Here is a 64,006-nt window from a genome sequence, read left to right on the forward strand (position 1 = left end):
CTGCACATAAGAGCTGACACTCTACAGGAGAGAGGACCCTGCACATAAGAGCTGACATGCTACAGGAGAGCGAGAGGACCTCACTGACCATAAGAGCTTACACTCTACAGGAGAGAGGACCCCTCTGAAAATAAGAGCTGCCGCTCTACAGGAGAGAGGACCCTGCACATAAGAGCTGACACTCTACAGGAGAGAGGACCCTGCACATAAGAGCTGATGCTCTACAGGAGAGAGGACCCTGCACATAAGAGCTGATGCTCTACAGGAGAGAGGACCCTGCCCATAAGAGTTGACACTCTACAGGAGAGAGGACCCTGCACATAAGAGCTGACACTCTACAGGAGAGATGACCCTGCACATAAGAGCTGACACTCTACAGGAGAGAGGACCCTGCACATAAGAGCTGACACTCTACAGAAGAGAGGACCCTGCACATAAGAGCTGATGCTCTACAGGAGAGAGGACCCTGCCCATAAGAGTTGACACTCTACAGGAGAGAGGGCCCTGCACATAGGAGCTGACACTCTACAGGAGAGAGGACCCTGCACATAAGAGCTGACACTCTACAGGAGAGAGGACCCTGCACATAAGAGCTGACACTCTACAGAAGAGAGGACCCTGCACATAAGAGCTGACACTCTACAGGAGAGATGACCCTGCACATAAGAGCTGACACTCTACAGGAGAGAGGTCCCTGCACATAAGAGCTGACACTCTACAGGAGAGAGGACCCTGCACATAAGAGCTGACACTCTACAGGAGAGAGGACCCTGCACATAAGAGCTGTCATGCTACAGGAGAGCGAGAGGACCTCACTGACCATAAGAGCTGACACTCTACAGGAGAGAGGACCCCTCTGAAAATAAGAGCTGCCGCTCTACAGGAGAGAGGACTCTGCACATAAGAGCTGACAATCTACAGGAGAGAGGGCCCTGCACATTAGAGCTGACACTCTACAGGAGAGAGGTCCCTGCACTTAAGAGCTGACACTCTACAGGAGAGAGGGCCCCGCACATAAGAGCTGACACTCTACAGGAGAGAGGGCCCTGCACGTAAGAGCTGCCGCTCTACAGGAGAGAGGACTCTGCACATAAGAGCTGACACTCTACAGGAGAGAGACGATAACCTAGTAGATCAGGAGATGGAAAATTACTGCCATACAAACTGTGCTCCACTGGGATCCGCTGATCCATGATGTCCCAGGTACTGAGCACAACTGTACAGGTATGATAATCCGCTAGATGTCACAGCTGCAGAGCATTATGGGGAGGCCGTGCAGCAATGCAAAGTGACATTAGCCCACTCTCTGATGCTTCAGCAGTGTGAGAAATGGTATCGGGCAAGTTTTTTTTAAGGTAAAGCAAATCAAATCTAAAATTAATTGAATTCACGTGAAACCACGAATTTCACGAACTTCGACTCAACCTCGATCGTCGAAGGATCAATTCACTCATCTCTTTAGATAATATTTAATATCTAAAGAATATGCCCGATGACGCTTCCTGTAGTGTTCACATAATACTACAGAATAGTTCCTAAATAATACCACCAAAAACTGTCAAATAATTCTGGGTGGTTTTAGTTTGTTCATGGCGTTCTTGTCTTCTGGGCTCTCCTAGGAAATAACGGTCCTTGGGCACTTGCCCAGTTTGCCAATCCCTTAAAATACCAGCCAAATAGTTGAGCTCTAAAAACGTTTACCTGTCAACAATCTAATGTCTGCTGCTGCCCATATCTAGAAGAGATAATCATGTGGCTGTCAGCTACTATTTGTTCCTCATTTCAACTGTGTAATTAGCTGTCCTCCAGAAGAAAGTCTCTTGGAAGTAGATACCATGCTGGTCAATACCTGACCCTTTAAGGACTAAGAACTTTAATATCTAAAGATGTTAAATAAATCAGTTTTCTCCAAAACGAAAACACAACCATCTGCAGAGAGCTGTTTCATTGGGGCAAGGTTCGTCTATGACTTTATGTAGGTCGTAGACAGTGTCTGGACATCTCTTTCTTGGAGGAACATGGAACCACTGAGCTATGGTTTGAAGATCATTAGCACCAATAAGAACCAGTGCCTAGGCAGTGGTCTGCAACATGTGGAAAGGTTATAGTCCTGGAGCCTAAGAGGACCCATGTGCAAATCTACCACACAAGACACCAATGTCATAAATAGCACATGTTAGGTAGGGAGCCTGTAGGACCAGGATATCTGAGTTATTCCTCTCTCCAAGGCTATTCAGATGCCTTAAAATTTCAACACCCAGAATACACAGGACAGACATGAAGAATTTAAAGGAGAAAATGTATATCTCAGGAGGTCACAAGTCTCTATACACCATAAAGTCCAATTGTCAAAATTCAGAAATCTACGACACAAGATAAGACAAGGAGACACTATTTTATTGAATGGCCCTTTGTTTCGAAGGATAATCCCAGATTTCTTGCTGTTCAGTAGGACCCACATGTCTGCTCACAAGACAGTAACTTGTCTGCAAGACATTATTCGGCTTTCGCATTCACCACTGTTGATTTGTGATGGCTCTGAACGTCCCTGCTCTGCTGTCTGTACTTCTGTTCTACGCGGTGACATTGGGAATTGGAGTTTGGGCTTCAAAAAAAGCCAAAAAGTTGCAAATAAATGGGAATTGGATGGAAGTTGCGATTGTTGGAGGACGGAAAGTCAAGATGGTCATTGGATTATTTACTACTACAGGTATGTCTGGTGATTGCATGATATGGGTCTATTATTAACTCTTAAAGCACTGAGATAATTTTAATTTGAGCACCTTAATAACACAGTTACTTGGAGCCTTGGAACATTGTTTTTCAATCTCTTTTTTTTCTCTCTGCTAAAAGTCAAACCTTTTTTTACTTTTCCTAAGCTTGTTTTTTTCAGGAAGACTTAATTTTATTTGGCTTTTTTTTGGTGTGTGGGGGGGAGTGTTGAATACAAGGGAGTAACTATAGTGGGTGCAGAGATTGCAGATGCACCTGTGACCTGAAGCCTAGTAGAGGGGTGGGGTGTGAGCAAAAAGATGCAATCCTATGACCAAGATCCATACTCTGATACTTAGGGGTACTGTTGGAAATTTTGGATATTGGCCTACAAGCTTTATATAATGCATTGAATGACTTTATTAATTTTTTGCGTGGGAACTGTAAAAAAAAGCAAAAAAAAAAAAAGCTTGCAATTTGTTACCATCTTTTCAGTTAGCAACTAAAAGGTATCAACCACTGTGGACTCTCAAATCTAAATACTTTTCTATCTACTGACTAACATGGTACAAAGATATATATTTGTAAAAAAAAACAAGAAATTCTGTCATTTTTTGGAATTTGGTTTTAATGGCGTCCACCTTGAAGTATAAATAATAGGCTTACATTATTCTGCAAGATGTTACAGTTACACCAAATGTATAAGTTTTTTGTTACGTTTTACTACTTTTTCACAATAAAACATGTTTTTCACAAAACTATTTCTTTTGTGTTGCCACAACACAATACTCACAGCTACCTGTAGTTTTAATTGGTACCATTTTGGGGTACATAAGACTTTATTACTCTTATTCTGTTTTTTTTTTTGAAGAAAAGATGAACAAAAACATCAATTCTATAAATGTATTTATTTACAGCATTACTGTACAGGATAACTAATGCATTATTTTTTTAGTAGAAGGTCGTTACAGTGTCACAAGCCAATTATGTATACTTTTCTAATGTTTTCCACTTTTTTTTCAGTGTAAAACACCCTGTGTCCCCCAGGGGCAGAACTTCTATATAAATAACCACAGTCAAATTGGACGGCCATGGGGCCAATGGAAACAAATACTCTTTTCAAACCCCACATTCCTACATACATGCCAATCAATGATAGCCTTTTATGTTGTATTTTTAGCAGCATGTCCCTAGAAACTAGCCTGTCTTAGTCTACTCAGCTCAAAGCCATATGAACATGGGCGGACACTGACAGTGAAGGGTCCCCCAGGATGTGGCTCTGGGCTGCACGTGACACCACCCATCTGCTTATACAAAAATATGCACTTTAATATACACATATAAATCTGTATACATGCACACAGGGAGAAACATGTCACTCAAGGAGAGATGGAGGGGGGAACCGCCAAAGACCCTACTGTCTGACTAGTCTTCTATGTGGCTCGTTCCCCAGCATCTTTTAAAGTATGTTTTTCGCTGAAACGCCACAGCATTTTAGTATCAAAAATACCATGGAATAAGCATCATGTATCAGTTGCCAGGATCCCTTTAAGTAATTTTGTGCCGAATTATAGATACTACAGATCCTCATTAGAATGTTGTGTGTAGCTGAAAAGGTGCCCGGAGTGGTAGCCGCAGGCGAATGTCATGTGTCCGACATCCCAGCACGTTCTTACAGAAAAGACGAGAGTTCTGGGGAGGGGGTGCGTATGCTGGCAGTGTTGCTATTGGTACCTTCATCTTCAAGCTGTTCCCATTCCACTACTCACCAGGTCCATTAGACTCCAAGACAAGGACACCAGGCACGTTCTTAGAAACAAGGCCAAAAAGGTACCAGACAGTAGTTTTTCCTTTGAATCAATTAACAGAGGGACGCCTCAAACTCTAGCTTCCCGAGACCTGACTGGTCTCTGTAACTGGACCAATTTTGATTTCCATGGTTTTGCAGTCAACTTGTGAATCAAAACGGAGGCTGCACTTTTACCCAAGGCAAATCTGTTTTCTCCTCATGGTTTATCCAGAGACTACCTCTTCTCTGGCATCTGAGTCCAGCAACACGTCATCAGCTCATGGACTAGGATGCCTACCTCGGGCTGCGGAGTGGTCGACCACTGCATCAGTGGTGGGGCTGGCGGTCCACAGCTAGCACTCGCTAAATGGTAGCTACCCACTGGGGTCCCCCGAGTGACTATCTGTGGCATCTCCTTCGCTTCTGCATCCTCCTCGACGATCATAGGACACTCGCTCTGGTCACTTGCTTCCTGGCTGCTGTAAGCCAACTTCACTGGAGCTCCTCTCTTCAGCTCCTCACATGATAGGTGCTGCGAAGAAAATAGCACCAGTCGCTCCATTACCACGCACCACCTGTGGGTTTCACTCGGCCTCTTCCTGGGCCAGACTTCCGATGCAGTCACTGCATCACATCTCACTCCCGGCGACTCCACTTCGACCACGTCTCCTGCCTTCGCTGTCTTCCACCCGATGGGCCGCGCCTCACATTGCCCTGCGCCCTCCTTAGGTACACACCTCCCATCCCGGGCTGGATCCTAGCTGCAGGGCAAGACACCCCTGTGGACTGGACACATTTTCGCTCTCTCGGGTGCCATCCACGACAGGTGATCGTTCTTCTCTTCACCACCGCATTTGCCATCTTGGAGACCATGCTTCTGGCCGCTATCTTGGGCTGAATGTGTTCTGGCGCTCTTTCATCTGTGCCACGGGTCTTCTCTACCCCGTTTCCTTCATGCGAAGAACTCGCAACCCTACTTGTAGCGCCACTGCAAATGGTGCCGAGGGTGGTAGCCGTAGGCAGGTGTCATGTGTCTGTCACCCCAGCACGCTTTTACAGAAAAGACGAGAGTTCTGGGTGTGTGTATGCTGGCAGTATTAATATTAGTACCTTCACATTCAAGCCGGTCCCATTCCACTCCTCACCAGTTCCATTAGACTTCAAGACAATGACACCAGGAACTTTCTTAAAAACAAGGCACACTTTACCTGGCGACACACTTAAGCGCACAAGGCAGCAGGCAGTACACTTTACAACTTCTTCTGTCTCATACAGAGGTACGTTCTCATCGGTCTTGTGCGACGGCACTTTACATGTGGACGGTAAACAAGCAGAGCAAATGTGCAAAATAAACCTCCATCTTCCCGGTGCAGGGACACACAGGTCGATATGTAACGATATGAACCCTGCGCCCAAACAGTAGTCTGTGATCCCTTTCAAGGGCCGCTCCTAGAACTGCTTCCCTCTTCTGTGTTCTCAGCTGGGCAGCACCCTTCCTTCACAGTGCCCCCCACGTCTGGCCAACACTGGACCCAGTTCTTCCTTTGCTTCTTTCACTAATGGGTTTAACCCACTAGCCTGCTGAACTGGATCTCAGTCGCCTCTAGAGTTCCTTCACAATTCTTGATTTCTTGTGCCTCTCAGCTGCACACTAGTTCTCCTGCTTTCCAAAACTCTAAAACTCTGCACACTCACATTCCTTCTCCATTTCAACTGCCTGGAATTCCTCTTCCTGTCACTAACACACAATCCCCAGTATGGGCCAGTTAGTACTGCAGCCCACGGGGAAATTAACACTTGTTACCACAAGAAAACATATTTCACACAACAATAACCAATAGTATCTTGAATTGACATCTTTTGGGGGGGACGACGACTATTAGTGCACCCTCTTACATACCCCCTTACTTTAAAGATGGTCGTCCCCAACCATAACAATATCTGGAACTCATTGTCCACATTGCTCCTCTTACATAGCGGCACTTAGAATAGAAATATGCAACTACAGGAGTCTACTATGAAGTCCAATAACACTTCGGAGTTTTTCCTTAGGGTCCGATTTGGAGGGCAAAATAGAGGTAGTGGACTGGGGTCTAATTTTCTTAAAGGGCTGATCTAGGATCAGAATTTGTTTTTGGGTCTAATCTTGAATTTGTATTTATTTTGAAGTCTAAACTTTGGATCTGAAATAAACAAATTTGGTTGGAGGACATTTTATTTATATATAAAAAGACTGGGTATATAGTCCAAAATTTTGTAAAGAAAGCAACTTATATAAACTTTTTAAGTTCCCCATTGAGATTCTAATAATCTCCTCTTTCAGCTACTTGGGTTGGCGGTGCGTATATTAATGGATCTGCTGAGATCGTCTACCTTCCTGGAAGAGGACTTGCATGGCTTCAAGCTCCCTTGGGATTTGCCATAGCATTAAGTTTAGGTAAGAGACAACATGTATCCTCCATATAATTGCCTGGTGACAATTATAGAGAAAAACACTAAGGTGGAAGCATTTTATTAAGGTCACACCAACATATTTCACCATTGAGATAGTAAACAAGTAAACAAAGAATTGTGCTAGCAGGAACCAAATGTTGCTAGCACATTTGCAGGGGTAAAGACTTTGTGTGCTGGACCTGATCATGTGACCCAGAGAGTTTCCTGGGTATAAAGGCCGTGTGTGCCACATTGCAGGGGGGCTTTTGGTGCCAAGAGAGCGCAGGGTGCGGATGTACACCGGAGAAGACGCTGCAGCCAGAGATTTGGCGCCAGGCTGCAGAGTGGAGCAGACGTGCTTCAGAGGGACAGCAGAGCCCAGCGCGACCAGCTTCAGTCGGAGGGCTGCGCTGCACCAGAGCTGGACATCGCCCCAGCGCGACCAGCCTAAGTCGGAGGGCTGTGCTGCACCAGAGCTGGACATTGCCTGAGAGGCTCCGTACTCATCACAGAAGTGCCCTGAGCCCTGCGCATGTTGGTAAGAGTCAGGACCTGCGCCCCACACTGAGTAAGTTCCCGGGATGCGATGTAGCCTGTCAAGAGCCGAGGTCTGAATACCCCTTACCCCAAGCTTGAGAGACTACTGTCGATGGTGAAGCTGAGAAGAGCTGAGAGAGGACTGTGACAGTAGAGATGCACCAGCAACAGCGGAGGAACTGCGCAAGTGAACAACTCTCACCTATGGTACAGGGGACAGTTGGGATTAGGATTTCAGGTTGGGAGGGGGCCGGTTGGTGCATGGGAACCTAAACGGGATCTGATAGACTTTGTCTGGAAGAGACTTGCGGCCTAGAGGGAAGAACAGGTGACCCCCGCTAGGGCCATATAAGGAGAAAGAGAACTCACGTGGTGTCTCCCACGACTGGGTGCATCACACTGTTGCAAAGAACTGTACTGCTATTCACTGAAATATTTCTCATTGTTATTCCAAGTTGCTGTTTATTACCTTTGCTACTAACCCCCTTTGTAGAATAGTTGTTATAATATAAAGTGGTTATACCAACCCCTGACTGTTCTCGTCTTGTGTCTCTGTGGGTTGCATTCCGGCATCTGCATTACACTGGGATGGTCCCAAATATTTAACTGTCTCTGTCTGCCCCAGCAGTGTGTTGCTGGTCAATTTTAACCTTTCATCTACTTAACTATATCATATACTATTCCTATCACTTAAACACTAATAAAGCCCACCGCTGCCTACCTGTCCTAATGTTCCTATCTATCACTAACTAAACACTAAACTATGTTTATATTGTCCCTACCCCTGAGCTGAGTGTACCAGGTTATCTTAGGCAAACTAAAATTGTTGTCTTCAGGGGCAGGTATACGACAATCTCTGTCACACTTGTGGCGCCCTGCCACGCACAGGTGCCACAGAACCCAGTAGGGTGCATGGATGGACTTCTCCACAAGAGGCCCTCATTACATTCACACACCTCCACCCTACCACCTCAGACCAGCAGAGGGAGCCCCTTAGGGACATATATAGGAAGGGTGGAGCCAGGCAGCTCAGTGAGAAGTGAGAGTTCAGTCAGACACAGAGAGAGTCTGAGAGCGTGCTGACGCTGAGAGCAGCGAAGACGCAGCTCGTCTGCTGCTGCCGTAGTGAGGGCCCTGAGTGCGGCCGATGGGAAGGAGGAAAGGAGAGAGGAGTTGAGGGGGGCAGAGGAGCGTACCAGGCTCACCCCAAAATATACACCGGACACCGGGTTCGCGCCTACAGGGTCCTTCATACCCAGTAGGGACCACCAGATACCTGGAGGACTACAAGTACCAGGCCGACCAACGCTGACTACTGTACCAGGGCTAGGAGTCATGGAGGCCCCAGCGTCCAGGGAGAGCGAACCCCCATGTGAGTGTCTGTCATTTCTCCCTGAACTGTCCTGGCCGTCTCTCACCTGTACCACCATCCATTACCCCACGCTGCCCTGAGGCCCGCTCCACCTGTGGGGAGCCGTTCCATCACAAGCTGCCCTACCATCTGCCTCAGAGGACTGCTCTGCAGCGGCGGCTCCCTTTAGCCACATTCCACAGGTGGCGTCACGAACACTTTACAAATCCCCTGTAAATAATTCCCTTTTTTTTTTGGTTCACCGCCCTGGGCCACGGACCGGGCCAGCCACCGTGATATCCCCCAGCATCCACAGGCCCGGGCACCGAGTACCCCACTGCCCTGGGGGCGCGTCATTCTTCTGGTGTCACAAACAGGATTCCGTGCCCGTTGCCACTGGGTACTGTGCGCCTTAAAAGACTGTAATACTCACTGTGGTGAAGATTTCCTGCCATTGCCGAGGTTTTCCACCATTGTCCGCCATTTTCCAGTCGTCGCGCGGGAAGAAGAGGGGTGTAACCATGGGAATCGGAGAGGTGTAACCGCTGGAAGCGCTCGAAGCCCAGGACACGCCCCGCCTCTGATGTCGAATCAGGAAGCGTCAGGTCCTGGAAGGAGTCCGGAGGGCGCTCTGACGTCAGACGCGAGCGACGTAAGGTCCTGGAAGAAGACCGACGCCTGCGGAGCTGCGGCCTACCTGATAGAAAGTGAAGAAAGTAGGCTATGGTTTACTAGGGGGGCGCAACCATGGCCGACGACCAGCAAGCCGCCGGAGCACCTGATGCCCAACTTGCGCCCGGCGCTGCACAAGCCGGAGCGGCCGCCCCACCAGCAGGGGTCATGACCCCGTTGATACCCATGGCCCTGCTGTATATCCCTGGAGCAAAATGGCTCCCCCAGTATGATGGCAAAACAGACACCCTGTCTGAGTTCAAGAGAAAAATATGCGGTGTACTGGACATGTATTCTATGACTGGTAAGCAGAGAGCCGCTGTTGTGCTGGGACAATTGACTGGTGCCGCAGAGCGGGAAGTTGAAACCTGGCCAGCCGCAGACCAGGAATCAGTATCCACTATCTTTAAGAGACTGCAAACTGTGTTTGAAAACCGCACTGAGACAGATCTCCGGATGAGGTTCTACCACTGTGTCCAGAAACCTGAGGACAGTATCCGGGACTATGCCTGGCGCCTAGAGGAAGCCCTGCGGGCCCTGAAACAGGTTAGTCCAGACAGCATACAAGATGAAAATAAAATGCTGACGGAACAGTTCATCTGGGGGTTGAGGTCCCAGGAGGAGAGCAGAACTGTACGGTGGTGGGCTCTAGATCATCCAGATGCCACCTTTGACACCCTCAAGGACACGGCTATTAAGGGTCTACAGCCCCTGGAAACATCAGGGACTGCTATCCAGCGTTACCAGGGTGGGGCCACCCCAGTGCCCGCAGCACCCACCGCTCCTTCATTGATGGCTGAAACAAAGATGCAAACAGTGCCCCCTAGCGAGCTGGACAGCCTGCTCTCTGAAGTGCGTCTGAACCCTGGCCACTGTCCTGAGCACCCTGCAGCTACAGGGGGAGCCCGAGCCGGAAGGAAGGATCCTACTCACTGATAGCCCTGAGGATGTCCCCTGGATGAGGAGAAGAAGGAGGACAACGCCACCCGGAGGAGGACAACGCCACCCCGGAGGAGGACAACGCCACCCCGTGGGAGGAACAACGACCAACGTCGCCCTCCAGGAGACTTCATCTGCTACCGTTGCCACAAGGCAGGCCACACCGCGCGGAACTGTCCTTTAAACGAGCAAACCCTGGGGCCGAGGGCCAACACCCAGGAGTAAATCAACCAGGCCCATCAAGCTGGTACCATCGGTTCGTAGGAGGGAGGCCTTTCCTGTCCATCGTGCTGGACGGCATTGCTACACCTGCGTTACTGGACACCGGCTCACAGGTAACCATCATACCTGATGTCCTCTACAAAAGGTACTGGTCCGTAGATGAACTCCGCCCGCCAGCCCCGAACCTCTCTGTGTATGCCTCTAACGGCCTTCCTCTTAACCTAGTCGGGGTTAAGGACGTGACAGTGAAAGTGGGGAGAGCGGAACTAAAGGACCAAGGACTGATTGTAGTAGAATCTAACCCTGGTGATACAGACTTGTATATGATACTTGGTACGAATATTGTTGGTAACTGTTTGGGAGAAGTGTTGTTTTTGCTCCAACAGATTGCTGACACTGCCAAACCAGGGCAGAGGAAGGTGCTCCAGAGAGAGATTCGAGCCCTCCTGTACCAGCAACAGGTAAAGCTAACAGGTGGTGAGATTGGTAATGTACGGGTGACAGATCCGATACCTATTGTGATCCCCCCAATGAGTGAGATGCTGATTTGGTGTAGGGCAGCAATAGGTCTTAAGGGACAGAACTACCAGGTGGTAGTGGAGCCCATTAACTCAGAGCACAGACCTACACTCTTAAATGCTAAAGGGGTAGTTGATGTACACAATGGGAGGGTACCCATACGTCTCCTAAATTGTGGGGAGGAGGAAGTTAAATTACCAAGATACGCCACTGTTGCCAGATTGTATACTGTGAATGATGACGCCATACACACAGTAGAGTCTTTAACCTCATCAGACACAGTGGAGGGTAATGACTCAGAAACCCAGGTGGGGGACTGGTGTCAACAGCTCCATGTTGGGACTGACACCACTCCTGTCCATCAAAAACAAGGTGTACACAGGGTGGTCCAGGAATACGAACAAGTATTCAGCAAACACCCACTTGATTTTGGGAGGATCAAAGGGGTACAACACCATATACCCACAGGTGACCATCCACCCATCAAAGAACGTTACAGGCCCATACCACCAGCACACTACCAGAAAGCGAAGGAAATGTTGCATGACATGAGGAAAGCAGGGGTAATAAGAGATAGCTGTAGCCCCTGGGCAGCTCCCCTGGTCCTGGTCAGGAAAAAGGATGGAAGCATGAGGATGTGTGTAGATTACAGACAGGTAAACCGCATAACACATAAAGATGCATACCCTTTGCCCCGTATAGAGGAATCCCTGGCTGCACTAAAGTCTGCAAATTACTTCTCTACCCTTGACCTCACTAGTGGGTACTGGCAAGTAGCAGTTGCTGAGGAGGACCGGGAGAAGACGGCCTTCACTACCCCGATGGGACGCTGCGAGTTCAACAGTATGCCGTTCGGACTCTGCAACGCCCCTGGAACGTTCCAGAGATTGATGGAGTGCTGTTTGGGACACTGTAACTTTGAGACCGTGCTGCTATACCTGGATGACGTGATAGTGTACTCCAAGACGTATGAGGACCATTTGAAGCACCTGGCGGAGGTATTGGAAGCATTGTCCCGGTATGGGATGAAATTGAAGCCTTCCAAGTGCCACCTGCTCAAACAGAAGGTTCAGTACCTGGGGCACGTGGTCAGCTCGGAGGGAGTAGCACCAGACCCGGAGAAGGTCACTGCCATCCAGAAAAGGCCGGAACGGAAGAATCTCAAGGAGGTACGTCAGTTCCTGGGACTGGTCGGGTATTACCGGAGGTTTGTAAAGGACTACACCAAGAAGGCAGCACCTTTGCAAAATCTCCTGGTAGGACAGTCCAACCGAGGCAAAAAAAAACCCTTCCAGTGGGATAAAGAGCAGGCTGAGTGCTTTGCAGTGATGAAAGAGATCCTGACTGGTGAAGAAATCCTGGCCTATCCTGACTACAGCCAACCTTTCCTGCTGTACACTGATGCCAGCAACGAGGGACTAGGAGCAGTGTTAAGCCAGAAGCAGTATGGCAAAGAGAAGGTGATTGCCTATGCCAGCAGGAAGTTCCGTCCTACCGAGAGGAATCCAGAAAACTATAGCTCCTTCAAGTTGGAGCTCCTGGCCTTGGTCTGGGCTATTGACGTGCCCCCTGGGCCATGGGGTACCCGAAGCCGGGCCTGTAGACGCTGGGGGTTGTAGTCACCGTGGCAGTGACCCGGTCCGTGACCCAGGGTTGTCAAACCAAGGGGTAGTATTTGTATATGCATGTAAATGTCCGACTACACCACCTGTGGAATGCGGTCGATAGGAACCGCCGCTGCGGAACAGTCCTCTGAAGCTGGTGGTATAGCAGCTAAGGTAGTGTAACTCCCCACAGGAAGAGTGTAGCTTCAGGGCAGCGTGCGTGGATGATGGTGGTTGTAGTGCAGGCAGTCAGTAATGAACACAGAGTCAGATTGTGCAGTCCCAGGGTCTTTACTCACGATTATAGCAGTTCCAGATACAGGGCCAGTGTAAGGGCCCACGGCGTCCTGTGCTCACGCAGTGAGGGGCTCGTTCGACCCTCAGGTAACTCTGGAGTATTTTGCGGGACCCCCTTCTGTGTGTCCTCTCTCTGGCCTGCTCCCTGCACCTCACACCCAGTGGCACTTCTATCCGGTATCCTTGGGCCTTGGCGGGCGACGTGTGTTCCGTCCCCTGGGTCCTATGTGGCTACCTTCTTAGTGTACTGGTGTGGACTTGTGGCCTGCAGTACTTGAAGTGCTGCAGCCTCCGGTTTCCCAGTTGGGCCTTGTAGCTCCGTGCTAGTTGAGGGACCGGTTCCCTTTATCTGGCCTGACCCCTCTACCTCCTGGTAGCAGTGGGCGTACGGGTGGCTTGCTGCACGGCCCGTACCCCTAGGGTCCTTTCTCTTCCCGTTCCTGGAGCCTCCAGCTCCCTCTCCTCCCAGGCTCAGGCCTCCTAACTAGGCCCGCCTGTGGAGCAGAGCTCATACAGAGCCCCTGCTCCCTGTCTTCACCTCAGTCTGTCTGACTGGAACTCCACTGACCTGAACTCTGATCTAAGATGGTTCCCGTACTTATACTCCTTCTACAGTGCTCCCAGGATCTACGTCCTCCACCCATCCACTACATAGTTCCCCCTCTCTAGGTGGTTCCCCCCACTCCTGCCAGGGATCAGGGACTGTGCTCTCCCGTAGTAGCAATCTCGCCCTGTCCCCCGGAAATGTGGTGTAGTGGATGTAGTGTTAGGGTCCTGAGCCATACTCCTTCCTTACCTGAGAGTGAGATACTACACCTCTGCGTGAGATGCAATACCTCTGTGGCAACCGAACCCTCAGGGGCGCCACACTATCACTGAACGATTCAAGCACTACCTGGCCTCCACTAAGTTCACGGCCTATACTGACAACAACCCCTTGACACATCTAGAGACAGCCAAGTTAGGAGCCATGGAACAGCGTTGAATGGCCCGACTGTCAAACTATCAGTTCACCATCAAGTACCAGGCAGGCCACAAGAACGCCAACGCCGATGCCCTATCCAGAATGCCTCACCAGTCGGACACTGAAGAAGAAGTGGATGACCTGGAGGAGATTGAGCTACCTGCCTTCCACAGAAATGGAATGGTCCACGAGCAGCGCATCTCCAGGAGGTATCGTGGTAAGACACTAAACCCTTTACCTCATCACAGTTGGAAGGAGACCCAGGACAGCGACCCAGTTGTCAGCCGTATCAAGGAACTGATAACCCAGGAAGGTTCCTCCCTGGAGAAGACGCTTCTCCACAAGCCAAGCAACTGTAGAATGAGAGATGCCGGCTGTTCATCTATAGAGAGAAGCTGTGCCGAAGGTATGTTAACCCCAGGACCCATGAGATGGTATGGCAGATCGTAGTGCCCAGGACAGACATCCAGATGGTGTTGGAGGCCTACCACGATCAAGCAGGGCACTTTGGCTGGAAGAAGCTGGAAACCCTCCTGAAGAGTCGGTTTTATTGGGTTGGAATGCGGAGCTCCATAGAGAGGTGGTGCCGGGATTGTGGACCCTGTAGCATCAGAAGAAAAGACTACAGCAGCCAGAAAGCACCCTTGCAGTCCATCAAGACAACCCAGCCCCTGGAGATCGTCGCTCTGGATCACGTCAAGCTGTTACCCAGCAGGTCAGGCTACTCCTATGCCCTGACCATGGTGGATCACTACTCCCGGTTCCTGGTGGTAGCCCCCGTCAAGGATCTGACGGCAGAAACTGCAGCAAGGACATTCCAAGCATACTTCTGCAGGCCCCATAGATACCCGGATAAGGTGCTGACGGATCAAGGCCCTGCCTTTGAAGCCGAGCTGTTCAAAGAGTTTTGCCATCTGTATGGGTGTAAGAAGATTCGGACTACGCCGTACCACCCTCAAACTAATGGTCTATGTGAAAAGATGAACAATATCATCATAGACCTGCTGAAGACCTTACCTCTAGAAGAAAGGAATCAGTGGCCAGACAAACTACCTGATCTGGTAGATCTGTACAATCACATACCTGTGAGTTCCACCAATTGTACTCCAGCGTACCTCATGAGAGCCAGACTCGGAAAGTTGCCCATGGACCTGGAGCTTGGAGTGGTAGAGCCAGAAGCAGATATGTCCACTGAAGACTGGAATACGACTCGACAGGAGCAGTACAAGAGAGTACATGCCTGTGTCGAAGACAGTCTAAATAGGGTGAGAGATAAGCAGGAAGCTCAGTACAACAAGAGTGCACCCGCAGAACCCCTAACACCTGGAGTAGTTGTGCTGAAGCGAAAGAGAAGAAACCACAAGCTTGACGACCAGTGGGAAAGAGAGCCTTACACTGTGTTGGATTCCAGCTTCGACAATAGAAAAACCTGTCTAATCAGTAAAGATGGAGGTAAGACAGTTGCAGCAGTCTCAAGAGACCATTTGAAGTTGTGCCCAGGTCTATTGAAGCCACAGGAAGAAGTACCTCCTATCGTGACTGAAGAACCCAAAGAAGATGTACGCCATACTGTCTTAGGAGATTTCCCGGCAGATTGGCCTCAACTGGATGGAGCCGTAATAATACCTGTGATGCACTTCTACCAACAGCCAGAAGACCCTCCACTGCAAGAAAGACCTGTAAGTGCCCCAGAAGAGCCTGCTCAGGAAGAATTCCCGGAAGACAGATCACCAGTAGAAGCAGAGCCAGTAGGCCCAGCAACCAGTGTACTTGCCAGTCCCATCGAGAGGTTAAGACAGTTCTACAATTTGCCCACACATAGATCTGATAGGGTATCAGACAGTGCAAACACAAACATCAACAACACCCCAGTACTAAGTAGGTCAACACGCAGTACAAAAGGCCAGGTCCCTGCCAGGTACAAGGAATAAGTTAGAAATACCTGCAGTGTGAATAGTTACCCAGTGGGTATTGCTACTGTTATTGTTTATTGTATAAACTGTCAATAATATGTGCCTTTAGTTACCCGTCAGGGTACAGAGACTTGTAGGCTGAGGACTGTGAGCAGCCCAAAAACTGTTCCTGTACATAGTTGCACTCCCTGGCGTTTGGCGTGGCGGAAGACGTGGTCCAGCACCTGGATCACTTATGACCTGTAGCCACGCCCAGGGCCTACGTTGAGGGTTTTCAGGCGGGTCCCTCATGTTCTTTCTTCGGTGAAATGGACACCAGGTTACGGGACTTACTGTAACTCTATTGTTATTAGAATTGTTATTGTTGTTATTCATTGTTGTTATTTGTTAACCTGTGTTGAAAAAAAAATGCTTCAGTCCAGGAGTACTGAATTGTACTACTAGGGAATGTTGCGCCCTGCCACGCACAGGTGCCACAGAACCCAGTAGGGTGCATGGATGGACTTCTCCACAAGAGGCCCTCATTACATTCACACACCTCCACCCTACCACCTCAGACCAGCAGAGGGAGCCCGTTAGGGACATATATAGGGAGGGTGGAGCCAGGCAGCTCAGTGAGAAGTGAGAGTTCAGTCAGACACAGAGAGTCTGAGAGCGTGCTGACGCTGAGAGCAGCGAAGACGCAGCTCGTCTGCTGCTGCCTTAGTGAAGGCCCTGAGTGCGGCCGATGGCAAGGAGAAAAGGAGAGAGGAGTTGAGGGGGCAGAGGAGCGTACCAGGCTCACCCCGAAATATACACCGGACACCGGGTCCGCGCCTACAGGGTCCTTCATACCCAGTAGGGACCACCGGATACCTGGAGGACTACAAGTCCCAGGTCGACCAACGCTGACTACTGTACCAGGGCTAGGAGTCACGGAGGCCCCAGCGACCAGGGAGAGTGATCTCCAAGAGAAGGCCCTACCACCAGGTCAGCAGGTGCAAGAGAGAAAGAGAGACAGTAATAAAGCCAGGCCTAGCTCCAGGCAGGTCAGAAGCTTAGCAAGTGGAAGCAGTGGATCAGGAGGCCCTATACCCACTCACTGGGGAGAGTCCAGAAGTGCACCCTGCCTACCGAGGGTGCACCAGTAAAGGTACCGAAGCGAACCCCCGTGTGAGTGTCTGTCATTTCTCCCTGAACCGTCCTGGCCGTCTCTCACCTGTACCACTATCCATTACCCCACGCTGCCCTGAGGCCCGCTCCACCTGTGGGGAGCCGTTCCATCACAAGCTGCCCTACCATCTGCCTCAGAGGACTGCTCCGCTGCGGCGGCTCCCTTTAGCCGCATTCCACAGGTGGCGTCACGAACACTTTACAAATCCCCTATAAATAATTCCCTTTTTTTTGGTTGACCGCCCTGGGCCACGGACCGGGCCAGCCACCATGATATCCCCCAGCATCCACAGGCCCGGGCACCAAGTACCTCACTGCCCTGGGGGCGCGTCACACTCTTACACACATAAGAACTGACACTGTACAGGAGAGAGGACCCTGCACATAAGAGCTGACACTGTACAGGAGAGAGGACCCTGCACATAAGAGCTGACACTCTACAGGAGAGAGGACCCTGCACATAAGAGCTGACACTCTACAGGAGACAGGACCCTGCACATAAGAGCTGACACTCTACAGGAGACAGGACCCTGCACATAAGAGCTGACACTGTACAGGAGAGAGGACCCTGCACATTAGAGCTGACACTGTACAGGAGAGAGGACCCTGCACATAAGAGCTGACACTCTACAGGAGAGAGGACCCTGCACATAAGAGCTGACACTCTATAGGAGAGAGGACCCTGTACATAAAAGCTGACACTCTACAGGCGAGAGGTCCCCACACATTAGAGCTGACACTCTACAGGAGAGAGGACCCTGCACATAAGAGCTGACACTCTACAGGAGAGAGATCCCTGCACATAAGAGCTGACACTCTACAGGAGAGAGGACCCTGCACATAAGAGCTGACACTCTACAGGAGAGAGGACCCTGCACATAAGAGCTGACACTCTACTGGAGAGAGGACCCTGCACATAAGAGCATAAGAACTTACTGTGTTATTTTGCGTCTCCTTCCATTAGGCGCCATCTTTTTTGTAAAACCAATGAGATCAAAGAAGTACTTGACAATGATGGACCCTCTTCAAGAAGCCTATGGAAACTCCATGACATTTCTCCTCTTCATCCCGGCCCTCATAGCAGACGTTTGCTGGTTTGCTGCCATCCTGGCATCTTTAGTTAAGTCTTTATCTAGATTAATTTTATTTCATTTTTTTATATTGATGAATAAGATGCTTATGATGGGATGGTTACACTGATGAACTGTACCCAAAAATATTTATCACAAATCCACTTGTAAAGGTGATAAATACTAGATCTATGGTGGTCTAATCGGTTGGCCGCCCAGCCACCCCCAGTTAGAAGACCAAGACTTGGAGGATGAATGCTTCTAGCCAGAATACCCCTATAATAGTATAGTTAAAACGTAGATGAAATCTGCAAAAAAAACAAAGCAACATTCTGTAGATTACATGACTTACCTTGTAGTGATCCACAGTTACAGCTTGTATGATACTCCAGAGCAGCGCTCATAATTCTGCTGTTGGTCATTAGAAATAGTTGAAGAACTTGTTGACAAAAGCTTCTCACCTGATTTCACAAGACATGACTAGAAGCAGACGTTCCAGTTAGTGGTTATTACTATAACCATAATAATGTTATACTATGTGGTACTTCTCTATTACAGCTTCTGCAGTCAGTGTCATATTGGATATTCGCAATTACCTGTCAATCCTGATATCAGCTTGTACCGTCATTACTTATACATTGTTTGGTGGTTTCTACTCTGTGGCTTACACTGATGTCATACAGCTTGTTTTTATGGTACTTGGATTGGTAAGTAGAAATTTTATTGTTTTGTTCATTGCTGGCTGAATACAAAGTGGGGCAGCATTACAGTGGCATGCAAATGTCTGGGCACCCCTATTCAAAATTACTGTTATTGTGAATAGTTAAGCAAGTTGAAGATGAAATGATCTCTAAAAGTGCTAAAGTTAAAGATGACACATTTGTTTGTATTTTATGCAAAAAATATATATTATAAATATATATTGTCATTTTTTACATCTTAAAAATTACAAAAAAGAAAATGGGCCGATCCAAAAGTTTTGGCATTCTTCCCTCTATCCGTGAAATGTTCCCCATGACATTGGCTGCAACACAACCCCAAAGTATGATGTGAGATGTTCTTTTCCTAAAATTCTGTGCCCTTTTTTCTCCACACATACCATCATTTTTGCCAAAGAGTTCTATTTTAATCTCATCGGTCCACAGGACTTGTTTCTAAGATGCATCAGGTTTGTTTAGATGTTCTTTTTCATACTTCTGATGCTGAATTTTATGGTGAGGACGCAGTAGAGGTTTCCTTCTGATGACTCTTTCATGGAGCACATATTTGTGCAGATGTCTCTAAACAGTAGAACAATGTACCACAACTACAGAGTCTGCAAAATCTTTCTGAAGGTCTTTAGCAGTTAAGCAGGGGTTCTGATTTGCCCCTCTAGCAATCCTATGAGCAGCTCTCACTGAATTTTGCTTGGTCTTCCAGAATTTATATTGATCTCTATTGTTCCTGTTAACTGCTATTCCTCAATTACATTTCAAACTGAAGAAAGGGCAAATTGAAAAAAACGCTTTGCTATCTTCTAATAGCCTTCTCCTGCTTTGTGGGCCTCCACCATTTTCAGAGTGCTAGGCAGCTGTTTAGAAGAACCCATGGCTGCAGTTTTCTGGCACAAGGTTAGAGGAGGCTGGGTTTTTATAAAGCTGGGAAATGTGCATTACCTGGCCTTTCCTAATGATGGTAATGAACAAGCCATAACCTATAACAGGCTAATTAAGCTCTGAAACCTTAGTCAAAGTTATCTGGGCACACAAATCTCCAAGGCTGCCCAAATTTTTGCATTGGTTCATTTTCCTTTTTGTAAATTTTAAAATGTAAAAAATTACAATATACATACAGAATATATACAGTACAGACCAAAAGTTTGGACACACCTTCTCATTTAAAGATTTTTCTGTATTTTCATGACTATGAAAATTGTACATTCACACTGAAGGCATCAAAACTTTGAATTAACACATGTGGAATTATATACTTAACAAAAAGGTGTGAATCCACTGAAAATATGTCTTATATTCTAGGTTCTTCAAAGTAGCCACCTTTTGCTTTGATGACTGCTTTGCACACTCTTGGCATTCTCTTGATGAGCTTCAAGAGGTAGTCACCGGAAATGGTTTTCACTTCACAGGTGTGCCCTGTCAGGTTTAATAAGTGGGATTTCTTGCCTTATAAATGGGGTTGGGACCATCAGTTGTGTTGTGCAGAAGTCTGGTGGATACACAGCTGATAGTCCTACTGAATAGACTGTTAGAATATGTATTATGGCAAGAAAAAAGCAGCTAAGTAAAGAAAAACGAGTGGCCATCATTACTTTAAGAAATGAAGGTCAGTCAGTCCGAAAAATTGGGCAAACTTTGAAAGTGTCCCCAAGTGCAGTTGCAAAAACCATCAAGCGCTACAAAGAAACTGGCTCACATGAGGACTGCCCCAGGGAAGGAAGACCAAGAGTCACCTCTGCTTCTGAGGATAAGTTTATCCGAGTCACCAGCCTCAGAAATCGCAGGTTAACAGCAGCTCAGATTAGAGACCAGGTCAATGCCACACAGAGTTCTAGTAGCAGACACATCTGTACAACAACTGTTAAGAGGAGACTTTATGCAGCAGGCCTTCATGGTAAAATAGCTGCTAGAAAACCACTGCTAAGGACAGGCAACAAGCAGAAGAGACTTGTTTGGGCTAAAAAACACAAGGAATGGACATTAGACCAGTGGAAATCTGTGCTTTGGTCTGATGAGTCCAAATTTGAGATCTTTGGTTCCAACCACCGTGTCTTTGTGCGACGCAGAAAAGGTGAACGGATGGACTCTACATGCCTGGTTCCCACCATGAAGCATGGAGGAGGAGGTTTAATGGTGTGGGGGTGCTTTGCTGGTGACACTGTTGGGGATTTATTCAAAATTGAAGGCATACTGAACACGGCCTTTCTGGCATAACGGGAAAGTGAAAGAAAAATGCATAGCACAGTCCTTATACCTATGGGGATCCGGCCGCTCAGGATACAACTGGGTTCAGCACAGTTTAACAGAACACTTCTCTGGAGGTGTCACCCCCAGACCCACTGAACACCTACTGACTCAAAAGGCTGGCTATTTATACACTAGACCCCACCCTAGGGTGGAGATATGGTGAACAGGCTCCCACCCACTCTACAGCTGTTTACATAAAACCTAGCCCATTAAAAATGGTCAATTAACCCCTCTCAGAAACATGTTTCAGCAGGCGTGACTGCCAAAACATGTTGGTCCTGCTCATATCCGTGACCTGTGTTATGTACTGTATGTGTGGCGCCCCTGAGGGTTCAGTCGCCACAGAGATACTGCACCTCACCCCGAGGTGTGGTGTCTCCCTTCTCTCAGGTAAGGAGGGAGTGCTGCACGGAACCCCAACCACCAACATCCAACACAACACTGCTCCAGGCCAGCAGGAGGGGCAAGATGCAATGTAGTTTTCTGCTGAGCCCTGGCCCTGGCTGGTGTAGGGGGGAACCCAAAGGTAGGGGGAACCAATAGTGGGTGTGGGTGGAGGAAACAGATACACGGAGCACATATACAGTAAGTATATAATAGGAAGCCATATTAGGTCCAGTACAGTGGACAGTTCTAGTGAGAGCTGTTCAAAGTAACAGTCCGGGAGCAGAGGCTCAGTCAGAGCTCTGCTCCACAAGTTAGGGCCCAGGATAGAGGCCCCGGAGGGGAGCAGGGAGCAGGCTCCATTCTACTTAAAGGATCCCAGGGGGGTACGACGCGTGCAGGACGGCCCCGCTCCTGCCAGGTGATCAGGAGGGATCGGTTGCTACACTCAAAACCCCAGGGGGTCAGGTTGGTCCCGGATCCGACGTACAGGTAGGACTTCAGCATACCCGAGCGGGAATGAGAGTGAGCAGCGTAGGACCACTGTGAGAAGGACCGAGTGTGGAAAAGGTCAAGATAGGTACATATGAAAGTGGGGTTCCACCAGGCACTCCTAAATTCGCTGAGAAAGGACTGAACCCCTGCCCGGTGAACGCAGCGCGACGAGGGAGGCCTTCACCTGCTAAGTGCATTTGTGAATTGCCTAAGAACTCTAAGTAAAACCTTGGAAGACTGCATCGAACAGTCTCTGTCTGTTTCTTCACCGGCATCACCGATCCTCACTGCACTACAACATCCAGCACACCATTCCACCATCTATCTATCTACACTGCCCTGAGGCCCGCTCCACCTGTGGGGAGCTGTACCATCCTTAGCTGCCTTGTCACCTGCCTCAGAGGACTGCTGCAGCGCTGGTGACCTTCACCAGACACCACAGGTGGCGTCACGAATTTCTCTGAACTTTTAGTAGTAATCGCTACACCCCTTTTGTGCACTGTCCGCCCTGGGCCAGCCACCTTGATATATATACTGTCCCCAAACAGTAAGGCCCCTGGGGGCGCGACATATGCACCTTTTTAACTTAAGAATAAATGTGAAGTTTTAACAATAGAAAAGGACTTATATTTCTCTGGAAATCTTTTTTTCAATTCTTGTACATAGGAGCAGTATTACATTAGTTCTATTCTTGTACATAGGGGCAGTATTATAGCAGTTATAGTCTTGTATATAGGGGCAGTATTATAGTAGTTATATTATTGTACATAGGAGCAGTATTATAGTAGTTATATTCTTGTACATAGGGGCAGTATTATAGTAGTTATATTCTTGTCATAGGGGGCAGTATTATAGTAGTTATATTATTGTACATAGGAGCAGTATTATAGTAGTTATATTCTTGTACATAGGAGCAGTATTATAGTAGTTATATTCTTGTACATAGGGGGCAGTATTATAGTAGTTATATTCTTGTACATAGGAGCAGTATTATAGTAGTTATATTCTTGTACATAGGAGCAGTATTATAGTTGTTATATTCTTGTACATAGGAGCAGTATTATAGTAGTTATATTCTTGTACATAGGGGGCAGTATTATAGTAGTTATATTCTTGTACATATGAGCAGTATTATAGTAGTTATATTCTTGTACATAGGGGGCAGTAATATAGCAGTTATATTCTTGTACATAGGGGCTGTATTATAGCAGTTATAGTCTTGTATATAGGGGCAGTATTATAGTAGTTATATTCCCGTGCATAGGAGCAGTATTATAGTAGTTATATTCTTGCACATAGGGGGCAGTATTATAGTAATTATATTATTGTACATAAAAGCAGTATTATAGTAAATATATTCTTGTACATAAAAGCAGTATTATAGTAGTTATATTATTGTATATAGGGACAGTATTATAGTAGTTATATTCTTGTACATAGAGGGCAGTATTATAGTAGTTATATTATTGTACATAGGGGGCAGTATTATAGTAATTATATTCTTGTACATAAAAGCAGTATTATAGTTAATATATTCTTGTACATAGGGGGCAGCAATATAGTACTTATATTCCTGTACATAGGGGCAGTATTATAGTAGTTATATTCCTGTACATATGGGCAGTATTATAGTAGTTATATTCTTGTACATAGGAGCAGTATTATAGTAGTTATATTATTGTACATAGGGACAGTATTATAGTAGTTATATTCTTATACCTAGGGGGCAATATTATAGTAGTTATATTCCTGTATATAGGGATAGTATTATAGTAGTTATATTCTTATACATAGGAGCAGTATTATAGTAGTTATATTCTTGCACATAGGAGCAGTATTATAGTAGTTATATTCTTGTATATAGGGGCAGTATTATAGTAGGTATATTCTTGTACACAGGGGGCAGTATTATAGTAGTTATATTCTTGTACATAGCGGCGGTATTATAGTAGTTATATTCTTGTACATAGGAGCAGTATTATAATAGTTATATTCTTACAGATGGGGGAGTATGAAAGTCCTTTCAAAGTAGTTACTGTATAATTTTGTCCATTGGTTTGCATTAACTATAAGCTCTGTATGTTCCCATCTGCAGTGGATCTGTATACCATTTGCACTTCTGAACTCTGCTACTAAGAGTATTACAGAAACAGCTGTCCACAGCTTTTTTCAGGATCCGTGGCTTGGAAAAATTGATATACAATATATCGGAATATGGATAGATGATATTTTGTATCTGGTAAGATTCATTTTATAAAATTCTTAACACTACCCTTTGGTGTGCATGGTAATAATGAAAACATTTGTAATATATTACTTTTTTAAAGAAAAAGGGAATCTATCAGCAGGTTTTTGCTATTTCGTCTAAGAGCAACATAATTTAGGGGCCAGAGAGTCTAAATCCAAGGATGTGTCACTTGCTAAGCAACTTGCTGTAGTTTCAATATAAATAGGCCCCAATTCATCAAGCTTTCTCACTAAAAAAACAGCGTAAAAGCTTTGAAAAGTTGCAACATTTTGACATAACTTGGAGTTGCGCCAAAATTTTGCAGTTTTCACAGCAGTTTTTTCCAGCTCTGTCAAAATGGGTGGGACAGGGGCATGGTGGTGGCTTCACAACACAGTTTGTTGAATTTATGACAGGCTGTCTCGTTCCTTACACCAGAAATCTCACTCCAGTCCCAGACTGGAGTAATATTTTTCTGGTGTGACGCCTCTTCATGAATCAGGAGCATTTGACCACGCCTCTTCATCAAGACCAGAGAGAAAATCAGTGAAAATAGGGATTCTATCCAAACTGCACCAAGCAGTCCAGTAAGTCACACATTGCTGGCGTCAGGGGCTCTGCACCTACATCATGCTGCTCTCAGATTCTATAGCAAAAACCCACTGACAGATTCCCTTTAAAGTGGTATTACAGTATTTAAATATTGATGACTCGTCCTCAGGATAGGTCATTATTATGTGAGGTCAGTCACATTGTTATTTAGATATTGTTTGGCAATATTTTATGCACCTTCTATGGTTCTGTTTTACACACTACCTATGTGCATACTTTGCTGCTTAATTTGGACTGTATTGGGCACTGTTATATGCACACCCTATGGATGAGTTATTTATTAATAATTTTGCACTGCAATGTGCAACTTTTAGAACACTATTACATGCACTCTCTGAGACTCAGTTGCTGGTACATTAGTAGTCACTGACTGTTATTTGTACAGTGGCATGTAAAAGTTTGGGCACCCCGTTCAAAATACTGTTATTGTGAACAGTTAAGAAAGATTAAATGATCTCTAAAAGGCCTACAGTTAAAGGTGACACATTTCCTTTGTATTTTAGACAAATATATATATATATACAGTACAGACAAAAAGTTTGGACACACCTTCTCATTTAAAGATTTTTCTGTATTTTCATGACTTTGAAAATTGTACATTCACACTGAATGCATCAAAACTATGAATTAACACATGTGGAATTATATACTTAACAATAAAGTGTGAAACAATTGAAAATATGTCTTATATTCTAGGTTCTTCAAAGTAGCCACCTTTTGCTTTGATGACTGCTTTGCACACTCTTGGCATTCTCTTGATGAGCTTCAAGAGGTAGTCACCGGAAATGGTCTTCCAACAATCTTGAAGGAGTTACCAGAGAGGCTTAGCACTTGTTGGCCCTTTTGCCTTCACTCTGCGGTCCAGCTCACCCCAAACCATCTTGACTGGGTTCAGGTCTGGTGACTGTGGAGGCCAGGTCATCTGGCGTAGCACCCCATCACTCTCCTTCTTGGTCAAATAGCCCTTACACAGCCTGGAGGTGTATTTGGGGTCATTGTCCTTTTGAAAAATAAATGATGGTCCAACTAAACGCAAACCGGATGGAATAGCATGCCGCTGCAAGATGCTGTGGTAGCCATGCTGGTTCAGTATGCCTTCAATTTTGAATAAATCCCCAACAGTGTCACCAGCAAAGCACCCCCACACCATCACATCTCCTCCTCCATACTTAACGGTGGGAACCAGGCATGTAGAGTCCATCCGTTCACCTTTTCTGCGTCACACAAAGACACGGTGGTTGGAACCAATGATCTCAAATTTGGACTCATCAGACCAAAGCACAGATTTCCACTGGTCTAATGTCCATTCCTTGTGTTCTTTAGCCCAAACAAGTCTCTTCTGCTTGTTGCCTGTCCTTAGCAGTGGTTTCCTAGCAACTATTTTACCATGAAGGCCTGCTGCACAAAGTCTCCTCTTAACAGTTGTTGTAGAGATGTGTCTGCTGCTAGAACTCTGTGTGGCATTGACCTGGTCTCTAATCTGAGCTGCTGTTAACCTGCGATTTCTGAGGCTGGTGACTCGGATAAACTTATCCTCAGAAGCAGAGGTGACCCTTGGTCTTCCTTTCCTGGGGTGGTCCTCATGTGAGCCAGTTTCTTTGTAGCGCTTGATGGTTTTTGCAACTGCACTTGGGGACACATTCAAAATTTGCACAATTTTTCGGACTGACTGACCTTCATTTCTTAAAGTAGTGATGGCCACTCGTTTTTCTTTACTTAGCTGTTTTTTTCTTGCCATAATACAAATTCTAACAGTCTATTCAGTAGGACTATCAGCTGTGTATCCACCTGACTTCTGCACAACACAACTGATGGTCCCAACCCCATTTATAAGGCAAAAAATCCCACTTATTAAACCTGACAGGGCACACCTGTGAAGTGAAAACCATTTCCGGTGACTACTTCTTGAAGCTCATCAAGAGAATGCCAAGAGTGTGCAAAGCAGTCATCAAAGCAAAAGGTGGCTACTTTGAAGAACCTAGAATATAAGACATATTTTCAGTTGTTTCACACTTTTTTGTTAAGTATATAATTCCACATGTGGTAATTCATAGTTTTGATGCCTTCAGTGTGAATGTACAATTTTCAAAGTCATGAAAATACAGAAAAATCTTTTGAATGAGAAGGTGTGTCCAAACTTTTGGTCTGTACTGTATATATACATACTGTATTTTCATTTTTTACATTTTAAAAATTACAAAAAGGAAAATGGGTCGATGCAAAAGTTTGTGCACCTTGCATGGTTAGTACCTAGTAGCGCCCCCTTTTGAAAGTATCACAACTTGTAAACGCTTTATGTAGCCAGACAAGAGTCTTTCAATTCTTGTTTGAGGGATTTTCATCCATTCTTGCTTGGAAAATTCTTCCAGTTCTGTGAGATTCCTGGGTCGTCTTGCATGCACTGCTATTTTGAAGTCTAGCCACAGATTTTCAATGATCAGGGTACTGTGAGGACCATTGTAAAACCTTCAGCTTGCGCCTTTTGAGGTAGTCGATTGTGGATTTTGACGTGTGTTTAGGATCATTATCCATTTGTAGAAGCCATCCTCTTTGCAACTTCAGCTTTTTTACAAATCGTGTTATGTTTGCATCAAGAATTTGTTGAAATTTCATTGAATCCTTTCTTCCCTCTACCCGTGAAATGTTCTCTGTGCCATTGGCTGCAATACAACCCCAAAGCATGATTGATCCACCCCCATGCTTAATTGTTGGCAAGATGTTTTTTTCCTGAAATTTTCTACCCTTTTTTCTCCGCTCATACCTTTGATCATTGTGGCCAAAGAGTTCTATGTTAACCTCATTGGTACAAAAGACTTGTTTCCAAAATGTATCCGGCTTGTTTAGATGTTCTTTTGCAGACTTCTGACGCTGAATTTTATGGTGAGGATGCAGGAGAGGTTTTCTTGTGATGACTCTTCCATGAAGACCATATTTTTGCAGGTGTCACTAAACATTAGAACAATGTACCACAGCTGCAGAGTCGGCTAAATCTTTCTGAAGGTCTTTTGTAGTCAAGCGGGGGTTCTGATTTGCCTCTCTAGCAATCCTACGAGCAGCTCTCACTGAAATTTTGCTTGGTCTTCCAGACCTTCTCTTAACCTCCACTGTTCCTGATATTTGACATTTCTTAATTACCTTTCGAACTGAGGAAAGGGCAACTTGAAAAGGCTTTGCTATCTTCTTGTAGCTTTCTCCTCTTTGTGGGCCTCCACCATTTTCATTTTCAGAGTGCTAGGCAGCTGCTTAGAAGAACCCATGGCTGCTGTTTTCTGGCATAAGTATAGAGGAGACTGGGTTTTTAGAAAGCTGGGGAATTTGCATCACCTGGCCTTTCCTAACATTGATAGTGAATAAGCCATAACCCTAACACACTAATTAAGCTCTGAAACCTTGGTCAAAGTTATCTGTGCGCACAAATCTCCAAGGGTGCCCAAACTTTTGCATTGGCCCATTTTCCTTTTTGTAATTTTTAAAATGTAAAAAATGACAATAATTTTTTTTTGCCTAAAATACAAAGGAAATGTAGAGATCATTTAGAGATCATTTAGTCTTCAACTTGCTTAACTATTCAAAATAACAGTAATTTTGACCAGAGGTGCCCAAACTTTTACATGCCACTGTAAGTAATCAAGCGGACGTCAGAGAGCAGCTTTCACTTCCACTTGATTACTTATACGTCTGAAGGCGGGGACAGTGACGCCAGCGCTGATGGTTGCAGGGCTCGTGTGACATAACATCCTCACATGAGCCCTGGGAACGCGAATGCCGACACCGCTGGAACAACGCCGGCACAGGGGGTGAGTATAAGTGTTTTTATTTTCACGGGGGCAAATCTTCAGAATGAAAAGAGTTTGTCCTAGTAGTGGACGTCCCCTTTAAGTTAAACTAGCTAAATCTTAATTGTGATGGATATATTCATGTGTACGTTTTCTTTTTTTAGAGCCTTGGTAGTATTACATGGCAGATATATTTCCAGAGGGTCTTATCCGCTTCTACTACAACCCAAGCAAAAGTAATGTCCGCTCTTGGTGCCGTGGGATGTGTGGTACTGGCGATCCCATCGGTATTAATTGGTGCTGTAGCGGCTTCTACCGGTAAATACTAATGATAACATCATTGTTTAGCGCTACTCTGGCCTTCACAACAGTTGATTGGTCTATGGCTGCCGTGGTGGTCACCCAAGAGGCTTGAGACCCTTTTTACTAGGGCGGATGATTGGCCAAACAAATGTCTATAGGACGTTATTCACCAGTTAACCTTTTTTTTCTATTACGTAGATTGGAACCAGACAAGCTATGGATTGCCCTCACCGTATGTTAGAGGAGAAGCTAGTATGATCCTACCGATTGTCCTGCAGGACCTGTGTCCTCTCTATGTGTCCGTGGCAGGTTTAGGAGCGGTGGCAGCAGCTGTCATGTCATCGGCGGACTCTGCTCTCTTGTCATCTAGCTCCATGTTCGGATACAATATCTATAAAAGGATTCTCCGTAAAATGGTAATTTTTCACGAGCATTTCCTCAATGGTTTTATTGTCACCAGCACACAAATTTATAAGTATTTATAAGTCTCTTTGTACCCTTCTACGCATCCTGCTTGAAAGTCGGTGGAGATAGAATACTCTGCGACCATTCAGATAATGAGAATGACTACACCAGTAGAGGGGGGAGTGGGCTGACTCTGTAGAGGCAGTGACCATTTGCTTAGAGTCTATTAGTGAGGGCAGGGCTCAGTATTATTGGGCAAGTATCATGATATGAGGAGGACCATCTTGCAGTGACATATAGTATTATAAGGCTAAGTGCAGAATTGTCTGGATTTTTAACATGATTGCTATAGATTGATATTTATTTTCGGAGTAGATTTCACTTTTTTTCTATAGAAATCTGCAACAAAATTTGATGTAAAATAATAAAATATTAGGTGAAAATAGCTACCACTTCCAGTTTCAGCTTAAACCTATTGGCCCAATTTTGAGCTCTTACAAAATATCACAGTTGTCAATTTCTGACATTGGCATTTAAGTGGGGTGATTACCAGTGCACACTGCCTCCCATTGGTTCCCCGCGATGCGATTGAAAGGCACCAATGGGCTGTGGCCGGAATCAGGGGTCTGCTGAAGGCCCCAACCGCTGCCATTTTGGCTCTCCTGTGAAGGTCATCCACAGGCTGGGCTTCACAAGAGACCGAGATTAATCTTATATACTGCAATACTATTGTAATAAGATGGCCTCTGAGAAGACTAACAAAATTGTTTCAAAAAGTTGTTAATAATTTTTATTTATTTTTTTTAATCTAAAAATTCTAATCACTTCCTTTTATTAAAAATAAAGAATTTATTGCAGGTTTCTATAGCAATGCAGGGAGGGACACCATTTAAATTCTACCTCCATGAGCAAGAAAGATAGAACCGGCCCCTTAAATTGACCACCACTGATTAGGGTAATCCAGGCAGCCTTAAAGGGATAGTCTCAAGATATTAAATTGCTTTAATTGAAATCATTGAAAACAAGCAAATTTGTAATTGACTTGCCCTTTCTATCTATGGTCATTCTCTTACAATGATAGCTTTTATTTCGCATTTTGTACAGCTGGTTTCCAAGGAACTCAGCCTCCTGTTGCTGCCCAGACTCTAGCTAAGGGTATGTACACATGTTCAGGAGCTGCTGTGGGTTTGACGCTGTGTGTTTATGCAGCGTCAAAACCGCAGCGGCTAAATGTTACAGCAGAGTGGATGGGATTTCTAGAAATCCCATGTCCACTATGCGTCTCTGTGCACCTGCAGATCACCCACGGAAACTTACAAGCTGCGCATCTTTCAGACCCGCAGCATGTCAATTTCTCTTGTGGGTCCGCATGTGGACTTTCCCCATAGACTAACCTCTGAGGAAAGTCCGCATGTGAAAAAATTAAATAAATGGCGCCGCTCATTTGCATAATGAGCGGAAGCCACGCGGCTATTCCGCACTGTCGGGGCCGCAGGCGGCTCCTGACCGTATGCACATACCCTAATTGTGCACAGTAGCTACATTCCAGGAGGGAGGTTAGCACCTAAAATCTCAACCTCCTCTTTCCAGCCCATTGATTTCTATAACGCAGTAATGTGCTCACCTCCCTTGCCCCTCCATCAAAGCTCCTGACACGCTGCTGTTATAAATCTTGCAAATTCACCAGCCCCACAGCATTAGCTTCTCCCAGAGCAGCTCTCCTAATCATGGCTCTCACTTTCCTGAACCATGTTCTTGTTCAAATGCCCTGTTATCTATGTGTAAATACTGTGATAATAGTGTAGACTTTAGAACTAACCACTGATAGCTGAATGTGTTAGCACTTGTGCTAAGCTTTGTAGTTCTACTAATACTACTGCTCTGAGGAGACTGTAAGGAGACTGCAATAGCTCTGAGCTGCTCAGTAGACTACTTTAAAATACCCCTTTAATAGACCTAAAGTAAGAGGGATGTCTGTTTAATTTAGTTTCCATCACACTACCCCAAGGGCAGTAAAGAATTTTACATGTCCCATGTTTTTGAAGAGCCACCTGCTTTCTTCCTTTACAGGTCCCATGGCTGTAGGGGCATTGTCTTCACGCTGATGATTATTACTATGAATCTCTTTCACTCCTGTGTATATTTTCTGGCAAACTTCTTGAAAAAATGTTACCCTTCCTAATGTATTTATTATTTGCAGGCCTCACAAACAGAAGTGATGGTGGCCATGAGGATTTCCACCATTGTGTTGGGAAGTACAGCAGCTGGGTTGGCTTTCTTGTCTAACTCCATCTACGACCTATGGTTCATGTGTGGGGAGATGATCTATGCTTTGGTTTTCCCTCAATTGTGTTGTGTTCTCTTTGTCCCAAGAACTAACACTTATGGTTCAGCGTCCGGTTTCCTCCTGGGGTTCGTATTGAGAATACTGGGAGGTGTGAACTCCATAAACATTCCACCCATCATCCACTATCCCTGGTGTACACTTATCAATGGAGCCTACGTCCAACTCTTCCCTTTCAAGACTTTCACCATGCTGGTGGCTTTAACTACACAGATTCTTGTATCTTACATCTCAGAATTCTTATTTAGAAAATCACTACTGCCGAAACGGTGGGATATCTGCAAAGTATTTGAAGCAGAGGATGCGAGTCGCCCGGGAAAGGAAGAGCTGGTGGGTTTCCATCTCGAGAACATAAGTAGCAATGAGCATGAATAGGTGGAAACTTCAAGGTCCAAGATAAACTCTACCCAATATTGCAACAACATTCATTTCTATTGCACAGTATTATAAGTACTTGACAATCTGCTTACTGATCGAGCCCTGTGTTTCATGCGAACGTTAACAAAACTAACTGTACAGCGGGTAAAAAAGGGTCTGGCTACTACTTTTTTATTGATGGCCTATTTTTAGGATCGGCCATCAATATATGAATGGTGGGGTTGTGACACCCGGGACCCCCGATGGACTGCCGGATCACAGCTGCTCCGTCAAAGCTATAGTGGCCACGGCCGGGTACTGCAGATCCACCCCCTACTCATTTCAATTGAATAAGGGGGGAATCTGCAGTACCCAGCCGTGGCCACTATAGGAATAACGGAGCTGCTGTGCATCTGAGAACGTTCATCCAGCACCGGTAACAGCTATTTGGCAGGGGTGCAGGGTGTTACACTCCCACCGATCAGATATATATACAGTGGGGGAAATAAGTATTTGATCCCTTGCTGTTTTTGTAAGATTGCCCACTGACAAAGACATGAACAGTCTATAATTTTAAGGGTAGGTTAATTTTAACATTGAGAGATAGAATATCCAAAACAAAAATCAAGAAAATCACATTGTATAAATTACATACATTTTTTTGCATTTTCCAGTGAGAAATAAGTATTTGATTCCTCTGGCAAACAACACTTAATACTTGGTGGCAAAACCCTTGTTGGCAAGCACAGCTGTCAGAAGTTGTTAGTAGTTGATGATGAGGGTTGCGCACATGTCAGGAGGAATTTTGGTCCACTCCACTATGCAGATCATCTCTAAATCATTAAGATTTTGAGGCTGTCGCTTGGCAACTCGGAGCTTCAACTCCCTCCTTCTATGGGATTAAGGTCTGGAGACTGGCTAGGCCACTCCATGATCTTAATGTGCTTCTTTTTGAGCCACTCCCTTGTTGCTTTGGCTGTATGTTTTGGGTCATTGTCTTGCTGGAAGACCCAGCCACAGCCCATCTTCAATGCTCTTGCTGAGGGAAGGAGGTTGTTGGCCAAATCTCGCGATACATGACCCCATCCATCTTCCCTTCAGTATGGTGCAGTCGTCATGTCCCCTTTGCAGAAAAGCACCCCTAAAGTATAATGTTTCCCCCACCATGCTTCACGGTTGGGACGATGTTCTTAGGGTTGAACTCATCCTTCTTTTTCCTCCAAACACGTTGAGTTAATGCCAAAGAGCTCAATTTTTGTCTCATCTGACCACAGCACCTTCTCCCAAGAACTCACAGAATCATCCAGGTTTTTATTGGCAAACTTCAGACGGGCCTGCACATGTGCCTTCTTGAGCAGGGGGCCCTTATGGGCACTGCAGGATTTTAAACCTTTAAGGCGTAGTGTGTTACCAATGGTTTTCTTGGTGACTGTGGTCCCAGTTGCCTTGAGATCATTAACAAGTTCCCCCGTGTAGTTTTAGGCTGATCTCTCACCATCCTCATGATCAAGGATACCCCAAGAGGTGAGATTTTGCATGGTGCCCCAGATCGATGTCAATTGACAATCATTTTGTATTTCTTCCGTTTTCCTACTATTGCACCAACAGTTGTCTCCTTCTCACCCAGCTTCTTACTTATGGTTTTGTAGCCCATTCCAGCTTTGTGCTGGTCTATGATCTTGTCCCTGACATCCTTAGAAAGCTCTTTGGTCTTGCCCATGTTGTAGAGGTTAAAATCTGACTGATTGATTGAGTCTGTGGACAGGAGTCTTTTATACAGGTGACTATGTAAGACAGCTGTCTTTAATGCAGGTAACGAGTTGATTAGCAGCGTCTAACTGGTCTGTAGGAGCCAGAACTCATAATGGTTTGTAGGGAATCAAATACTTATTTCTTGATTTGCAAAATGTAAAATGATTAATAATTAATGCTTAATTGATGCTTAATAAAACAGATTGAATAATAAAATACTTATTTCTCACTGCAAAATGCAAAAAGTTTTATCGAATTTATACAATGTGATTTTCTTGATTTTTTTTGGGATATTCTATCTCTCAATGTTAAAATTAACCTACCCTTAAAATTATAGACTGTTCATGTCTTTTTCAGTGGGTAAACTTACAAAAACAGCAAGGGTTCAAATAATTATTCCCCCCACTGTATATGGTTTATTCTAAGGATAGGTCATCAATAAAAAAGCAGTGGCCAAACCCTTTAAAAGAAGAAATATATTTTACGTTATCAAAAAACGTATTTTAACTTACAAATTAATTTAGTTTTTTTCCCTCAATAAAGTTGTTGTATGAAAAAAAAAATATTCTACTGTATTAATACATTTTTAGTCTTTTTTATAAAGTAGAAATAGAACAAATAGAAAAAATAATAATAACAGATGTAATGTGTCCACCAAAAATTCATTAAAGCCTATAAACATGACACACAATCTAGATATAATGAGATATAACGTTTATTAATAACATTAAAATATAACAAAGAAGTTAAAATCAGAAAAAAATGACCAAAAACAAACACAAGGGTGTCAGCAAGAATATTGGCAGTATAATGCTAGTGTAAACAAGCACTACAATAAACTGTCATGAGAAATCATGGATATATAATATTATGCATATCAGCAATACCAAAGTAAAGATGACATATAAATAAAGTGCCTAGTGCTATGTCATAGTGTGTAATACATAAGCTGCTTAATATCATAACAAAATATGCAGTACATGATATAGTTATTACCACGAACAGACATTGAAATATGCCATAAATGCCAATAAGGTGTCCCTGTCCTAATGCTCCTACAAGGTAGATGTAGTCCCAGGAATGGGCACTAAAGTGTTCCAATTAAACAGAATATGCGCACATGCACAAGGAATGAAGTGATGGATACTGACCCCAAAGAGTCTGTGCTTATCCAACGCGCGTTTCGCCATATGCTTTGACGATGTTGTGTAGGTTAATCCCAAATAGGGGGTATATAAAAGGCCTTGGACCAATCGGATTTATTGTAGAAATTGTTGCCAGGTGTGGGTATATCACCATGCATGGTATTGCCAGCGTCATTTCCACCAGGACAGCCGCGTCTCCTGGGAGCGCAGCCTTCCCGGTGGAAGTGTCGTTGGCGTGCATGTCACGCTGGAACGCAAGGGGACCTGGGCAAATGACGCGCCCCCTGGGGCCGTGGGGTACTCGGTAGCCAGGCCGGTCGGATCTATTTGGGGTAGTCACGGCGGCAGTGACCCGGTCCGTGGCCCAGGGAGGGAAATAAATAAAGAAAAGATAGGGAATAAAGTTTTGGGGATAAGGTTTCGTGACGCCACTCGTGGTATGCGGCTATAGGTGGCCGCCGCTGCTGTTCAGATCCACTGGGGCTGTTGGTGATGCAGCAGAGATGTCTCAGCTCTCCACGGGTACAGCTAGGCCCTTGGGCAGTCAAATAAGAGATTTTGGATGTTGGTGGTGTAGTGCAAGGCAGGTGACGCAGCAATTAAATCTAGGACACAGCGGGGTGCAGTCTTCAAGTGTTTACTCACAGTTCTTATGATGTTCCAGGTTACAACTGCCAGCAGGTTATAACAGCCCACCGAGTCCTGTGTCCTCCGGGGAAGTGATCCAGCGAACTCTCAGATAACTTGGGTGCACTTGATCGGGACCCCCTTCTTGTGTACCTTCCCGCTTTGTCTCTCTGCGCTGGCTCTCGCCCTCCTGCCCTGCGCCTCACACACAGTGTCCCGAGCCAGTGGCCCCGGGCCTTGTCGGGCGACGTCCTCTCTGTCCCCTTGGTCCTATATGGCCACCTTTTCAGCGAATGTGTGTGGTTTTTGGCTACGCCACATAGAGATACCGCAACCTCCCGTTTGCTAACTGCGTCTTGCAGTCTTCCACTAGTCTGGGGCCGGTCCCCTATTGCGACCTGATCTCTTCATGGTCGGCGTGAACTCGAACGCACGGGTGGACTTCTACACTTCCCGTGCCCCTAAGATCCTTTCTCTCTCTGGAGCCCCTCTCACTGCTCCGGTCCTCTCCTCGCTCTCCTACTGGGCCCCTCTGACTGGGCCCTCACTCCACCTGGACCCTACTCCTCAACGGTCCTCACTTACTGGCTCTGGTCCCAGGAATGGAACTCTCTAGTTCTTTCTACCCTTCCTTTTATACTCTCTGTCGTGTGACCCACGTCACCAACTGTCACTCTACGTGGTCCCCTTCTATCTTCAGTCCTTCCTTCAGTGTTCCCCTAAACTACTTCCTCCACCCACCTCCTCTACTTAGTTCCATCCTCCAGACAGGGAGCAGGTCTCTGCTCTCCCTTAGGAGCAATCTTGCCCTGCCCTGAAGGAGTGGTGTAGTGTTGGATGTGAGTGGTTGGGTCCCTGGTTGTGCTCCCTCCTTATCTGAGAGTGCGGTGCCACACCTCTGGCTGAGATGCAGCACCTCTGTGGCAACTGGACCCGCAGGGGCGCCACATAAACATACCAACCCCAGCGTCCCAGACGGAAGTGAAGTGCAAACCAAGCTGCACAGAGTAAGTATGCCCTCCACAGTGGAACGCAAAGTGCGGTCTGTATTCACATACAGGGTGGAAGTGATGTGCAAACTGGGCTACAGAAAATAAGTATACGTTCCACAGTGGATCGCAAAAGTGCCATATATGCCAATGTTTATATTATGAAACGTGCATTTAAGAACAACGTTAAGTGCCCTAATATCTGTTGTTTAAAAGTACATAGGAAAATATATATGGTATAGAAATCATATAAATATATAATATATGATTTAAAATATAATAAGTATGTGTATAAGGTGATTGATGAACTAAGAAAACTTTAGGACATAATCATCAAACCCTCCGATAAGGGTGGCAATATGGTCCTACGGCCAAATGCCAAATACGAGAGAAGGGTCAGAAGACATCTGGGTGATCTAACAACATATAAAAAATTAATGTTTAACCCTCTTTCTAGTTACCAAAACCAACTGGAATCCATCCATTATAATGCAGAAATGAGGGGGATACTAACAAAACAAGAAATGGAATCTATAATATAATCAGGGATGTGTCCGTCTGTTCGAAGCCTCTATAGACTGCGCAAGCGCGATGTGCCTGTGCAGTCTGGCCCCAGACAGAAGAACACATCCAGCCGTTACAGGTGACAGGTAAGAGGAGTATGGCTCCAGAGATCACGGTATGGGTAGGCACTGAACGTATACTGGGATCTCCGGTGCCATAAGTACATACCTGACCAGGAGGAGTGTTGCTGAGGCGCCTCTGTTCGGGCCGGAGGCCGTGGGAGAACTACGGCATCGGAATCAGTGCATGCACATAGCGTGCTGTCCGGCACCATTTTGTTGAATACACTCTGCAAATGTGTCTTCACTAAAATGGCTCCGGATATCGTGCTATGCAGGCGCTGATTCCGGCGCCATTTTAGTAAAATAACACAGGCGACGCGCTGCAAGGGAGCGATGGAAAGGTGAGTAGGAGTGTTTTTTTATTTAATTGATAGAAGATAGGGGAGCACATAACAGGATGGGGGGAACACATAACAGGATGGGGGAGCACATAACAGGATGGGGGAACACATAACAGGATGAGGGAGCACATAACAGGATGAGGGAGCACATAACAGGATGGGGGAGTGTAGCACCCTGAGGACTCGGCTGCTACAGGGGTATTACACCTCAAGCCAGAGGTGTGGTATTCCACTCCCGGGTAAGGATGGAGTGTGGAACTGAGCTAGTAGGCTGCATGCACTACATACATCCCATTTCCGGGGGACAGAACGACGGTACTCCCACCAGTTTATGTGCAGGTACGACAGCGTCTGTCCCTGGCTGGAGTGGGAGGGGGGTGGAACATCCCAGTAGTGTAGGGGCAGATAGGGGGAGCAGTCTGGGTAAAGATAGGAGCTCATTGGGTGCTGGTCACCTGAGCTCACACATAGAGGGAGTATATAAGGTGGGCACCATCTTAGAACAGGGTGAGTTCAGTTCAGTCAGGCAAGAGGAGCAGAGCAGAGGAGCTCAGCCAGAAGGGCTGACAGGGAGCTGTGGCTCCGGCTGGGCCCAGCTCCAGAGCAGAGCCTGCAGGGAGAGAGAGAGGAGTCAGAAGGACCCAGAGAGGAAAGGAGAAAGAACCCCAAGACCCCAGAATACAGACAGAAGGGTGAAGGGTTGGCGGACCAGGGTACCGGAACCCAAGCTGGCAGAGGCCAAAGCACACCTTAGCCAGGAACCGGAGGTCGTGGTCAGGATCTGCCACGACCCTCACCAAATCCACTAGAAAGGCACACCAAGCATAGGGTCAGGGAGCCCAGAGGAGGCTTGACCACCAAGAGACCCGAGGGAGCCGGCCAAAAGTGGATCCCTGGTGGGAACGGCCACAGGAAGGGAGAGTCAGAAAGGAGCTCAGGACCACGCTCCAGAATTGCCTGGGGGTTGGCCGAGTCCAGGACCTGGTGGACGCAGCACGGCTCGGGTGGTCACTCAAGGCCAGAGTGACCAAAAGAACATCAGTAAGTAAAAACCCTGAACTGCACCTCCCGTCTCAGAGTCTCCTTTCTACACCACAACAACCCCCATCATCCACACCTGCTGCCCTGAGGCCATACCCCTCCCGTTGGGGGTTATACCATCACTGCTGCACATATACCACCGGCCTCAGTGGACTGCTCTGCAGCGGCGGCTTCAAAGCCGCACTCAACGGGTGGCGTAGTCGACAATCAAAGTAACATCTACTGCCATAGACTGCCACGTAGTTTGACACCCTGGGCACGGACCGGGTCACCGCCACAAGGACTACTACCCCCATCGAGATCCGGCTCCGGGTATCCCCTACAGCACTGGCCCAGGGGGCGCGTCAGGAGCACATAACAGGATGGGGGAGCACATAAGATGGGGGAACACATAACAAGATGGGGGGAACACATAACAGGATGAGGGAGCACATAACAGGATGGAGGCAGCACATAACAGTATGGGGGAGCACATAACAGGATGAGGGAGCACATAACAGGATGGAGGCAGCACATAACAGGATGGGGGCAGCACATAACAGGATCGGGGAGCACATAACAGGATGGGGCAGCACATAACAGGATGGGGGCAGCACATAACAGGATCGGGGAGCACATAACAGGATGGGGGCAGCACATAACAGGATGGGGGCAGCACATAACAGGATCGGGGAGCACATAACAGGATGGGGGCAGCACATAACAGGATGGGGGAGAACATTACAGGATGGGGGAGTGACGCACCACCAGGGCCGTGGGGTACTTGGCAGCCGGGCCTCCGCTTGCCGGGGAATATCACAGTGGCTGGCCAGGTCCATGGCCCAGGGCGGTCACTCAAAAGGGAAAATATTATAAAGGATTTGGGAAAGTTTGTGACGCCACCTGTGGTACCTGGTGAGGATCACCAGCGCTGCAACAGTCCTCTGAGGCAGATGTTAGGGCAGCTTGTGATGGGACGGCTCCTCACAGGTGGAGCAGGCCTCAGGGCAGTGTAGGATGTTGTAGCGCCCCGAGGGTTCGGTTGCTACAGGGGTATTGCACCTCAACCAGAGGTGTGGTATTACACTCCCGGGTAAGGATGGAGTATGGACCAGGGCTCAGTTAGCTGCATACACCACACACACCCCATTTCCGGGGGACAGCTGAAGGGACCCTAAGAGCCCATGAGATATCGGGTGAAGGGTCAGGCAGAAGAAGGGTACCGGATCCCAAGTTGGTGGAGGTAAATTATCCCTCAGCCAAAGACCGGAGGTCGTGATCATCTATTGGTGCGACCCCCCGCCCAGGGCCGGCTCCAGGTTTTTGTGGGCCCTGGGCGAAAGAGTCTCAGTGGGCCCCTTTAACACATACCACGATTCATGATGCAGAGATACGGCGGAGAAATATATATATAGTACAATGCAAAGATTTCACTTCTTACATTACATGAGTGATATCTATTGTAAATTCCACAATAGCTCAGAAACCGGTGAATCGCTCCACACATAATAGTGGCCACCATATAAAGCTCCATACAGAATACTGGCCCCCATATAACGCTTCATACGGAATACTGGCCCCCATATAAGGCCCCATAAGGAATACTAGCCCCCATATAAGGCCCCATAAGGAATACTGGCCCCCATACGGAATACTGGCCCCCATACGGAATACTGGCCCCCATATAAGGCCCCATACGGAATACTGGCCCCCATATAAGGCCCCATAAGGAATACTGGCCCCCATACGGAATACTGGCCCCCATATAAGGCCCCATACGGAATACTGGCCCCCATATAAGGCTCCATGCGGAATACTGACCCCCATATAAGGCTCTATGCGGAATACTGACCCCCATATAAGGCTCCATGCGGAATACTGGCCCCCATATAAGGCCCCATAAGGAATACTGGCCCCCATACGGAATACTGGCCCTCATATAAGGCCCCATACGGAATACTGGCCCCCATATAAGGCTCCATACGGAATACTGGCCCCCATACGGAATACTGGCCCCCATATAAGGCTCCATACGGAATACTGGCCTCCATATAAGGCTCCATACGGAATACTGGCCTCCATATAAGGCTCCATACGGAATACTGGCCTCCATATAAGGCTCCATACGGAATACTGGCCCCCATATAAGGTTCCATACAGAATACTGGCCCCCATATAACGCTCCATACTGAATACTGGTCCCCTTATAAAGCTCCATACAGGATACTGGCCCCCATATAATGCTCCATACAGGATACTGGTCCCCTTATAAAACTCCATACAGGATACTGGCCCCCATATAATGCTGCATGCAGGCTGTGCCCCCTTATAATGCTCCATGCAGGCTGTTACCCCCCACATAATGCCCCATACAGGCCCCCCCTTTATAATGCCCCATGCAGGCTGTTCCCCACCTTATAATGCCCCATGCAGGATGTCACCCCCCCCTCTTTATAATGCCCCATGCAGGATGCCCCCCCCCTTTATAATGCCCCATAAAGGATGTACCCCCCCCTCTTTATAATGCCCCATGCAGGATGTACCCCCCTCTCTTTATAATGCCCCATGCAGGATGCCCCCCCCTTTATAATGCCCCATAAAGGATGTACCCCCCCCTCTTTATAATGCCCCATGCAGGATGTACCCCCCCCCTTTATAATGCCCCATGCAGGATGTACCCCCCCCCCTCTTTATAATGCCCCATGCAGGGTGCCACCCCCTCCCCTCTTTATAATGCCCCATGCCTCCATACATTAAAAAAAAAAAATCAAATACTCACCTTCCTTCTCCTCACCTGCTGCCCGCTGCCTGCTGCCCGCTGCCCGCTGCCCGGGTCCGGACTCCAGCGTTGTCGGCGTCTTCCAGCTCAGCGCTCCCTGTGACGGCTCAGGGGAGGGCGCGGTGTAAAGACGTCACCGCGCCCTTTGACCTGAGACGTCACAGGGAGCGGAGAGCAGGAAGACAGCTGATCTGCGGAGGCACGGGGAGAGGTAAGTATCCGGCTGCCGGGGCCCTGAGCAAGCGGCGGAGAAGGGCGGGTGCTGACACCGCTCTCCTCCGCCCATAGCCCAGCGGGGTGCGCGACCGCCAGTGGGCCCCTCTGTGTGCTCAGGGCCCCGGCATTTGCCCGGGTGCGCCGGGTGCTGACGCCGGCCCTGCCCCCGCCAAACCTGCTAGGAAGGCACCATATAGGATAGCGGGAAACGGGGCCCACATTTGCCCGCATAGATCCGGGGCAGCTGGACAGAAGTTTGGTCACTGGTGGGGCATGAGCCAGAGAAAGGACAGAAGGGAGTCCTGTGCCATACTCCTGAATTGCCTGAGGGTTGACCGAGCCCCTCACCTGGTGGACGCAGCACGGCTTGGGCAGTCTTTACCGGCGGAAGTGACTTAGATATCAACTGTGAGTAAAAGACCCTGGACTGCAACACGTTGTCTCTGTGTTTCTTACCGCGCCAGCACTAACGGTACTGGGACGCCCTGCACCCCAACCCCCACCATCTACGCTCACTGCCCTGAGGCTACACTCCTCCCGCGGGGAGTTATACTATTCTCTGCTGCACCCACAACACCAGCCTCAGCGGTCTGCTCTGCAGCGGCGGTTCACTCTGACCGCAATCCACGGGTGGCGTAGTCGGACATTCATAACTATACTAATAGACTGTCACAGCATTTGGGTCTGACCCACCTGAGCCACGGGATCGGGTTGCCACGACTACCCCCGTCATCGTACACGAGAAGGCCCGGTTCTGAGTGACTCGCCCCCTGAGCCGTGGGGCACTCGGATCCGGGCAACAGGGCAATAATGGGGGTAGTAGTGGCAACCCGGTCCGTGCCTCAGGGTGGTCAGACCAGTGGCAGTCTTCTATATGTTTTGCAATGTTCGACTACGCCACCCGTGGATTGCGGTCAGGGCTAACCGCCGCTGCAGTGCAGACCGCTGGGGCAGATGTAAATGTGCAGCACTGAATAGTACAACTCCCCACGGGAGGAGTATGGCCCCAGGGCAGTATATAATGGATGATGGAGGGGATGATTCCAACCGCAATAGCCAGGAAACGGAGGCCTCTTAAACAGTTCAGGGTCTTTATTAGAACAGGTGAGACGACCCAAAAACAGTCCCAGCTAGGAGGGGGCCTGTATGTCTGAGAACAAGTGGGAAGCTGGCCCTGATCAGGGTGAGGGTGTAGGCCTACCATGCTCTCTGCGCTCTCTCTGACTATTTCCCTCCTCGTGGTGTAATAGCCCACGTTCCTGAGCTTGCCGTGTCTTCTCGCCCGTATGGCTTGCAACTTGGGTCCCTTTCTACTCCCGGCCTGGTACGGCTTTGCTGGTCCCTTCTGCTGTGGCGGAACCTCCGGGCTTCTTAGGCCAGGAAACATACAATCCCCTGCGGACTGGTTATTTGCTGTAGGACTTGGAATCCTCACAGCTTCAGACACCAAAGTCTGGTAGATTAGTTTCTCTATCTGCCAAGACAGGCTCGCTTCGCCTCTTGTCCCTGGCTCGTGGCTCTCCTACTGCCACACGGCCTCTTAGGCTGCAACACAACTGTCTGTCCCTGCTCTGGGACACCTCTCAATCCAGAGACAGGTTGTCCAGTTCTCTCTAACCATGCCCCCAGTTCCAGCTTTTATAGGGGCAGCCTGCTCCCCCTACTGGCCTGGGACAGGAGGCATTGCATGCTAATGGTCCTTGACCAGAGAACCTCCCCTTTGCTCTCAGACACAGCTTTATTATACATTTGTGGCATCCAGGCCAGGGTGACACATCCCCCCCTAGTAAGATTTAGTACTCTGGGACTAAACAAGAAACAAAAATAATATGCATGACCATAAAATATTAGTAGACAAACGACGCACAGGTTGAGTTCTTAAGGTCACAGTGTGGTCTGTGACCGGGTGTCCATATCACCAACACAACGGGGAGCCTTAACCAGGTGAGGGTCTGTCCTAGCCCCAAGTCCTTTACAGTCTTAGTTCATTCCTTGGTTAGGCTCCGAACGCAGTCCATACAAAGCCCCGGTTATTAAAAGTTCATAACCTTTGAGTCCGTACAGCAACTGTAAGAAACTGAAATACACAATTACTAATCATGCATGTAACTTTGCAAACATTTCAACACTTGACAACAGGGTTATTTACAGTTCTAGTGCACCCTATATTCTCCAGCGAGCGGGTATCTGCCCCTTTGTGTTCCTGGTTGACCTGCGTAACCCACTGTCTGGTGGTGGTCTAACCTGGTTTTCTTCACTACCATTTAGGGTACAGTCACTGGCTAGACTTACAGGCAGGGCAGGCAGCTGTCTGCGGGTCCTCTGGCTTACCGCAGGCATGGCAGGTTCACTGTCAGCAGAGGGTTGATTCTCCTGGGCTGCTGGTACAGGCTCTTCTGCCTCTGGAGCTGCTTGTTTTCTTCACCTTCCTGCTTTGGTGTAGATTGTTGCTGAATTGGTTGCAGGAAATGCAGGACGGGTACCACTATGGCATCGTTTATTCGAGTCCAGGACTGAGGGAACTCTCCGAGAACGGTGCTGATCATCTCTTCCTTGTCCTCTGCGGGTTCAAGGTCACTTTGATCCTCTTCTGCACTCTGTAGTTGCTCGGGGCACCTTTTTAGGTGGTCTCTGGAGACGGTACTAGTGGTTTCTCCTCCATCCTTGGTGATCACGCACACCTTCGGGTTGTCGTGATCAGACTGCAGTACAGTGTAGGGTTCCCTTTCCCACTGGTCGTCCAGCTTGTGTAGCCTTCTCTTTTGCTTCAGGACCTGCTCACCAGGTTCTAGGGGACCAGCAGGGGCGTGTTGGTTGAAGAGTCTTTCTTGCCTTTCTCTCACCTGGGCCAGGCTCTTCTCGACACTCTCCTGTACCTTCTTGTACTGCAGTCGCCTTTCCGTATCCCAGTCCGCATCTGGGGACGTGTCCTCGGGTGTTAGGACTCCCATCTCCAGGTCTATGGGCAGCTTACCTGGTCTGGCTCGCATCAGGTAAGCCGGGGTGCAGTTTGTAGCATTCACCGGGATATGGTTGTATAAGTCTATCAGGTCCGGCAGTTTTTCTGGCCACAGGCTGCGTTCCTCCAGGAGCAACGTCTTCAGATCAATGACTATATTGCTCATTTTCTCACACATCCCGTTGGTTTGTGGGTGGTAAGGCGTTGTCCGAATCTTCTTACAGTCATAGAGGTTGCAGAACTCTTGGAAGATTTCAGCCTCGAACGCTGGACCCTGGTCTGTCAGGACCTGTTCCGGATACCCGTGTGGACGGCAGAAGTATTGCTGGAAGGCTCTGGCCGCCGTTTGAGCTGTCAAGTCTTTTACAGGGACCACCACTAGAAATCGGGAATAGTGGTCCACGATTGTCAGGGCATAAACGTATCCTGACCGGCTTGGAGCCGATTTGACGTGGTCCAGAGCTACCAGCTCAAGAGGCTGCTGGGTGACGATGGGCCTCAAGGGTGTCTTCTGGCTGGTGCGGTCCTTCCTCCTCAGATTACAAGGGCCACAGTCTCTGCACCACTTCTCTACAGCCCCTCTCATGCCGATCCAGAAGAACTGGCCTCTTATCAGGAACTCCAGTTTCTTCCAGCCGAAGTGCCCCGCCCTGTCATGGTAAGCCTCCAGGACCATAGCCGGATCTCGCCTTGGGACCACGACTTGCCAGGTCAGCTCGTGCGTCCGGTGGTTGACGAGTCTTCTGCACAGCTTACCTTCATTGAGGAACAGCCTGCTCTTCTCTTTCCATAGCTGCTTGGCTTCCTCTGGAGCATCCGGATCTAGACGGGCGTCTTCTCGGGTCAACAGGTCTTTCACCATGCAGATTGCAGGGTCACTATCTTGGGTCTCGGCCCAGCTGTGGTGAGGTAGGGGATTGATCATGACGGTGGTTAAGTCTTCCTCCTTCATGCGGTGGGAGTATTGAGTGGCTCCATACCGGTGAAACGCAGGGAGTTCTACCTCCTCCAGCTCTTCTGGGTCTTCACCTCTGTCAGGTAAGTGAGGCATTCTCGATAGGGCGTCAGCATTGGCATTGGTTCTGCCTGCCCAGGACTTGATCGTGAAGTCATAAATCGAGAGTCTCGCCATCCACCGCTGCTCTAGGGCACCTAGTCTTGCATTGTCCAGGTGTGTCAACGGGTTGTTGTCCGTGTACACGGTGAACTTTGCGGAGGCCAGGTAATGCTTAAACCGTTCTGTGATGGCCCACACCACTGCCATGAATTCTAGCTTGAAGGAGCTGTAATTCTCCGGGTTCTTTTCAGTGGGCCTCAGCTTCCGGCTGGCATACGCGATCACCCTTTCTCTGCCCTGTTGATTTTGCGACAGTACGGCTCCCAGCCCCACATTACTGGCGTCTGTGTGGAGAATAAAAGGCTGGCCATAATCGGGTAGGCCAGGATCTCATCCCCTGTGAGGGCCATCTTCAACTGGCGGAAGGACTCCTCTTCCGGCTTGTTCCACTTGAAGGGTGGCTTTTGGCTTCTGGACTTAGACTGCCCTATCAGGAGGTCCTGCATAGGGGCTGCCATCTTAGTGAACCCGGGAATGAACCTTCGGTAGTAGCCTACCAACCCGAGAAATTGCCTCACTTCTTTGATGTTTGAGGGGCTTGGCCAGCTCTTGATTACCGTGACCTTGTCAGGGTCGGGGGCTACTCCTTCTGCACTTACCACGTGCCCTAGGTACTGGACCTTTGGTTTCAACAGGTGACACTTTGATGGTTTCACCTTCATGCCATAGCCTGCCAGGACTTCGAACACCCCTGCCAGGTGTTTTAGATGGTCCTCGTAGGTCTTCGAATAGACAATCACGTCGTCCAGGTAAAGTAGGACCGTATCGAAGTTTCGGTGCCCTAGACAGCATTCCATCAGCCTCTGGAAGGTCCTTGGTGCGTTGCAAAGCCCGAAGGGCATACAGTTGAACTCACTCAGTCCCATCGGGGTGGTGAAGGCGGTCTTCTCCTTGTCAGCCTCTGCCACAGGAACCTGCCAGTACCCGCTAGTAAGGTCCAAAGTAGAAAAGAAGTTAGCTGATTTTAGTGCGGCCAAAGACTCCTCTATTCTAGGCAGCGGATATGCGTCTTTATGGGTGATACGGTTGATTTGTCTATAGTCCACGCATATTCTCATAGTGCCGTCTTTCTTTTTTACCAGAACCAAGGGGGCTGCCCAGGGGCTACAGCTATCTCTAATGACCCCAGCTTCTTTCATTTCCCTCAGCATGCCCTTTGCGTTCTGATAATGTGCAGGGGGTACAGGTCTGTGCCTCTCCTTTATTGGTGGGTGGCTCCCCGTGGGGATGTGGTGTTCCACTCCCTTTACTCGGCCGAAGTCTAGCGGGTGCTTACTAAAAATTCTCTCGTACTCCTGAACCACCCGGTAGACTCCTTGTTTTTGGTGCAGGGGAGTGGAGTCAGCACCCACATGGAGTTTCTGGCACCAGTCCTCCTTTGGTTTCTGGGAGCCATTACCCTCCGCCTGTGGAGATGGAGGCAAAGGCTCCACGGCCCTGATAGCTTTGTGTTCGACAGCAAACAGTTTGGCAAGCGTAGCGTACCTGGGTAAGTGTACCTCCCTCTCCCCAATGTTGAGAATGCGAACGGGCACCCTCCCATAATGGACATCAACCACCCCCCGGCCTGTCAAAATGGTGGGCCTGCTGTCTGAGTACACGGGTTCTACCATGGCTTGGTAGTCTCTACCTCTCAACCCGATTGCAGTCCGACACCAGATCATCATTTCACTTTTGGGAGCCATGGAAATGGGGAATGGGTCACTCATTCTTACGCTACCGATCTCACCACCAGACAGTTCTACCTGCTGCCGTCTCATCAGGGCTTTTATCTCTTTGTTGAGGACGCTCTGTTGGCTGGAACTAGCATTCACCGCCACCTGCTGTAGAATTACAATTACCTCTGAAAGACAATTTTCAATCACGTTAGTACCCACAGTTATTTTAGGGAGACTTTCACGACGGTCAATGTCCACAATAATCACTCCCTGTGCCCGCAGTTCAACTTTACCAATCTTAATGGTCATCTCCTTGAACCCCATCTGCGGCACGGGCAAGCCATTACTGGCGATGATGCTCAAGTTACTGTCTGGATACCGTGTTATATCAGCATCAGTCCAATACTGCTTAAAAAGTACATAAGGGATAGTAGTTACTTGCGACCCGGTATCCAGCAAGGCGCTCATGTGGATACCGTCCAGCACCACGGGTAAAACCGGGCGCCCCCCAACGTACTTATTACGCCAATTGTAAGGGCCTGGTGATCTTATGCCTGGGGGTTGGCCCTCTGCCCCAGGTTGGAACCGTTTAAATTACAGTACCTGGAAATGTGTCCGGGCTAGTTGCATCGACGGCAAATGGGCTGTCCATCCTCTGCGTAGCGGTCTGTGGGCCTCCCTCAGAACGACGGGGTTCTCCTCTGTCGACGCCACGGGACATCCTCCGGACTTGAAGCCAACTCGATGGGTCTTGACGGGTCCACTTGTAACGCCTGGACGGTCCTGGTCAACGCCGCGACGCTCCTGGTCAGCTCCTGGACTTGGTGGTGCAGATCTTTCGACAGGGCTTGATTCAGGGCCTGTGCATCGGCCCCCACAGAGTCCATAGAGGAGGGCGCCGCCTCCTGGTGGTAGGTGAAAGCAGGGCGCCGGGGGTTTATAGCGCCACTGGTTGCGGGTTCACGGAGCACCCTTATGGCCCTGTCCTTGAATTGGGCAAAGGTCAGATCAGGGTTCTGAAAGAACATGAGGCGCAGCTGGGTTCTGTGGGCGCTTGACAGCAGACCTTCTATAAACTGTTCTGTTAGTAGCTTATCCGTATCCTGCACGCTGCCAGGGTCAGCTTGTTTGATGGCTCTCAAGGCTTCCTGCAAATTTAGGGCATAGTCTCTGATGCTGTCCTGTGCCCGCTGCTTACATCCGTAGAACTGCATTTTAAATTCAGCGGAGGTACGTGTATCAAAAGTACCCCGCAGCCGGGCCAGAATGTCCTTTACGGTTCTTTTCTCCTCAGTGGGCCATGACTTTACCTCCCGCTGGGCTGCGCCAGTTAACTGCCCTGTCAGTATGCTGATCTTCTGTTCCTCTGTCAGGGGGTAAACTTGGAATAAACTGTACAGCCTTTCCTTAAAGTCAGTTAGTGCATGGGGCTCCCCTGAATACTTGGGCAGCCAGGCCGCTCCAGGGATGTAAGGCAGGGAGAATGGCATCACCGCTGCTGCAGCTGCGCTGGTGGTAGTGGGCGTCTCCATGTCCAACATCTTCCTCCCCCTAGTTAAGCGTGGCCTACCTTCCGACGATCCTCTTCTGTAGGCCGCGGCTCCGCTGGTGCTGCTCTGGACGAGGACCTTGCGTCGCGTCCTGGTGACGTCAGCGTCGCTCTCTCTCCCTTCCAGGACCTTGCGCAGCGTCTTTGCGTAGGGCGGAGCTTCGGGTCTCGCGCGGTTTGGACGTCCACACCCCTCTTCTTCCCGCGCGGCGTCCTGCAGATGGCGTCCGATGGCGGGAAAACGGCTGAAGACGGCGGGAAGCTGCTGAAGATGGCGGGAGATGGCTGAAAATGGCGGGAAACGGCTCCGGATGGCGGGAAACCTCTTTTTAAGGTACGTGTACAGTCTTTTTCAGGCGCACAATACCCGTTTGTCGCGGGTTGGTCACAATCCTGCCGACTACGCCAAAGCTGACTCGCCCCCTGAGCCGTGGGGCACTCGGATCCGGGCAACAGGGCAATAATGGGGGTAGTAGTGGCAACCCGGTCCGTGGCTCAGGGTGGTCAGACCAGTGGCAGTCTTCTATATGTTTTGCAATGTCCGACTACGCCACCCGTGGATTGCGGTCAGGGCTAACCGCCGCTGCAGTGCAGACCGCTGGGGCAGATGTAAATGTGCAGCACTGAATAGTACAACTCCCCACGGGAGGAGTATGGCCCCAGGGCAGTATATAATGGATGATGGAGGGGATGATTCCAACCGCAATAGCCAGGAAACGGAGGACTCTTAAACAGTTCAGGGTCTTTATTAGAACAGGTGAGACGACCCAAAAACAGTCCCAGCTAGGAGGGGGCCTGGATGTCTGAGAACAAGTGGGCAGCTGGCCCTGATCAGGGTGAGGGTGTAGGCCTACCGTGCTCTCTGCGCTCTCTCTGGCTATTTCCCTCCTCGTGGTGTAATAGCCCACGTTCCTGAGCTTGCCGTGTCTTCTCGCCCGTATGGCTTGCAACTTGGGTCCCTTTCTAATCCCGGCCTGGTACGGCTTTGCTGGTCCCTTCTGCTGTGGCGGAACCTCCGGGCTTCTTAGGCCAGGGAACATACAATCCCCTGCGGGCTGGTTATTTGCTGTAGGACTTGGAATCCTCACAGCCTCAGAAACCAAAGTCTGGTAGATTAGTTTCTCTATCTGCCAAGACAGGCTCGCTTCGCCTCTTGTCCCTGGCTCGTGGCTCTCCTACTGCCACACGGCCTCTTAGGCTGCAACACAACTGTCTGTTAGAGATGAGCGTTGTTCTACTCGAACTGTTCGCCAATCTCAAATTCGAGCTGTTTTGGGCGGTGTTCGAGCCGGTCGGCGAACACGAACAATTTGAGAAAAATTCGGCTGTTCGAGGTTATGTTCGATAACTGTTCGTGCACCAAAATCATAACTGGATTTTTTCTCAGTAATGATGAAAATTAATGTTAATACGCAGTTTGAGTGTACAGCGGGGCGGGGGGAGGGGCAGGGGATGGATCTCTGCAGGAACAATGAAGATCTCCATTTTTTTTTCTCTTTCCCGCATTTGCAGTGGGGAGGTGCAATCTGTCAGCCTATCAGCAGCGCACACACGGAGCGAAGTGCTTTTTTTCACACAAGCAAGGGCATGTGTGATTGGCAGTGTATGTCACATGTCCTTGCCCTATAATAATAATAATAATAATCTTTATTTTTATATAGCGCTAACATATTCCGCAGCGCTTTACATACATTATCGTCGCTGTCCCCATCGGGGCTCACAATCTAAATTCCCTATCAGTATGTCTTTGGAGTGTGGGAGGAAACCGGAGAACCCGGAGGAAACCCACGCAAACACAGGGAGAACATACAAACTCCTTGCAGATGTGGTCCTTGGTGGGATATGAACCCAGGACCACAGCGCTGCAAGGCTGCAGTGCTAACCACTGAGCCACCGTGCCGCCCGATAAGACCAAGCCATTTTCCCCGTCGCCACCATTTTCTCACTGCTGCAGCTGCGTGTTAGACGGCACCGCTGTTGCTGTGTGCGCTATACCTTGTTAATTTCAAGCCAATTTTCGCACAAATATACAGATAGCTTGGGAGTAGGGAATAGTTGTGATTGCAGTCCTTTTAAGGACTAGGTTACAGCATTTCCTACGACTTTTATCAGGGAGGTCTGTGCTCTTAAATAGATAGGTTGTGGGAGTAAAGACTAATTGTAATTGGAGTCCTTTTCAGGACTAGGTTACATGAGTTCCTATCAGTTTTTGCCAGGCAGGTCTGTGCCAGTGCTGTGCAAGTTTTTTTCACAGCATTTGGCTGAATCTAGCAAAGCTAATCCTTTTTGGCCTATTGCAGAGTGTGTTAGTCAGTGGAGTAGCCTATCTGTGTTGCAAGATATACCACCTGTGTATAGAATACCAATTTTTTTACTGCACCTAGTGAAGTAAAATCTTTTGGGCATAGCATCATTCTATTAGTCCATCTATACTGACCTCCATCAGGTTGCAAACTGAATATAATTTTTTTCTGCATCTAGCTCTGAAAAAATATTTGGGCTTCTAGCGGTGTGTGGGACTTGGTCTATTAGTCCATCTATACTGACCTCCATCAGGTTGCAAATTAAAAATAATTTTTTTCTGCATCTACCTCTGAAAAAATATTTGGGCTTCTAGCAGTGTGTGGGACTTGGTCTATTAGTCCATCTATACTGACCTACATCAGGTTGCAAATTAAAAATAATTTTTTTCTGCATCTAGCTCTGAAAAAATATTTGGGCTTCTAGCGGTGTGTGGGACTTGGTCTATTAGTCCATCTATACTGACCTCCACCAGGTTGCAAATTAAAAATATTTTTTTTCTGCATCTAGCTCTGAAAAAATATTTGGGCTTCTAGCGGTGTGTGGGACTTGGTCTATTAGTCCATCTATACTGACCTCCATCAGGTTGCAAATTAAAAATAATTTTTTTCTGCATCTAGCTCTGAAAAAATATTTGGGCTTCTAGCAGTGTGTGGGACTTGGTCTATTAGTCCATCTATACTGACCTCCATCAGGTTGCAAATTAAAAATAATTTTTTTCTGCATCTAGCTCTGAAAAAATATTTGGGCTTCTAGCAGTGTGTGGGACTTGGTCTATTAGTCCATCTATACTGACCTCCATCAGGTTGCAAATTAAAAATAATTTTTTTCTGCATCTAGCTCTGAAAAAATATTTGGGCTTCTAGCGGTGTGTGTGACTTGGTCTATTAGTCCATCTATACTGACCTCCATCAGGTTGCAAATTAAAAATAATTTTTTTCTGCATCTAGCTCTGAAAAAATATTTGGGCTTCTAGCAGTGTGTGGGACTTGGTCTATTAGTCCATCTATACTGACCTACATCAGGTTGCAAATTAAAAATAATTTTTTTCTGCATCTAGCTCTGAAAAAATATTTGGGCTTCTAGCGGTGTGTGGGACTTGGTCTATTAGTCCATCTATAGTGACCTCCATCAGGTTGCAAATTAAAAATAATTTTTTTCTGCATCTAGCTCTGAAAAAATATTTGGGCTTCTAGCAGTGTGTGGGACTTGGTCTATTAGTCCATCTATACTGACCTACATCAGGTTGCAAATTAAAAATAATTTTTTTCTGCATCTAGCTCTGAAAAAATATTTGGGCTTCTAGCGGTGTGTGGGACTTGGTCTATTAGTCCATCTATACTGACCTCCATCAGGTTGCAAATTAAAAATAATTTTTTTCTGCATCTAGCTCTGAAAAAATATTTGGGCTTCTAGCAGTGTGTGGGACTTGGTCTATTAGTCCATCTATACTGACCTCCATCAGGTTGCAAATTAAAAATAATTTTTTTCTTCATTTATCTCTGAAAAAATATTTGGGCTTCTAGCAGTGTGTGGGACTTGTTCTATTAGTCCATCTATACTGACCTCCATCAGGTTGCAAATTAAAAATAATTTTTTTCTGCATCTAGCTCTGAAAAAATATTTGGGCTTCTAGCAGTGTGTGGGACTTGGTCTATTAGTCCATCTATACTGACCTCCATCAGGTTGCAAATTAAAAATAATTTTTTTCTGCATCTAGCTCTGAAAAAATATTTGGGCTTCTAGCAGTGTGTGGGACTTGGTCTATTAGTCCATCTATACTGACCTCCATCAGGTTGCAAATTGAATAAAAAAATTTTCTGCATCTAGCTCTGAAAAAATATTTGGGCTTCTAGCGGTGTGTGGGACTTGGTCTATTAGTCCATCTATACTGACCTCCATCAGGTTGCAAATTAAAAATAATTTTTTTCTGCATCTAACCCAGCCAATAGTTTTGGCCTAATACCACAGTTTGGCCACTCAGCTCTGCTCGGTTACCATCCATTGTTTTTTTGTGCAAACAACTCCAGAGTTGTGAATTAGTTAACCACCAAAATGAGTGGAAAAAGGCCTGCTGCTGGTGGAAAGGGGAATAGGCGTGTTGGGAAGGGGAAAAAAGGTTGTGTCCGTGGGGTAGGTGCAGAAGAAAGACCATCTTCCAGCCAAACTAAAATGTCTACTTCTTTTAGCGGACAATGTGATAAGATCCCTTTCTTACGGCCACGCCAATCGCTACAAATTCCAGATGAGGCACAAAAACAGCAGGTGCTTCAACGGATATCAAGTGCTCCTTTAAGTGGGCTCTCCTCCACATCAACTTCAACATCACAAATACTCCAGTCCTCAAAGGTGTCACCCAAATCGCACTTGCTTCCTCACAGCTCCCAAATCTCCAGCTGCCCGTCTGAGTGTGAGGTAGAACAGATGGTTGAGTCTGCAGAGCTGTTTACTCATACTATAGCCTGGGAATCAGAGGTCGACTCCAGCGCTTCTGTGAATCCAGACGAGGAAATGATCTGCACTGATGCCCAGAATCTTTATGAGTCGGATCCAGGACCAGACGCAGAAGGTTCTGACCATAATGTAGACCCTCATTCCCAAACTGTAACTCCTGTTGGTGGAGACAATGAGGAAGACGATGATAAGACTCAAATACCTGATTGGAGCGACAACTTTAGTTTTTTGTCAGGGCAGGAACAGGTTGGCTCTGAGGACGACGGGTGTGATAACGCACAGGGTGATGATGATGAGGTCGGAGATCCCACTTACTGTCAACCCACAGTCAGCCAAGAGATGAGGTCAGCAGAGGAGGTGGAGGAAGATGCTAGTGACGACGAGGTCAGGTTGCGCCTTCCTGGACAGAGACGTAGTACTGGAAGCACGTCAACAACTGCATCCTCAAACACAACTCTGCCTCTCACCACAAGTCGTGGTGGCTCTTCAGGTCGCATGGGTGCTAAGCCTTGCATAGCCTGGGCATTTTTTCAGATCGATAAAGATGACCCAACTCGTGTTATCTGTAACATTTGTCAGCAAAAGCTAAGTAGAGGCCAAAAAATACATAGTTTGAGTACTTCATGCATGAACCGGCACATGGACATGAAGCATAAGTTGCAGTGGGAAGCTCAGTGTGCTACAATGCGGCCTAGCCGGCCGGGCCAATCACCGTCTGCCATATCTTGTGCATCCGCGGCCTCTTCATCCTCTGTGACTGGGGGGACAGCAGTCACACCTGTTTTGGGGCGCAGACCTGCCACCTCTTTACCCGCAACAGCCAGCGTGATTGGCAGGTCATCATTTTCTTTGGAGGTGGTAACACCAGCTGGTGTTGAGCGCTGTCCGACATCGATAGCACCACCTTTGGATCAAGGCAACCTAACATGTCCGCCTGCATCTTCCTCACAGACCGGCAGTTTGCCGGGGACACCCTTATCAACCCCGTCTAAGCACAATAGCCAGCCCTCGGTCCCTCAGATGTGGACAAGTAAAAGACCATTTCCTCCTAGCCATGAGAAAGCTAAGAGGTTGAATTTCACCATCTGCAAGCTCTTGGCTACAGAAATGCTGCCTTTCCGCCTGGTGGACACAGAGGATTTTCGAGACCTTATGTCCGTCGCAGTGCCCCAGTACCAGATGCCCAGTCGGCACTACTTCTCAAAGAAAGGTGTGCCTGCGCTCCACCAGCATGTCGCACACAACATCACCGCTTCTTTGAGAAACTCTGTGTGTGACAGGGTGCATTTCACCACAGACACTTGGACGAGTAGGCATGGACAGGGGCGTTACATGTCGCTGACTGGGCACTGGGTAACTATGGTGACAGCAGGACAAGGGGCTGCTGTCCAAGTCTTGCCGTCCCCACGAGTTGTGCGTCAATCCTCTTTATGTCAAAGTTCCTCCACTGCTTCTGCCTCCTCAACCTCCTCTCGGTCTTCCACCTGCACCCAAAGCCTGTCTGGTCATGCCACAAGCTTTCTAACTGCGCAGAAGGGATCCTGCACACCTCCTTACTATGCTGGCAGTAGGGCTCAACGTCATCAGGCGGTTTTTACATTGAAATGTCTGGGAAATGTGAGTCACACAGCTGAGGAGTTGTGGTCAGCTCTGGAGAACCAATTTCATGAATGGTTGTCTCCACTGGACCTGAAACCAGGGAAGGCCGTGTGCGACAATGCTGCAAACCTGGGTGCGGCCCTTCGCCGGGGCAATGTCACACACGTGCCTTGTATGGCTCACGTGTTGAACCTGGTTGTCCAGCAATTTTTAGCCCACTATCCCAGACTAGATGGCCTTCTGCAGAGGGCACGGTCGCTGTGTGCTCACTTTCGCCGTTCGCATCCCGCAGCTCAGCGACTTACATCTCTACAGAAGTCGTTGGGCCTGCCACTTCACCGGCTAAAATGCGATGTGCCTACCCGGTGGAATTCAACTCTGCACATGTTGCAGCGACTGTGGCAGCACCGACAAGCCCTGGTGCAATACGTTCTGACGTATAGCCTGGGCCAACGAGATCCAGAGGTGGGGCAAATCACGCTGGAGGAGTGGTCTCAGATCAGGGACCTATGCACCCTTCTGCACAGTTTTGAAATGGCGACGAAGATGTTTAGTGCTGACGATGCCATTATCAGCATGACTATTCCGGTGATTTACATGCTGGAGCACATGTTAAACAGAATTCGGAGTCAGGTGGTGGCACAAGAGTAGGTGGAGGAAGTAGAGGAGGAGGAGTTGTATGCGGAAGGGCTAACATCTGCAAGGTCCAGACGGTCGGCAGCACCAAGGCGGCAGGCATGTGAGGGTGGGGGAGATGGTTTTACCAGGGCGCATGGTAGCAGCCAAACTAGTGAGGAAGGTGCAGGAGCCCAGGAAGAAGTGGAGGACGAACTGATGGAAGACTCATCAGATGAGGGAGACCTTGATCACATTTCTGTTGTGCGAGGTTGGGGGGAGAGGACAGAGGAAGGAAGCATGATTGTTACCTCGCCACCAACACAACAGGGACTTGGTGCTCCTGGATGCGCAACACACATGAGTGCCTTCTTGCTGCACTACCTGCAACATGACCCTCGAATTGTGAGAATTAGAAATAATCCTGACTACTGGGTTGCCACACTGTTAGATCCCCGGTACAAAAGTAAATTTGCAGAAATTATTCCTGCCATAGAAAGGGATGCACGCATGCAGGAGTATCAGCAGAGACTGTTGCAGAATCTTACATGTGCTTTTCCACAAAATACCAGTGGTGCACGTAGTGAATCTCACAGTTCCAACTTGCCAACCGTGGGACCGTCAAGTGTTCAGCACTCAAACCGTAACAGAACCACAGTATCTGCTGGTAACATCAATTTTGCGGAATCATTTCACCACTTTTTTAGCCCATCCTTTGCAAGGCCACAGGAGATAAGAAGTCTGACACATAGTCAACGCCTAGAGACGATGGTACAGGAGTATCTCCAAGTAAACATTGAAGCCACGACTGTGTCACTGGACCCTTGCTCTTTTTGGGCTTCCAATCTGGATAAATGGCCGGAGCTAGCCACTTACGCCTTGGAGATCTTGTCATGCCCCGCAGCCAGCGTTCTGTCTGAACGTGTGTTCAGCGCTGCTGGTGGTGTGCTGACAGATAAGCGCACGCGGCTCTCCACTGATAATGTAGACAGACTCACGTTCATAAAGATGAACAAATCATGGATCCGAAACGACTTTTCTACCCCTGTGTCATCCTGGGGAGAGTAAAAGCTTGATGATTGGTTAAAATCACCCTACCAACCGTTTTAAGCTTTCAAATTACTAATCATGTTTATCTGTATCTTGACTGGAAAATAATTTGGGCTTTGTAGCAGTGTGCAGCACTGATCCTATTAGGCCATCTATACTAAAGCTTCACCAGATTTAAAATTAAAAATAATTTTTAGCTGCATCTAGCCCGGAAAATAATTTTGGGGCTCCGAGATGCGCAAGGCACATAAGTGCCTTCTTGCTGCACTACCTGCAGCATGACCCTCATATTGTCAGAATTCGAAGTAATCATGACTACTGGGTTGCCACACTCTTAGATCCCCCAAACTTTTCGATCAACCTTTTCATTTTAATAAAGACCAAAAAAATGGTCATTTTTGAAATTATAAGCATTAGCAGGTTGTTAGAAACTGAAATCAAACAGTTTTCAACTCAAAACTTTATTCTAGGTGATGTTACATTTTCACATAGGACCCCTTGTTCGAAAGGAGCTTCTGAACTCTCTCGTCCATTGAATTTGTCAGGTTTTGGATGGTTTCTGCTTCAATTGTTTTGCATGAGGACAGAATACCCTCCCAGAGCTGTTGCTTAGATGTGAACTGCCTCCCGCCATCATAGACACTCCTTTTAATGATGCTCCAAAGGTTCTGAATGGGGTAGAGGTCAGGGGAGCATGGGGGTCACACCATAAGTTTGTCCCCTTTTATGCCCATATCAGCCAGAGATGCAGATGTTTTATGTGCAGCATGAGATGGTGCATTATCATGCAGAAAAATGATCTTGCTGTGAAATACACGGTTCTTCTTCTTGAACCATGGCAGGAAGTGCTGTTTGAGAAAATCCACATACATTATGGAGTTCATCTTTAGCGCCTTCAGGGATCCTAAAGGGGCCGACAATCTCTCTCCCCATGATTCCAGCCCAAAACATTACTCCACCTCCTCCTTGTTGGCGCTGTAGCCGTGTTTGCGTGGGGTGTCCATCAACCAGCCATCCTCCACTCCATCCATCTGGACCATCGAGCGCTGCACGGCACTCATCCGTGAACAAAACAGTTTTGAAATCAGTCTTCATGTAATGTTTGGCCCACTGGAGCCGTTTCTGCTTGTGTGAAGTGGATAGAGGAGGTCGACAGGATGGCGCATGCACAGCTGCAAACCTCTGAAGGACCCTGCATCTTGTTGTTCGGGGGACGTTGGAGGCACAAGCAGCTTCAAAAACTTGTCTGCTGCTATGACAAGGCTTTTTTGCCGCTGCTCTTTCAACCTGACGTAATTGCCTGTAGGAAAGAGTCCTCAATTTGCCCTTATCAGCACGCACACGTGTGTACTGTGAATCAGCTACATACTTCTTGATTGCCAGGACACTTCATCCTGATCATCGCACAATGTTGATTGTAGTCATGCCTTGACCTAAACACTCCACAATTTGTTGCTTCTCAGCAGCCGACACATCCTTTTTCTTTCCCATTTTGGCAGAAAATGTAGGCTGCTTAATAATGTGAGAGAGCCTTCTTAAGTAGTCTTGCCTTTCATTGGACACACCTGCCAAACTAATTAGCACAGGTGTCTGCAATTGCTTACAGTGATATAAAGAGCCCTGACACACATCACCATCAATGAGTTTAACTGACAAACAAACAAATTCTTCCCTTATCACTCCTAAACACTTTTTGTATAATAATTTGGAACGCAGTGTACATGTGCTTTTCCACAAAACACCAGTGGTTCACGTAGTGAATCTTACAGTTCTAACTTGCCAACCGTGGTCTGTATGGAGTTGTTCAATAAAGGGCCCAAAATTAAGATAACATAGATGGGAGAGGTCTCTATGAATAGGAATTCCTAAGTATTTGATACCCTGTGAGGGCCAGGCAAAGGGAAAGTTGGACTGGATGGAATCCTATATGGATTTGGGGAGGGAGACATCGAGGGCCTCAGACTTCGCTGCATTGATTTTAAAATTTTACCATGTAACAAAGTGATCTATTTCAGCCATAACAGCATGGATGGATATATGTGATTGAGTGATATATACTAGGACATCATCAGCAAATAGAGAGCACTTGTACTCGGTGCCTCCCACCTCAATCCACCTAATATTGGGGTTATGGCGAATTGATGAGAGCAGGTGCTCCGTCACTAGGATGTATAAGAGAGGGGACAGAGGACATCACTGCCTTGTCCCATTGGTGATTGTGAAAGGTGATGAAAATGTTCTGACGCACCCCCTGGGCCTTGGGACACCCGGAGCCGGACCCTTTTTGGTGGATGCTGGTGGTTGTAGTCTTCGTGGCGGCGACCCAGTTCCGTGGCTCAGGGCGGTCAAACCAGTGGCGGAACTATTTATGTGGTTTTCATGTTTAAATGTCCGACTACGCCACCCGTGGATTGCGGTCAGAGTGAACCGCCGCTACAGGGCAGACCACTGAGGCTGGTGTTGTGGGTGCAGCAGAGCGTAGCATAACTCCCCACGGGAGGAGTATAGCCTCAGGGCAGTGTATGCGGAGGATGGGGGTGATGGTGCAGGGCAGCAGCAGTAACGACACGGAGTCAGTGATGCAGTTCAGGGCCTTTACTCACAGTTCTTATTATCCAGACCACGTCTGCAGGTAACGGCTGCCCACGTCGTACTGTGCTCACCAGGTGAGGGCTCAGACAACTCCCAGATAACTTTGGAGCACTTCACAGGACCCCCTTTGTGTGTCCTTTGTCTGGCCTTTCTTACCAACGCTTCTGTCCGGCTGCCTCGGGCCTCCTCTTGGTAAACTTGGCGCCAGTTTCCCTGACCCTATGTGGTGCCTTCCTAGCGGGTGTAGCGAGGGGCTGCGCCACATAAAATGTCAGAGCCTCCGGTTTCTAGCTGAGGGTCGTTTCCTGCCTCCACTAGTTCGGGGACCGGTCTCCCCCTTTGGCCTGACCCCTCCACGCAGGTGGATTCGGGCGTGCGGTGGCGACTCGCCCGTCCGCACCCCTGGGATCCCTTCATTCCTCGTTCCTGGAGCCTTCTCCGCTCCTCTTCCTTCCTTCTCCCTCTTCCAGGCCTGGGCCTCTGTTACTAGGCCCGCCTCCGGAGCAGAGCTCATGCAGAGCCCCTGCTCCCTGCCACTTCTGCTCAGACTTCTCTGCACTGAACTAAGATGGTACCCACCTTTTATACTCCCTTCTCAATGCACCCAGGAACTGCTTCCTCCCTGCTCCTGCACTACAGGGTTCCCCTTCCTCAGTGTTCCCTCCCCCCACTCCAGCCAGGGACAGGGACTGTCGTGCCCATCTCAGGGGCATATTGGTCGCCCTGCCCCACGGCAATGTGGTGTAATGCATGCAGGTGTCGGGTCCTGATCCACACTCCATCCTTACCTGAGAGTGAGATATCACACCTCTGGGTGAGGTGCAATACGTCTTTAGCAACCGAGCCCTCAGGGTGCTACAGTTCCATTTATCTTCAGCCTAGGTGACGTATTGCGATACAGGGCCGTGATTTTGGCTATAAAAGGGTCCCCTAGACCCCTACCCCAAGCTTTTTAAGAGAATCATATATGGCGTGCCAGGAGACTCTATGGAATGCTTTCTCAGCATCCAACGAGAGTATCTAATTACAAATTTTTAACTGCATCTAGCCCAGGAAATACTTTGTGCCTAGTAGCAGTGTCTGCTAGTAAGCGGATTATCCCGGCTGTTAAGCAAGCTGCACCACCTGTAGTTTAGACACTTAATTTTTTCAAAGGAAATGCTTCGGGACCATGGGATACTTAGTGAAGAGCATCAGGAGGCACCCCAAGGCATAGGGGCTGGGACTGGCAGTAGGATGCCTTGCGGTGGACAGCCGAGCTCGATCCTTATAAAAGCTTTTTAACTGCAGCAGCTTTAGTGGACGCTACTGGAGCTGGAATTACCGCGGCTGCTGGCATGAGACTTGCCCTCCAATAGATCCTTGTAAATGGATTTAAAGTGTATTCATTCAAATTAGAGAGACAATTTAAATTAAAAAGCTTAGAGCTGCCTCCACCACAGGGGGGCTCGCTCGACCCACCAGCGGACAGGCACCAGTATTGGGAGAGGGGGGCTGGCCGTCAGGGTTCACCGCGGCTCTGGCACAAACCCGGCGACACGGAGGTGGCACGGGCAGGAGCGGACTGGCCGTGTCGGCTTCTCACTTTTTGGATTTTAGAAGGGCATGACATGCCTATATCTGTGTCTCCCCCTCCTTTTACTCCTCCACCTCTTTTATTTTCGCATGACTATATGTACTTGTCACTTTTCCATGTGTTAGTTATGTCTTCTGAGCAGTTTGTCAGCTTTTGGACACCTTTGAAGGTGTTTTCTATGTGTTTCTATGTGTTTTTGTTTGCCTGCCATTGGTTTTAACGGTGTTCGAAGGTGTTCGACGAACAGTTCGACGAACAGTTCGGCGAACACACGGGTGTTCGACGAACCGAACCGAACTCGAACACTACGGGGGTGGCTCAACACTACTGTCTGTCCCTGCTCTGGGACACATCTCAATCCAGAGACAGGTTGTCCAGTTCTCTCTAACCCTGCCCCCAGTTCCAGCTTTTATAGGGGCAGCCTGCTCCTCCTACTGGCCTGAGACAGGAGGTATTGCATGCTAATGGTCCTTGACCAGAGAACCTCCCCTTTGCTCTCAGACACAGCTTTATTATACATTTGTGGCATCCAGGCCAGGGTGACACACGAGTACCCCACGGCCCACGGGGCGAGTCAATGTAATGGATGGTGGGTCGCGCTGGGCGTTGTGGTGCAGGGGGAATGATGGCGCCGATGAAGAATGGACGGAGGATGTGCAGTGCAGTCATCCAAGATTTTACTCACAGTTCTTTAGACACTTCACAGGTGCACTATACAGATAAAGGCCTCCCACGTCGCGCTGCATTCACCGGGCAAATGTTCAATCCTTCCTCAGGCAACTTGAGAATACCTTGCAGAACCCCACTTTCTCGTGTTCCTATGATGTCCACCTTCACTCCGGTCTTTCTCCCTCCTGCTCTGCGCTGCCCACTCTCAATCCCGCTCGGGTGCTCTGAAGTCCATCCTGTACGTCGGATCCGGGACCCACTTGACCCTCCCAGGGATTAGAATGCCACAACAATCCCTTTGTCTTCTGACAGATGCGGGGCGTACGGGTGACGTCCTGCACGCGCCGTACCCCCTGGGATCCTTTCTGTAGAACGGAGCCTACTCCCTGCTCCTCCCCTGGGCCTCTGACACTGGGCCCTAACTGCGGAGCAGATCTCCTAATGAGACTCTGCCCCCGGACTGTTCTTCTGAACAGTCCCAAGCTGTTCTTCTGAACAGCTCCCTAGAACTCACACTACCACTGAACTGAACTGTCCTGCCACCCTAAGATGGCTTCCCTATTTATACTCCTACTAAAGTGCTCCCTCTAACTACTTCCTCCACGCACACCCACTACTGGTTCCCCCAACTTTGGGTTCCCCCCACTCCAGCCAGGGTCAGGGCTCAGCAGAAACATACATTGCGTCTTACCCCTCCAGCCGGCCTGGAGCAGTGTAGTGTTGGATACAGGTGTTTGGGGTTCCGTGCAGCACTCCCATCTTACCTGAGAGAAAGGAGACACCACACCTCTGGTTGAGGTGCAGTACCTCTGTGGCGACTGAACCCTCAGAGGCGCCACAGGAGCACATAACAGGATGGGGGTGCACATAACAGGATGGGGGATCACATATCAGGATCGGGGAGCACGTAACAGGATGGGGGCAGCACGTAACAGGATGGGGGAGCACATAACAGGATGGGGGAGCACATAACAGGATGCAAGGTGCACATAACAGGATGGGGGAGCACATAACAGGATGGGGGAGCACATAACAGGATGGGGGAGCACATATCAGCTTGGGGGAGCACATAACAGGATCGGGGAGCACATAACAGGACGGAGGCAGCACATAACAGGATGGGGGCAGCACATAACAGGATGTGGGTGCACATAACAGGATGGAGGCAGCACATAACAGGATGGGGGAGCACATAACAGGATGAGAATGCACAAAACAGGATGGGGGAGCACATAACAGGATGGGGGCTTCACATAACAGGATGGGGTAGCACATAACAGGATGGGGGCAGCACAAAACAGGATGGGAGAGCACATAACAGGATGGAGGCAGCACATAACAGGATGGGGGCACCACATAACAGGATGGGGGAGCACAAAACAGGACAGGGGAGAACATAACAGGATGGGGCAGCACTTAACAGGATGGGGGCAGCACATAGGATGAGGGAGCACAAAACAGGATGGGGGAGCACATAACAGAATGGGGGAGCAAAAAACAGGATGGGGGAAGTGTGGCGCCCCTGAGGGTTCGACCGCCACAGGGATGCTGCACTTCTTTAATGGAGTGTGGTGTCCCTCCTCTGAGGTAAGGCCGGTGTGATAGTTGTGACCCAACCTTTTGCATCCAACACCACACTTCTCCACCAGAGGGAGCTAGTATGCACTAGGTGCTGCTCCCCTGGTTACAGGGAGACTGGGGAACACAAAGTGGTAGGAACAAGTTAGTGGGTGAGGGTGGAGGACTTACAAGTTAGTTACACTTTAGATTTCATATTTAATTCAAAGCCATCTTTGATCTTGGCCCTTCGTCCTTTAGTCTCTCTTTTAGTGGTCGTACTGTGCTGTCAGACTACTGTGGGTAATGTGACCTCCCTTCCGGAGCGCAGATCCTGTGTGGGCCTGCGCCGGCAAGGGACACAGCCCTCGTACCCTGGCCTTGGGACGAGAGGTAAATTGCACACAAGGAATGTCTCAACCCGGCCAAGGACCAGGATCAAGAAGGCCCGGAGCTTAAGAGTGTGGCTCCGTAGCAAATGCATCCCAGGCAGGATGCAGACGGAGCGGTGTACGCCACCTGTCCTCACTGACCTGATATATTCAGAGGGACTCCGGCTGCAAGAGGGGTACCAGCCCCCGACACCCGACCTTGCTACTCTACGTCCTGGATGGGAAAGCCCGGTTAGGCCCAGAGGATCCCACTGGGTATCGGACTGAGTGGAGCTGCCCCCCGTACCCTTGTTCGGAGAGGAGCTCAGAGGGAGACCCGGCTTATTTGCACACACACGGACAGGAAAGGATTCGGTCTGTAGTCCAGGAACACTCTGGTGTAGGGT

The 64,006-nt window shown here is 48.1% G+C and overlaps 1 protein-coding gene across 2 annotated transcripts; it reads left to right on the plus strand.

Annotated features, from left to right (window-relative positions):
• The first annotated feature begins 2,438 nt into the window (after window positions 1–2,438).
• LOC141193906 (high affinity choline transporter 1-like) lies at window positions 2,439–32,609 on the plus strand. Of its 2 annotated transcripts, XM_073662182.1 has the most exons (8): window positions 2,439–2,710; window positions 6,825–6,938; window positions 18,069–18,222; window positions 18,731–18,881; window positions 24,109–24,252; window positions 28,793–28,946; window positions 29,130–29,347; window positions 31,537–32,609. In XM_073662182.1, the coding sequence occupies exons 1-8, from the start codon at window positions 2,533–2,535 to the stop codon at window positions 32,053–32,055; spliced, it is 1,632 nt and encodes a 543-aa protein (XP_073518283.1). In that variant the 5' UTR covers window positions 2,439–2,532; the 3' UTR covers window positions 32,056–32,609. The 2 variants fall into 2 exon arrangements, with proteins under 2 accessions (XP_073518283.1, XP_073518284.1); XM_073662183.1 differs by lacking the exon at window positions 24,109–24,252.
• The last annotated feature ends 31,397 nt before the right edge of the window (window positions 32,610–64,006 follow it).

This window comes from Phyllobates terribilis, unplaced genomic scaffold (genome assembly GCF_046119375.1).
Source record: "Phyllobates terribilis strain yellow unplaced genomic scaffold, ASM4611937v1 Scaffold_2__4_contigs__length_985480577, whole genome shotgun sequence".
NCBI lineage: Eukaryota > Metazoa > Chordata > Amphibia > Anura > Dendrobatidae > Phyllobates > Phyllobates terribilis.

What these genes read in the sequence shown, in the direction of transcription:
- LOC141193906 (XM_073662182.1), top strand. Translation starts at nt 2,533, where the DNA reads ATGGCTCTGAACGTCCCTGCTCTGCTGTCTGTACTTCTGTTCTACGCG. An exon ending in TGCTGTAGCGGCTTCTACCG is followed by an intron (nt 28,947 to 29,129) that starts GTAAATACTAAT and finishes TCTATTACGTAG; the next exon opens with ATTGGAACCAGACAAGCTAT. An exon ending in AAAGGATTCTCCGTAAAATG is followed by an intron (nt 29,348 to 31,536) that starts GTAATTTTTCAC and finishes TATTATTTGCAG; the next exon opens with GCCTCACAAACAGAAGTGAT.